This window comes from Lycium ferocissimum, chromosome 8, assembly GCF_029784015.1.
Source record: "Lycium ferocissimum isolate CSIRO_LF1 chromosome 8, AGI_CSIRO_Lferr_CH_V1, whole genome shotgun sequence".
Classification (NCBI taxonomy): domain Eukaryota; kingdom Viridiplantae; phylum Streptophyta; class Magnoliopsida; order Solanales; family Solanaceae; genus Lycium; species Lycium ferocissimum.
In genome coordinates this window covers 20554285-20626373 of record NC_081349.1, presented here as the reverse complement: position 1 = coordinate 20626373, position 72089 = coordinate 20554285, and the positions used below count along the sequence as shown (strand labels likewise).

Genomic DNA, 72089 nt, shown 5'->3' with positions numbered 1-72089 from the left:
CCTGTAGCCCGAGCACTCGTATCAAATATATTGTAGTGTTGATTGTCTCCATCTTGCACTTGCATCTCTCGCATCCGCTTCCCCCCTTTAGGGGTGTACTATTACCTGATTATACTTTGCCCTATGTTCGTATTCCTAATCTCAATTAGGCGGCACTTCTATTCCGACACTTTGATCCCCTCGCCTTTCTTTTACTCACTTTCTCTCTTTTTCAAATATCTTGGTATTAAAACTTTCCAAGCTTAGCCTGTAGTGAAGACAACATCAGCTTGCCTTGTAACATTTGTGCCATTTATATGTTGTTTCTCACTTGATTTTCGTTATCCTGTCCAATTAATGTCTTCCATATACTGCCACGTCGGTTGCCAGAGTACACATATCCGCTGATATAGCCATGTACGGGATATCATGTGCATATTTATGCAGACATGATTACTACTATCTTGCTTACAAAACATTTCCCAGCACTAGTCAAGCTTACCCTAATTCTAAGACTGTGATGCACCTTCTTTCTCCTTTTCCGGTTCAGTCTGCCTCGTCCTACGCGACCTCTTAAGGTTTCTGCTCACTCCGCGGACTCAAATTTTCCCTAGACTACTCTAGCTTCTCATTTGCTTCTTACGTCTGAATTTGTAAGACTTTCAGAAAACTTCCCAGGGGGTCACCCATCCTAAAATTGCTCTCACTCCAGCACGCTTAACCTTGGAACTCCGATTAAATACGATGCTTTAACGCTAGTATGATCGCGTCCACCTCATCGCATGACCTTCATCGCCTAATCTGGAGTACGTTGAAGTCTTAACAGATTCCGAAACATTCTCATAACACATCTCCCTCCGAATTAGAAAGGGTCTCTTATTACATCGCTATCTCGCTTTCTTCTTATTTCCTTCTTCCAATTACCCTTTCTTTTTTTACACTCGCTATCATTTCCGTTATTAGATACCCCTTATTCCAAACTTTTCATACAGAACTTGATAAGCCTTCCTTATTCGTTCTATAGCTCGCTTTTCCGTTTCACACTTGCCTCTATATTCTAACTACATAGATCACATCATAGCTTTGACCACTTTCTCACTAGGCTTCACTTATTTCCATAGCAATCCTCATCCTATTCATGTTATATCTTATTCGTAATCTATCTTATAACGTAACACTTCTTAGCCCTTCACCCTTCCTGACCAACTTTATCCTCAATACCTCACAAGCTGTCCTATCCTTACATTCATATCCATCACAACTCTTTTCCTTTGTACTCTTGTCTTAATCATACTATTACTTCTTCTAACTATAAGCTCGTCGTAATTCGTTCCTGCTTATCCATTCAGTCGGTACCTTAATATGACTTTCTATCAAGGTTTGCCAGCCTTTTCTAAATCATCTTTCAATATCGCAAGCCCTTTCCAAATTCTTTTTACTATATCGATATCGACCTCCTGATTACTATTACCATCAATTCGACAGGTAACTTATTTCTCAGGATTGGCCGTACTTGCAACTTAATCAAATCTTATCATTACTATTAATACAACCTTTCAAGTCATATCACAAACCTATATCTCATTCTCTTTTCATTTCTGGGAAAATTTCGGCAGAGTTTCCTCTATATTTCTTACTATCTCAAACTCGCACGCAGAAATACCAAGAATGCCTCATATAAAGGCCAACATATATATATACGTGTATCATATCATATCACAGCCACACAGGGCTCCCATTACCAACCACAGTACGAAGATGATAAACTTACCTCGTATGCCCGACTCAAACTGCGCCTGTTACACTTTCTTTTTTAGTTTTCAACTTTACATTTCGATCGTACTTCAATATCTTACCCGACATATACCTTTCATACTTTTGCTTACCTGCGTGCTTAGTAACTTCCAGTATCATCAATCATTTTCTTCTGTCGATATCATTCTTCTGCTGCAATAAAAAATCAGGGTAAGGAATCTCATTTCCTACGACTTGGCTCTATGGCACGATCTAAGATGTGAAAGAAGAGTAACCACCCTAGATGCTCCTCGAGACTCCTCGTTTATAAATGTGGCGCGCTTCACACCATAAATGTGACTCCACGGGACACGACTTTGCAGACAACCCCTAGACTAATCGCTCGATACCAATTTGTCACGCCCTAATTTCCGATAAGGCGTGATGGGCACCCGACCCTTACTTAGGGCCGAGCGAACCCGCTGACTCTCGTCATACTCATAATCATACTGGGCCCTCAAATCATGACAAAATGCATAAGGAAAGCTTTTCAAAGAACAACATACTTTTCGTCTTTTTCAAATCAGATAAAATCTGTAATCATAACAAATCTGTAACATAAAGCGCAATGATACATCGCTTATATAGCCGCTTATAAACCGATATCTTATATACACGACACCGTTCGCAAAGTTCTAACACAAAACATGATACCACATCATAAATACTCTAACTCTAAGAAAGACTCCGAGGAAACGGAGCTCGCCAATCCAACCCTGGGATATCTTCTGCTAACGTCCCCTAAATCATCGTAGTACCGCGTGGCATGAAACGCGCACCCGAAGAAAGGGAGTCAGTACAGAATATGTACTGAGCATGTAAAGCATGGAATACAAGAACGGAATCGTACTGAAATCAGGAGTGTCGAAAATCATAAAGCTTGCCGTTGAAACATAAATCATGCGTGTCAATATCATGTAGTACATATGCATATACATAGCGTGTCCCGGCCCTCTAGTGAGGGACTCGGTAAGTACAAATCATCATATGCCTGTCATCATATCATCATGTCATCATATCATATCATATATACATATATATATACCCGTACGGCCCTACTAGTGAGGACTCCGCGAAGTCATCGTATATATACCGTACCCGGTCCCCCAGTGAGGACTCGGTGAATACCGCACCCGCCCTTTTCGGACTCGGTGGGGGAGATCCTGTCTCCGTCATATACATATATAAGGGGATCCGTCCCCCGGCGCCATCATCATATCATCATATACCGTACCCGCCCTCTAATGAGGGACTCGGTGAATAATGCAATAGATCGCGCACGAATACATACCCGCCCGGGACTCGGTGAAAGACATATCGAGGCTTGCACGAGCAGTAGTAGTGAGAAACCATATGCACACACATCATCATTACGGTACTCAATGGATAAGTAAGTAGTCGGCGCGTCGAGAGTTAAAACGGAAATCATATTAAGTTCTTTCAAAAAAAAAAAAGTCGTTAGGACTATACAAAGGAAAATCTCGGGGACCACGGACACATGTCAAACCAACCCGAGCCCGCCTATGGAAACTGGAGATTATTATACGTTATAGAATCACCTACGAGCATATCAAAGCAATCCGGTTCGTCTATGAAAGTTACGGACATTTATAGACATAGGATCTTTTACGAACAAAATTCTTTTTGCAACATTTGAAATTCAATCATACATAAGACTTAGGACCATAGTCCACCCATATAAGGAATGTCATTAAGAAGCATATGAGAATCATAAACATGCTCCGGACTTTTAAGAATAGAGTTGCCCCAAGGCTCATAACATATCATAACCTACTTACGTCTAAAACATGCCAAAAGAAGAGAAGGATAAGCTTTACATACCTTGTCCGCTTCCTACGCTATTCCAAACTTAAGTCTTGGCCTCTCACGATCTACAATAATGTCATTAAATAGCAAACATTAGCTATAGGTACGAAGGAATTCAATCCTAAGCTTATCACTTTATTTACGTAAATTCCGTAGAAAGATTTCCTATACATTCAACCAACCCCGAGAATTCAACTCGGCCAAGTCATCAACAACAATACCAACAATCATATTAATAACATTACACTTAATTCAAACGTTCCAACTAACATTCAACCTTACCCGAAACCTTCCAACTCAATGAACACAACAACACATTTCTTTCTTCCGAATTCATAAACTATATCAACAATTCCATACGTTAGCAACATCATTTTCATTAAAACAAGAAACCACATTAAAATCACAGTAACTCCCAAATCAGCCCACACGATTATAACTCAACTTAGATCATTAAGTCTTCATTTTACATCATGGAATTCACAACAACAACAACCAAGATATCAAGTAAATTTAATTCATTCCATCTACACCAAGGCAGCCCCTATTCGGCCACCACACCATCACCCTCAACTTCATGAATTTCATCCATTTCTTCACATTACAACATGCTCAAAACGTCCATAACACATGCAAGAAAAGATTGAACCTTACCTCTTCCACTTGCCTTCTCAACTCTCGACTAGGTTGTGGATTGTACAAACGAACGCCTTCGCTTGCTCCAACGACTACTCCACGTTATGTAGGACCCTCCAATTAGTTGAAAAGCTAGAGAAAATTATATTTTCTTTCAAGTTCCATGGACCAAGTTCGGCCAGCCCTTGGTCGAACCTCTTTTTTTTTTTTTTTTCTTTTTTCCAAGCTTCTTGAATTGGAAAGATGAATATGCCTGTGTTGTCATGACTTATACATACATATTATATATATATATATATATATATATATATATATATATATATATATATATATATATATATATATATATATATATATAGCACATGGCCGGTCATGCTCTCTTTTTTTTTCTCCAATTCTCTAGAATTTTCTTAAGTTATAAATGATGACTAGTTGTCTTGCTTGGCATGACTTATGCATGTATACATATATGCCCCCTACAAATATAAGGTGAACACATGGCCCCCTTGATGGCTTGAAACAATTGGCTAGCCATGTGTGGGTCCCACATGACCCCACGGCCACATGGCTAGTTGTGGCTATATCATGAAAAAAAAATTCCAACTTTTAGCCCCTAATTTTCCTTATTCCAAATTTACCCTTAATACTCCATACCACTAAAAAGATGAATATGCAACTTATGCACTCTAACAAAATTGGAGGAAAAACATAACCTTGTCCTTAACTTATCGCAGTTAGCTCGGAATATCTCAATGTACAAAATACGGGATATAACAATGATAAAACAGTATGGAAAGACAAGACCCAACACATAAAAGCAGGAATCAAAGAGCAATAAAAAGTAGAGCAAAACTACGCCTACTAGTATGACAGAAAAGCGAGACTACCTACTAGTCTTCTATCTTAATCTGAGCCCTCCACAACCTCCTATCTAAGGTCATGTCCTCGATAATCTGAAACTGAGCCATGCCCTTCCTAATCACCTCTCCCCAATATTTCTTTAGCCTTTCTCTACCTCTCCTAAAACCTTTCATAACTAACCTCTCACTCCTCCGCATTGGGGCATCTATGTCTCTCCTCTTCACATGCCCAAACCATCTCAGCCTCGCTTCCCGCATCTTATCCTCCACCGATGCCACTCCCACCTTGTCTCGGATGTCCTCATTCCTGATCCTATCTCTCTTAGTGTGCCCACACATCCACCGCAACATTCTCATTTCTGCGACTTTCATCTTCTGCACATAAGAGTTCTTGACTGGCCAACACTCTGCCCCGTACAACAGAGTCGGTCTAACCACCACTTTGTAGAACTTGCCCTTAAGTTTTGGTGGCACTTTCTTGTCACACAGCACTCCGGAAGCGAGCCTCCATTTCAACCATCCTGCACCAATACGATGTATGACATCATCGTCAATATCCCTATTTCCTTGTAAAATAGACCCAAGACTTCCTAGTAAAATAGACCGAAGATACTTGAAACTTCCTTTCTTTCGAATGACCTGGGTACCAAGCTTCACTTCCATGTCAGCCTTCTGAGGTACGCTATTGAACCTGCACTCCAAGTACTCTGTTTTGGTCCTACTCAACTTGAATCCTTTAGACTCTAACGTTTGTCTCCAATCCTCTAGCTTAGAGTTAACTCTGCTACGAGTCTCGTCTATCAAGACTATGTCATCTGCTAACAACATACACCATGGCATCTCACCTTGAATTTGTCGCGTCAATCCATCCATCACCAAGGCAAATAAAAATGGGCTAAGGGTTGATCCCTGATGCAAACCCATCAGAATTGGGAAGTACTCCGAGTCTCCTCCTATAATCCTCACTCTAGTATTGGCTCTATGATACATGTCCTTGATCGCTCTAATGTACGCCACAAGTACACCTTTAGCCTCCATGCATCTCCACAGAACCTCTCTTGGCATTTTATCATAAGCTTTCTCTAGGTCTATGAATACTATATGCAAGTCCCTTTTCTGCTCCTTATACTGCTCCACCAATCTCCTAACAATATGAATGCATTCAGTAGTAAAACGCCTGGCATGAATCCGAACTGATTCTCTGAAATAGACACGCCTCTCCTTACCCTCATCTTTACCCCCCTTTCCCACACTTTCATAGTGTGGCTTATCAGCTTGATACCTCTATAGTTGTTGCAGCTTTGAATGTCGCCCTTGTTCTTATACAAAGGGATTATTGTACTCCACCTCCATTTTTCAGGCATCTTCACCGTCTTGAAAATGATATTAAACAACCCGGTTAGCCACTCCAAGCCTGCCCTGCCTGCACTCTTCCAAAATTCCCCAGGAATCTCGTCAGTTCCGGTCACTCTTCCCCTGCACATCCTACGAACAACACCTTTAACCTCGTCGACCCTTATACTCGTACAATAACCACAATCGCGATGCCTCTCAGAGTACTCCAAATCTCCCAACACAATGTCTCTGTCCCCTTCTTCGTTCAAGAGTTTATGGAAGTACGACTACCATCTCCGTCTAATGAGAGCTTCCTCCACCAACACTTTGCTATCCTCGTCCCTGATGCACTTCACTTGATCCAGGTCGCGTGCCTTCCTCTTTTTCGCCTTGGCAAGCCTGAACAATTTCTTATCCCCGCCTCTGCCCTCTAGTTATGCATATCATAAAAAGGTATAAAATATAATTATTAGATAATAACTAAAGACAAAATGAAAAAAAAAATTAAGGTAACGATGCGATAATATCAAATTGGTCATTACATAAAATGAGACTTTTCATGGTTACTTGTTTGGCTGGTTGTTACGTACATAAAGTACATTTTGTATATATAATAACAATTAGAATGTTTTTAAAAGTTATTTTCAAAATACAAACCTTAAGACTGGCTAATTAAAGTGAATAGACATGTTCGGCCCGTGCGATTGCTAGTATTTTTAAAACATGTCACATAAACTAAAACAAATGAAGGGTGTTTTTGGTATGAAAAGTGTTTTTTTTTTTAAAAAAAAAATTCATGTTTGATTGGTCAAACTATTTTGAAAAATGATTTCTCTAAAAAAAGAAAAATTTTAAAAATAAAAAAAATGACTTTCCTAGGTAAGTGAGAAAACAAGTTTCATAAATAGCATTTCAAGTTCATCCTCCCACTCATTCAACGCCCCCAACACCAACCTTACCCATCCCACCCCTTAGCCACCCCGACCCTCCATTTCTAATCAGACACTAGAAAATCAGTAAAAATGCACTTAATTTTCAAAAAAATATTTTCTAATTTTCTTTTTATACAAAATATTTTTCTTCGTACCAAACACACCCAAAAGTAATAAAATTCCTACTACCTTTGTTTCAATTTTGTTTATCTGGATTTGACTTGACAAGAAGACTTTTGAATCTTCTGATCTTAAATTAAAGATAAGTAGATTATACTAAACTGTTCTTTAACTATACAGTCTTAAATATGTCATATGAAAAATTAAAATTAAAGAATTGACAAAGAAAAAACTCATTTTTTTTAAACGGATTAAAAAGAAAATTAAAACAAACAAATTGAAACAAAGGCACTAGATTCTAAAAATAGACAAGTTTAAAAATTGTGCGCGTATGGAATTATTCGGAGCGAACCCACCGACGAACTCAGATCACTACTCAGGTAATGTAAAAGCGATCTAAAAGTTATTTTCAAAATACAAACTTTAAAGACTGGCTAATTAAAGTGAATAGACATGTTCGGCCCGTGCGGTTGCTAGTATTTTAAAAACATGTCACATAAACTAAAATAGATGAAGGGTGTGTTTGGTATTAAAAATGTTTTTTTGTTTTAAAATTTTTTTCTCATATTTGATTGGTCAAACTATTTTGAAAAATGATTTCTCTAAAAAAAATATATTTTAAAAATAAGAAAAATGACTTTCCTAGGTAAGTGAGAAAACAAGTTTTATAAATGACATTTCAAGTTCATCCTCCCCACTCATTCAACGCCCCCAACACCAACCTTACTCATCCTACCCCTTAGCCACCCCGACCCTCCATTTCTCACTAGACACTAGAAAATCAGTTTAAACGTACTTATTTTTCAAAAAAATATTTTCTAATACCAAACACACCCAAAGGAATAAAATTACTACTACTTTTGTTTCAATTTTTTTTATCTGGGTTTGACTTGACACGGATTTTAAGAAAATAAAGAAGTCTTTTGAATCTTGTGATCTTAAATTAAGTATCAGGGGCGGATCCATACCATTGGATGTGGGTTCGCGGAACTCACAGCTTTTATCTGAACCTTCTATTTATAATATGAAACCCTTCAAATATATAAGAATTTTGAGTTGAGAACCTAGTAACAAGAGACACTGTTAGCTAGGAACCCACAAACTTCAAATTCTGGATCGGCATATGTTAAAAATAGGTAAATTGTAACAAAATGTTCTTTAATCATGTAGTCTTAAATATATCATATAAAAAATTGAAATTAAAGAACAAAGAAAAAACACATTTTTTTTAAACGGATTAAAAAGAAAATTAAAACAAACAAATTGAAACAAAGGCACTAGATTCTAAAAATAGACAAGTTTAAAAATTGTGCACGTATGGAATTATTCGGAGCGAACCCACCGACGAACTCAGATCACTACTCACGTAATGTAAAAGCGATCTAAACACACAAATTAATGCCCACTTTTCTCTCTCGTAAAATCACCCACATATGAAATTCAATTATATTCACTGACATTTTAAAATGGAAATGAATAGGTAAATCCTTATTTCACCTTTAAATGTGTACACATTTCTATGAATTTATTTGTCTACAATGAATATGATTCTGTCTACTTCTTGAAACTAATTCCTAACATTTTCTTGATCAATTTCATTTTGGGCAAGACTTGTTTTTTATAAGGTTAAAAAGTTTAATTATTATGATAGCATTTTATCTGTTTCTTGAATTTTATTATTAATGCTGTTTATTTTTCCTAATTTTGCTGTCACTATTTTCTTTCTTCAATATATTGTTATCATAAGCTTATTTACATTTTTTTAATCAATTTGATTTTTGCCCACATGAGGATTTTCATGTTTAAGGTTTTGTACATAATTTGATTTGATCAATTTTGTATTTCTTGAATTTTTTTTATTAATGCTGTCTATTTTTTTACTTTATTTATCTTTACTAATTTTGCTGTCAGTATTTTCTTTCTTCAATATTTTTATCATTAGCTTATTTACATTTTTTTTTAATCAATTTGATTTTTGCCCACATGAGGATTTTCATGTTTAAGGGTTAGGACATAATTTGATTTGATAAATTCTGCATTTCTTGATTTTTTTTATTAATGCTGTTTCTTTTTACTAATTTTGCTGTCAGTATTTACAATTTTTTTTGATCAATATGATTTTTCCTGGAATTATTAATTTTATTCTCTAGTTCCAGATTGCAGTCTTATGATATTTGTAGTTATTAAACTGAAACTTGTTGCATTTTGGCAAGACTTGTTTCTTTTTATAAGGTAATAAAATATTAGGATTCTGTGTAGTTATTGAAACAAACAAATTACTAACATTTTTTGATAAATTTTGATTTTGCACAGATGAGGAGTTTGATGTATAAGGTTTTGGAGGGATGTTGTTGTAATGGGTTTGTATAATAAGAACAATAATACTGAACTACTCTTCCAAGAGAGAAGAGGTATTGTTTACAAGTTTTTGGATCAAATCAAGAACAATTTCAGAAGTTCAAGAAGAGGACGAAAGTTTAGTCGATTTACAAACCGGGGATTACTGTTTTGGGTATTTTCACTTGCTGTGCTTTGCTTCATTTCATTGGCTGCTTTTGGCTTAGGGATGCACTTTCATGGTGAGAAACAAAGATACTATTTTTAGTAGTATTTATTTAGTAATCGCGTAGTTTCTTATTCTTTAATGTGTATTACTGTCTGTTGCTTCATTTACTTTCTATCTTGCTATTTTCCTGTCATATTTTTCTTGCAACTCTACTTCATAAGCTTTCTTTTGAGCTGAGGGTCTATCAGAAATAGTCTCTCTACCCCACAAAAGGTAGGGGTGTGATTACGCTGGGTATGTTGTTGTTGTCGTCTAGTCTTCTTATGCCTGGAATAATTCATTTCATTTTACAGTATTGTAGTGTTATCATACGTATAGTTATTTAACTGAAACTTGTTGCATTTTGGAAAGACTTGTTTCTTTTATAAGGTATGGAGTAATAAATTTTATTACTATTGGGGCAAAAAAGTGCCCGAATACAAGAAGTATACCAAAAAGCTGTGTTGCTCGGACTCTTCAAAATATTGTTCGGTGTGTGTCGGATCCTCGAGACGTTTTGCATTTTTGGAGAATCCGAAAGGGTCGAAGCATTGCAAAAAAGTAGAAAACCTAAATAAGAAATGCTTTTCTAGAAATAGACATCCACTCTTCTGTAATCTATACATGAGGTTTCAAAAAAGGAAATAAGGGATAAGAAACTACTCCTCAATTGTGAAATGGATAATTTGATTTCTATCTCAGGCACCTCTTTTTTGCTTTTCTTGACCAAACTTTAAGTTGTAAGCTTTAAACGTGTATGTTCTGTATCCTCTAGTGCATTAGATGTTATCTTTTAAGATTGTAAATATTAGTAATATTTAACTCATATAAATTGCTACGTTTTCTCGTTGGGATTCTTACACTTGTAGATGAGTATACTACTGCGAGTATATTATGGGCAGGCGGCGTCCCCGTGGCTTCTTTAATATCCTAGACATTAGTTGAAGGATAGCTACTGGGTTTTGCTCATACTACCTCTTATATTTTGAGTTTATAAATTCCTTCATAAGTTTTTTCTTAAGTTTAGGTATTATTCAAAGACATGTTTTCCCATTTTCTTTGCAGATAAACTGGAACATGGCATGTTGCCTTGGAGAGAAATGCAAGAAGATTATATTGGGCATGATGTCCCTGACCGCCCAACAAAGAAACCCCGTAGGCAGCGTAAGACTTACTTTTACTAGCTTGTGTATACTTTGAATGAGTTTATGTCATTAAGAATGGAGTTTCCAACAAGCAGACAATGGGAAGAAAAGTTATACTTATCTTGGCCAAAATAGATAGTTATAACTAATATAATGGACATTATAGCAAGAAGTACTGCAGCCTAAATCCTAGAACTTTGTAGTCAGTTTGAAACACTTGTCTGCAGTTGTTATAAGCAGAGAGATACATCTGGAGAACTATAGTTGAGCATTCGCTTTCTACCTGTTTGTTCCATGGTTCTGTGTGGTAATGTGAGAGTGTTAGTGCAGATATTTGAGTTGTCTTTATAAATCCTGAAGTAAATCCTTTAGAAACTATGTCGTTAATTACTGTTAATGGGTGCCAAAAGGTAACAATACTAACAATTTCAAGAACTTCGGCTATGAATGAGCTCTTTGGTGTTATCTTCAAAATCACACCATGTTGGCTAAGCGATTAGTAGTTGGTTTTATCTTTTTGATACCTCTTCTTTGCAGCACATATGGCCTGCTAAGCAAGATTAGATTATTGCCCGTCTTATGTAATCCATCGAAGAATTTTGAGGTCGAAGCTCAAAACCTTTTATCTTATTGAGGTTGGTGGCAACCGAAGTTTAAACATGCTTTAAATGTGTTTAATCCAATTAATTCTGGAGTGCCTAGATATGCATTACAGCTTGCCTTATACAAAAGCTTCATGTTCTGTTATATACTCTTCACTTCTTTTTTGTACCTCCAAAAGTGCCAAAAAGAGTTGTCAAGTGACAAATCCTATTGTCCATGGCACAAAGTATATGTTATCCTGAGGCTATGCTGAACTCCCTAACATTGTAGAGATCAGTTAGAGCAAGTTAATCCTTTTTTTGACATCTCTTGGTAAAATGCTCTATACAAAGGTAGGATGTTAAAGGAGCTATTCCAACATAAGCAGAAATATGGAAATCTGCAAATCCTCATTTGTTTCTACTTGGCTTTTCAGGTTTTTTTCCTTGTGAGGTAGCATTGAGGGACTCTGTCGATTTTCTTACTGAACCCAAGGACTTTTTGAATTTTACTCAGTTTTCCTTGGGATATATGGAAACAGAAAAGAAAGCTTCCCATATTGATGCTCATGAACCTAAATTTGGTGGACATCAGACCCTTGAAGAAAGAGAACAATCATTTTTTGCTGTCAATCAAACAATTCATTGTGGTTTTGTGAAGGGAGCTGAAGGGTTTCCAAGTACTGGATTTGATTTGAAAGAGGTGGATAAAATATACATGAGTGCGTGCAGAGTGGTTGTATCATCATGTATTTTTGGAAGCTCTGATTTCTTAAGAAGGCCGACAAGCAAATTGGTAATGATTTGACCTACTTTTTTCTATATATTTACTTTTCTTTCCTTTAATGATATTCGTTGAGATTGTTTGATTATATCCATTCTGAAGTTGTTAACCACCTGGAAGGCTGGAAAATTCCTTTTTCTCTACAATCTCATTGTAATGACATTCAACTCTCTCTTTGCTCTTTCTCTATTCTCAGAAATGGAAATTGCATAAAAAACTTGTAAATCAGAAACTTTGAATAACTCCCTGAAGATCAAAGACTTTCTAAAACATGTATCCCGGATACATCAGTTTTCTCTAATAATAAGTGACTCAATTTAGCAATATTCTACAGATTTGTCAGATGATATCTTTGAAAAGCCCTGAGAGCAGGTTAAGATATAGCAACATGTGCTTACTTTGGATTGATCCTTGCCTTTTCAGATCAGTGAGTATTCAAAGAAGAATGTATGTTTTGTTATGTTTGTTGATGAGGAAACTCTTTACACGCTCTCAAAAGAAGGAAACGCACCTGATGATGGTGGATTTGTTGGTTTGTGGAAATTAGTTGTCGTCAAGAACTTACCATACACAGATATGCGTAAAACAGGAAAAGTACCAAAGTTCTTGACACATCGCCTCTTTCCTTCTTCAAGGTGATTTCCATTCTCCTAGCTAGATTTTCATTCTTTATGTTGCTTACTCCAATTGAAATTGAATTTGTTCTCCTCTTGTGGCAATTATTAGGTACTCTATTTGGCTTGATAGCAAACTGCGGCTCGCAACTGATCCAATGTTGATAATTGATCATTTCTTGTGGCAAACTGGCTCTGAGTATGCCATCTCAAATCATTATACTCGGCACTGTGTTTGGGAAGAAGTACTCCAAAATAAGCGTCTAAATAAGTACAATCACACTGCAATTGATGAACAATTTTCATTTTACCAATCTGATGGTCTTACCAAATTTGACCCTTCAGATCCAAATTCTCCTCTACCGAGCTGTATGTGCAATGTCATGCTTACTATTTATCTTATTCTTCATTGCCTTCTTCTTTTATGTGCAGTTTGTTGAACCAATTATGGTTTTTCTGGCGTTCTGCAGATGTGCCTGAAGGTTCTTTTATTGTCAGAGCACATACACCAATGTCAAATTTGTTCTCTTGCCTCTGGTTCAACGAAGTTGACCGATTTACTTCACGTGACCAACTAAGCTTTGCATATACATTCCTAAAACTAAAGAGAATGAATCCAGACAGACCATTCCATTTAAATATGTTTAAGGTAAGGTGTCTTCAGGTCACTTAATTTTTTTTTATTTACAGCTCTTGCCAAACTAACAAACATTGAGCCGAGGGTCTTTCGGAAACAGCCTCCCTACCTTTCAAGGTTGGGGTAAGGTTTGCGTACACTCTACCCTCCCCAGACCCCACATTGTGGGATTCTACTGGGTATGTTGTTGTTGTTGCCAAACTAACAAACATATGTTCTGTTGAATTATCTGCTTGCTCATGAAAACTAACTGTATTAGATATGTTTCTGTAGTTACGATAGTAATTGAGAGGTTCACTAAAATAATAAAATTTCATGCATATTTTATGATTTTCGTGTGAACATTGCAAACTTTTCCATGCGAAAATTTCTAAATATCATGCAAATTTTATGATTTTCGCATGAAAATTTCAAAATAGCACGTGAAAATCATCAAATTCTCGCGCAAGTATAATCATTTTATGCAATTTTCGTGTAAAAATTGTAAACTATCGCGCAAAATTTTATGAAAGTTTGCAATTTTCGCGTGAAAATCATAAAAATTGCACACTTTATTTCGCGCGAAATTTATGATTTCGCACGATTTTTTTTATGATTTTCACGTGACAATTGCAAAATATTGCGCGAAAATCATAAAAATCCACGCGATATTTTGCGTAGGCCAAATTACACCCATCTCATTTGTGATTCGACTTTGCAACCATGTTTTGTATCAATTTGAAATGTTAACACCATTCTTCAAAATTAATGGTTGACATGTTATTGAGGTCAGACAACTTGTGGTCACTTGTGCTACTCTATCTTGCATTAAACCTGGGAACAGACCATGTAAACACAATGCTCTCAATGTTATTATTTTGTTATTGTATGTGGACACCAACTCTCCGTCTGTGCTTGTCACTTGTCATTCTTTCACAGGGGCCGTGCTAATCTTCTCTGCATTGTTCCAATTTTTATCAGATGTCCCTGATGGGACATTTAACTGATATGTTTTGTCTGCTTGGAACAAAAAACACCAACTGATGTGCTTGTTTGCTTGGAACAAAACACTCCAACTGATGTGTTTTGTTTGCTTGAAACATAAGTGTTCCACTAATTGCTCAATTTTTCTGCTGGGTTGTGAAGTTTTGATATTCCAAAAACACTGCACCCAAAACTTGGTGTCCTTTATCTGTGTTAAAGCAAGTCTGTGGAACTTCATCATATGTTTGAATGTATGCGTCTGCAGGACTGTGAGCGTAGGTCGCTGGTCAAGTTATTTCATCACAGAGAGCCATCTGCTCCACCTCCTCCAAGAATAAGTTGATCTTCTTCATTCTTTACAATGACTTGGTAAACTGGACAGCTGGCTCGTCCCATTTGAACTAACTTTCAGATTGAAGATGAACTGATGCATTTCATTGGCAACTAGAGATTATACATGTTGGAACAAGGAATTATTTTAAGCTCTACTAAGTAGGTGATAATACTTCTCTTGAATATCTTTGGTTTGTCATTTTGGGCCAAGAGTATGGGGCTAACTCATCTGCCTTTTAGCCACCATTCATGTGATTGAGGACGGAGTAGGAAGTTCGTGAAGTGCCACTGCTGCTTGAATTATCACAACTGTTGGATATTTTCTGAGACTTTTTGTGGGTTCAGAACCAAACCAGTTTCATAAAGAAGTTTGTAAAAATTTATGCAACTGTGATAGATGCTCCACTTAGAGGAGTGAGGATGCTTGTACATTGAATATTGTATCTTCTCATATCCTGTCAACATTGATGAAATTAGTCGTTTCCACGATATAGAGAACTATTACTTTTCATATAGCCGATCCCAACTTGTTTGGGATTGAGAGGTAGTTGTATCATTGATGATGTTATTGTAGTGAAATGCTCTTAGCATTGACAGTATAGTCTATGCAATTGAATTTTACATATTCTCTTTTCTAGTGATATCTTGGTGCCTAGAGCAAGTTGGTAGTTCTGTCATATCACCTTCTCCAAACTGGTGGTTAGCATGAAACTTTTCAAAACTATCTTGAGGCTAATTGCAATGAACTTTTTCTAGAAATGTAAGCTAAAAGAAATTTTCCATTTTGTTACACACCAAATGACAAATTCTAAAAATACTAAAATCCCAAGATGAAACAGAATAAAAATTATTAAAATAAATAAATAATAAAACGTAGTAGTCGCAGGACGCTCATATAATTTGCAAGCATAGTAAGTAAATTTTTTCTGCATGTTCAAGAACACTAATGTAAAAGAGAGTGAGGGTCATTTTAAGAATATTATCATCCATAGGGCTTTAAACACAAGATTATTTGTGACCATAGGCTTTTTATTATATACTTCCAGTCTTCCACAACCCACAGCCATGACTCGATTGTGCATTTCCAATGAGAAATTCGTTACCTCAATAGTTTACCATAGGCATTAGGCTGCAGCATTATATACTTCATACAAGGAAAACTACTTGCTTATACTCCATATATATACTAAGTCACATTAGTTTACCATGGTTAAGTGACAGATTCAAGTGATAATAATATGCATATGATAAAGGTGCATATAAATGACATATGCCAATTGTTCATGAGTTCAATTTGCTGTATACATAATGTATGTTTTTCATTTCGCATGTACAAATGATCGCTTGCTTATAATATATGTTGGCGACTTGTTAGGTCAAATATAGAGAGGAGATTGAAGAATCCATTAGATGTCTTTATAGAAGTAATAACATTAAAAGTTAGATAAAAGACCTTATGCCAAATATAAAATATTTAATGCTTGAAAAGAAGTAACCAAGAGCATTAAAAACATAGAGTGTTTGGCTTGATAAATACTAAGTATTGAATCACCAATATTAATTTAATTTTAGGGCAAAACAATCCTAACTTAGTTAAGCCCCTACTGAAAATTTACGAGTTCATAAGATAATATCTTTCCAATTTTGTAAGTCATTATAATTGGTATTTGGTAGATTTAATTACCATTCCATCTTCCGTGTAAATATGTGAAAATAAATTTATTTGTCTCTTCCTAATTAGGAGCATTCAAGATTCATTTATTTAATATCATAAAATCTTTCTTGTAAACGTTTTCGATTTATGAGCAAATTTTTTTCTGAAAGCAAAAAAGATAGTATATGTTTGAGAACAGAAATAGAAGAAAGGAAGGCAAAGTAGATAACAGAAATATTACTTATAATACTTTTCGCGACCAATAAACAACATCATCAGAGTGGCGCAGCGGAAGCGTGGTGGGCCCATAACCCACAGGTCCCAGGATCGAAACCTGGCTCTGATATTTCAGAAGCAAGCTTTCCTATTCACACTTTTTTGGCTGAATTTTTGGTGTCTATTTTAGTACAGCAGGAAGTATTTGGTGAGTTATATTTCATAATGATTTCAATTGTGCACTTGTACTCACAATGTGTTTGGTTTGATGGCCTAGTTAATTAAATTGTTTTTAATGAAATATTTCATTAATGATTTCGACATGTTCTTGTGTTTTATGTCACACGTGTAACATGGAATGTATTGCTCAGATGTACATGGCCATTTTTCTCCTTTAGAGGAAACAGGGACAGATAACTGAGATGAGCCCTCTATTATAATCAGATCACTTATAAAATAATGTAAGATATGATCACACAATCAGATTACTTATAAGTAATTATAAAAAAAATTCTATAACAAATATAAACTGATAACTTGGTAAAAATGATATAGCAGCGTACATGTTATAACATGTTAATCTACAGTGCTACACTGGTATTATTAATACATCTTCGTAACATTCATAAAAATTGTTACCACGAATATATGTAAAGACAAAATGATTCTTTCAATACAGCTAAACATTCATAAAAATTGTTACCAAGAATATATGTAAAGACAAAATGATTCTTTCAATACAGCTTTAAGTCTGTCAATTTTTTACGAGCAGTAAAGAAGTATAGAGCATCAATTGACCAACGGAACCAACAATGGTTGCATGTGGTGTAGTGGCTAGTACTACTCCATCTAGGGGTGTACATGAATTGGGTTGGTTCGGGTTTTTAAAGACCAAACCAAACCAATTGCATTAGGTTTTTAAATCTATAAACGAAACCAAACCAACAAAAGTCGGGTTTTTCAACCTCTGGTTTTCTCGGTTTTTTCGGGTTGCTCGGGTTTTTCGGATTTTTTCCGGTAAAGTCTTCATACTAAATATATAACTTGTACTTCAAATATTTTTTTTGTCCTATTCAAATATTTTTTTTGTCCTAACAAGATACGACTATCTAATTAAGATATTTTTAAAGAAAATAGTACAAAATGTGAGATGAGCATGACATTGTACCAAAATATTCAGCAAAAAAAAAAAGTAATGAAATTGCATAAAATAAAATGATCATAATTTAAAAGTACTAATTAAGTCATGCTATAATAAGTACGTTTAAATTATAAGGCATATAGAAAATGATCATAATCTAAAAGTACTAAATCATGCTAAAATAAGTATGGCTAATAAGTATTAATTACATAACTAAATATTAAAGAAAAAAAATAAAATTAAGTTATGTATTTTCACTTTCTAAACCAATATAAAACTAAAGAATAGATAAACAACATTATTGTCATTCCTAGTGTTAGAATTGAATTTCTTTTGTTAGCATTAGTATTGATTTGATTTTTGTTGAGTTTTATTTGAGTTACTACTATCTAAGGGCTATAAAACTTATTGGATTATTCAAAATTCTAATTCCAAGTGAAATAATATGTTAAAAGACAAAAAAATATGAAAAAGTTTAAGAAATATTTATAAATTACATTATAAATAAATATTTTTATGTATAAAATATTTTTGAAATTTAAAAAATGTAATGTCGGGTTGGTTTGATTCGGTTTGACATTTTTTTAGATTAAAACTAAACCAAACCAATAGTGGTCGGGTTTCTTTTTAAAACCAAACTAAGTCAAACCAAATCACCAATCGGGTTTTTTTTCGGTTTGATTCAGATTATCGGTTTGGTCAGATTTGTCGGTTTTCTTTGTACACCCCTAACTCCATCCTTAACCAAGAGGTCTCGAGTTCGAGCCCCTTTGGGTACGGAGTCACCATTGTTAGGGAGTGTTTTGCCCCTAAATGTGGGACTACCCGGTATGAATCCAGATTTAGTCAGCCCCAATGCGAATACCGGATGGGAAACAAAAAAAATTGACCAACGGAAAGCATGCATTTTGAGCCCTATCCAGGACTTTAATCGAAGGTCATTCGGAGGTGTAACTCTACTGGGGTAATTCGCAGAATTGCCCTTCTTTTGGGGTGGTCTTTAAATTTTGCCCCTCATATTTGAAATCTTTAAATTTTGCCCTTCGGCTAACACCCATAGGTTCCGGGTTCGAACCCACGCGCGTCAAAATTTTAAAAAAATTCGCAAGGCAAGTTTAAATTTCGCTATGCGGACCGGCATACTTTTTTGTTAAGGAATTGCAAAGTTATCGGACCGGCATACTTATGCCTTGTGGGCGGAGACTTGGCATAAGTATGCGAGATAACTTTGATAATTCCTTCACAAAGTTATCTTGGTAAGATAAAAGTTTGCCCATTAAAAGTATGCCCCCAGGCATAACTTTGTGAAGGAATTATCGAAGTTATGCGGACCGGCATACTTATGCCTTATGGGCGGACTTATAAGTATCTTGGGTCCGACATAACTTTGATATTTCCTTCACAAAGTTATGCGGTCCGCATAAAAGTTTGCCCATTTAAAGTATGCCCCATCGCATAACTTTGTGAAGAAATTATCAAAGTTATGCGGACCTGCATACTTATGCCAAGTACCATAATGCATGCATAAGTATGCGGGTCGCATAAAATTTGTAATTCCTTAACAAAAGTATGCCGGGTCCGGCATACACGCGACTCAAACCTTGTCTTGTGATTTTTTTTTTAATTTTTGCTTGAGCGGGGTTCGAACTCGAACCTCGCGCGAAAGCTCAAAGTTGCAATGCGAAGGGCAAAAATTAAAGACCAAAGAATATGAGGCATAATTTAAAGACCACAAATATGAGGGGCAAAATTTAAAGACCACCCCAAAAGAAGGGCACTCCGCGCAAAAAAATGACTCTACTGTTGCAACCTTTTGAGCCCTATCCAGGACTTTAATGTCATAAATTAGTCATTGATACATCATTTTTATGAGATTTTTTTATTGTATATAAGCTGTATAAGTGGTAACAGCTGGATGAGGAATTATTTTATGTAAATGTGAAGTGTCCGATGTTTAGTCCTTAGTCTTTTTTACAGCTAACATTTGTCCAATTTAGAGATGAATTCTAAATTGTCGGTGTAGGTTTTTTTTTTTTTTTTTTTTTTTTTTTTTCCGGGGTGTAGGTTGGTGTTTTTTCGTACATAATAGGTGTGAAACTCTATTCTCATTTTTTACTTTTTTTTTTTTTCATCCTCCTTACCCTATGCAAAAAAAAAATGTAGCAAAATTTTGTGTAAATAACAAAAAGGTATGGTAGCGAATCGAAATACAGAAAATTTGAAAGCAAAGTAAGCATTTGATGGAAGTTCATTTTGCTATTCGAAATTATATATAAAAACTGCAGTGAGAAGAGGATATCACCATCAGAGTGGCGCAGCGGAAGCGTGGTGGGCCCATAACCCACAGGTCCCAGGATCGAAACCTGGCTCTGATAAATTAATATTTCAGAAGCAAGCTTCCCAGTTCCACACATTTTTTTTTTGTTGGCTGAATTTTGGTGTTAATATTAATACAGTAGCAAGTATTTTTATTTCCCCTTTTTTTTTTTCTCCAATACAGTAGGAAGTATTCATGGACCAGTACTAAACTTTAAAGTCATGATTTTTTATCTCTATATTGTGCACTTGTACATGTCTGACATTTGGTTTGTTTTGATGGTCTAATTTGCAAGTCAAAATGCTTTTGTTGATTCATTTATGAAATATATCATTAATGTTGCCAAATCCCAACCTAATCTTGTGTTCTAATCAACATTATTAATTAATGGACTGTTTTTGAGGAAAGATAAGAGTTGTTTACCCTACGCGCGAGCTGATCAATGTGAAATTTTTAAATTGGAGTTTGGATTGTAAATAGTGATTAAACTGCTCAGGTGTACTTAGACCAATTTTCTCCTTAAGGGAAAGTGATTTTAATCACTGCACAAGAGCCTCTCTTAATAAAAGCGACTTTGAGTAATTTCATGCACCAGCAACTTTAATAAAAGTGCCGGATTCCGTCATTGGGAGCTCGGAGAGGCCGGAAGGGATTCCGCAGCTGGCGTTCACTTCCACCAACTCAGGTCACGTCAATAAATCTCGATTAGAGTGTTGTGGCAAGGAAGCATGTGGGAGCACAGTTGAGTCACATCAGTCAAACGTTAGGGTTGAAAAGTCTTATTTTTTATTTCTATATAGATAGCTTATCATATAAGCTAAGGGATCTTTACTTCCTCTCTTGTAACCTATCTCTTATTTTCTCTAAAAAGCAATACATCTGGGCGCATCATTGACCTTTGAACATACCTATCTCTTATTTTCTCTAAAAGGCAATACATCCGGGCACAACATTTATCTTTGAACATATATTTATCTTGCTTGCTTTTATTCTTTCTTTAGCTCCGTTTGTTCAATCTAACTCTTCCAATCACAAACACTGACCCCCGGAAGGAGAGTTTTCGGGATTGAATATGACCTGCTTGTCTTTAAACCCATAAAATACAAATCTTTAACTGATTATCCATTTTTACCGGAAAACAAACTTATCTACACAATCTGATCACTTATAAGATCCTTACGGGTTGGTTTTCTATAATAAGTATTAGTAATTGATAACTTAATAAAAATGATGGCACATGTAATAACAAGTACAAGTAAATCGGTAATATAATATATTCTATAGCATTCATTTGAGAAAAAAAATTGTTACCAAGAATATGGGTGTGTTTGGTATGCATGAAAATGTTTTCCATGAAAATTGTTTGTCTAGAAAATGTTTTCTTGTAAAATAAGTGGGTTTCTTATTTATTTTCTAATGTTTGGTATGTAAGCAAGAAAATATTATCCTAAGAGTATTTATATGTAATCTACCAAAATACTATAGGGTGGGGTGGGTGGGGAGTGGGCGTGAAGGAGACAATAAACTTGAAATGTCACTTATGAACTTGTTTTCCCTATTTCTATTAGGGAATTTATTTTTCTCATTTTTAAGGAATTTGTTTTTCTTGGAGATAATATTTTTCAAGATATTTTGACTCACAAAATATGAGAAAAAATTGAAATTCGTACCAAACACACCTTATATGCGACTTGTAAGTTGTAACTCTACTGTTGCAAGCTTTTGAGCACTGTTCCGGACTTTAATATCATAAATTAGTCTCTGATGATACATCATTTTCACGAAAGATTTTTATTGTTTCTAAGCAAAGTGCCAATAGCTGGCTGAGGAATTATTGGATGTAAATGTGAAGTGTCAGATGTTTGGTCCTTGGAAACTTTATGGAGTAGTTAACATTTGTCCAATATAAAAACTGGCTTTCATTATTTTGAAAGCAGCTATTGTAATGGGACCATATGTTTCTGACTTTTAAAAATCAGATACAGTGTCGCACATATCCAAAATCTTATGGATGGAAAATTTTGAAAGTGAACTAATGTAACGCTATTACTAATGTCCTTTTCAAGTAATTGGTTGCCTCAAGAAAATTAAGCAAGCAAATTTGGAAGTCATATGAATAGTAAGCAACAGGGTTGATAATATGACTGTATAAAACTTTTTACATTCTCAGCATACATATAATATTAACTTTCAAAGGAACATATTAATATCTTGTCGGTAGGACATATTAATATCTTGTCGGTAGAACACGATTAAGGTTAACATTTTACTCTTTGACAAGAGGGGATTGCTCAGATGGTAAACGCTCTCCACCTTCAACCCGAAGATTGTGAGACGTTCAAGTCACCAAGGGAGCAAAAAGGGAAGCTCCCGGAGAAGGGGTAAACAAATATATTTTACTTTCCAACGACAGAAAATTACAATTTATAGCCACCTTTGGGTGAAGCACTTGATGATGGATGCATAAGTTGAAGATTAATTTCTTTACATTTTTGCATGGAGTTTTACCATCATCCTCGAACAAAAAACATCTTTTAACATGCTTAGTTCAAGAAAAAAAATCAAACACACATGTCAAGCGCAAGATGTTAAAATCTAAAATACATACATAAAAATGTTTGTTTCCTAACAATTTAAAGGTGATTCACACAATTCAACAATAGGATAATGGACAGTAACAACTACTAATTGGAAGGTCAATTCTTTAATTTCATAACCATCCAAAAAAATTAATTTTCTTAGAGTAGTATTTAAAGAGCTTGTCAAAAAAGTTGCATCCTTCATGAAAGTGGACAGATAGCTTTCAAAGGAATTGGCTCTTTAAAGATTGGAGTGATGAAGCCAACCAAATAGAAAAAGATGCGTCTTACTGAAAATTGAAAACTACGTATAAACTAATACTTGGAAACCCCACGATATCAATTTTTAATTCAATTTACGTCTAAAGCTTATTTGACTTCTTACAATATACTAATGCTACTGATTTCAAATATTAGCCGATTTAACAATTTAAATTTATTCCAAAATATTTAAAGTTATTTATTTGCTTTTTGTTTAATTTACTATAATTGCTCATATTAGTGGAATGTTAATTAAATAAGCTATTTAGAGAGAAATAAAAGATACTTTAAAGAAATATTCTTAAAATTAATTATTAGATGTTTTTCTTAAAATATGTATAAAAGTTTTACAAAATAAAATGGAGCCTGTTTGGATGAGTTTATAACTTATGACTTATAAGCATAAGTCAAGAGTTAGGATTTGTTATTTTGGCTTGAACACAAGTGCCTAAAAGTACTTTTTATCTTATCAAAACGCTATAAAAGTGCTTAAAAATTATTTTAGCTTAAAAACACCTAAAATAAGCCAATCCAAACAGGCTCACCGCCATAATTCACAACGTTAATGCATGCTTCTTTTGCGATATATTTAATAAAATATCAGAATTAAATTTATGTGTTCTATCAATCACGCCGCAATTGCTTAAACTTCAATTTTCATTTTCTGCAAATCTTTCTTTTCCCCACTCAAAAGTCTATAGCATTTGATGGCGACTTATAATTGAAATTCTGTAGCCAGTTTATATCAAATCATATTGGGAATACGTCATAACAGTGACTAAGATTTGATCGAAGGTGCTAACAAACAATAAATAAGTTATTACTAATATTACTCATCTCTATTTCGGATTTAGGTTGAAATTTAGTTTATGACCAAAGTTCGAAAGAAAACAAACGGTACAGATAAGCCAATCACGATCATCATTGAGATTAGCTACAGCTCAAGGGAAAATTATGTTCTTTAATTGGAAGCTAATGAAGCATCTGAGCATTTAAGGAATGTAACTGATACTGGTGTTGAAAACTGAAATATCAAATCAAACCGAAAATCGAATCCAATCGAAGAAAAAAAAAACCGACACTTTTTGGTTTGATTTAATTTTGGTTTTTTATTTTATAAACCGATAAATTTTGATTTAAGCAAAAAATAACTGAACCAAACCGACAATATAAATATCTATTTAAAAATTATAGATGCATATACACACACACGTGCGCTTTTATAGAAAAAGTTCAAAATTTTACGATATTAACCTTTTGCACTCTTGATTCATAATCTATGTTTTTGCCTTTATAGTAATCTAATTTTTGTATTTACTTTCTAGTTTGATTTCTTATTTTTATTTTGATAATTCTAAGAATCTATTTCTTGGTCCAAATAACTTGTTTTTGAGTCCTTTAATTATTCATCAAGATATCTTGGTATATCGCAGTTAGATCTTTAATTTATTGCCAAAAAACAAATTCATTGTAAGAATTTTTTTTATCCTTGAAAATGTCTAAATTCTTAGATGATGCATACAAATTTGTGGACAAAGTACATATATAACTTGATTAGGTTTATATTTCTTTCTTTTCACAAATAGGAGTAATTGATTTGGTAGTGTTATGCTAGAAAATAGTCAATTTAATAAGTGTTTGGATGTATGTTGTCATATATTTAAATAAAAACCGACAAAAAATCGAAAAACCCGACAAAACCGACAAAAACCAAAGCAATGAAAAACCGACTTAATTGATTTGATTTGATTATAACATTTGAAAAACCGACTAAGTTGATTTGGTCATCTTTTAGAGGATAACTGGCTCAAACGGAACCATGAACGGCCCTAACTGATAGTATATATATAAAAAATACACAATCATTGCAATTTAAGTACATGTTATAGTATGTTACGATGTTCCCTTTTTTTTTTTTTTTGGTTTTTCACCCGGTATTCAGTATCCGCATTAGAGTCCGATTATATTCGGAGTCGTGCCGCGTAGGGCCCATTTCTGGGGGAAGTTCTCTCTACCAAGGATTTTTTTCATATCCAGGGCTCGAACCCAAGACCTCTAGTTAAGGGAGGAACAACCCCATCCACTGCACCACATTCTTTGGTGGTAGTATGTTACTATATTAGTTGTTCCTCTTTTATGCCATTTTACTTGTCTTTAGTTTGACTAAAAACAAAGTTTATGTTAAAACGCTACTAAAAATCAATATTTTCGCACGGAAATTTTTCACTGAAAAATGTTCAATAGCTATTCCCATTGAATGTCTGTAGAAAAAATCTAAATAGTAGTGTTTTTACCCAATAATATTAAGAAGTTTCCCAGCGTTTCAATGGGAACCTGCTTCCCACCATGCGTTTTCCTAGTAAGCTGGTTCTATGGGAATGAGGGTGGGAAAATCATGTTTTATAACATAAGTTTTCCACTGAATGTTGGTGAGAAAAACCTTTGTTTCTAATAGTGAAAAAAGTCTTTTGTATCTGACGGCTTTATAACATAAAACTTTTTGAATTTTGTGATTTTAAATTAAAGATTTCTATAACATATACTCCCTCCGTCCCAATTTATGTGACACTTTTCGTTTTTCGAGAGTCAATTTGACTAAACTTTGAAGCTAAATTGGATTAGATTAACTCAATATTTTAACATTAAAATTTATATATTTGAAAACTACATGAAAAATACTATAAGTTGCAACTTTTCTCATATCAATTTGGTGAAAAAAGACATCTTAAAATATTGGTCAAAGTTCATGCAGTTTGAATCTCGAGAAGCGAAAAGTGTCACATAAATTGGGACAGAGGGAGTAAAAAAACCTTTGAATATTGTGTTCTTAAAAATGGCATATCATGTTTATAAGGGAGTGTTATTAAAGGTAAAATAGGAATGTTAGAATTAAAAACTTATTAAATGTAGAAATGTAACACTTTTTTATTAACTGATCGACTAAAAGAAAGTCTGACACAAAGATTGAAACAGATGAGTTACTGTTTTTATCAGGTTATATATAATTACAGACTAATAATCTGTTTGGTCAAGCTTTTAAAATAAACTTTTGAAAAATATTTTTAAAAAAAATATATTTTGTGAGAAGCAGTTTGTGTCTGGTCAATCAATTCACAAACCACTTTTGAGCAACAATTAGTGTTTGGCCAGACTAAAAAAAATGATTCTGAGTATATTTTCTCTAAAATACTTTTCAAAAAAAAGATGCTACTCCTAAGAAACACTTTTTTCTCTCAAAAGGTTGGCCAAACAACTCCCGGCCCTTTTAAAAATAAGCATTTAAAAAAAAAAAAAAAACACTTTGGACTTTCCAAAAGCTTGACCAAACAGGCTATAATACTTATAACTTTACTTGTAATTATATACATCTAATAACTTAAACTCTTTATTCTTAGTTCTCCAAATTATTGTTATATAGATTTTTTTTTTTTTTTTTGCAATTACATATCTGTGTACTCTTTGTAAGGATCGGAAAATACAAAGATACTCAAGTGTTGAGTGTTTGAGGCCGACATGGAATTGTCGGCTTACCCACCAACTTTGCCAGAAGGGATAGAGAGAGCCTTGCGTTGTTTTAGTTGGGAAATGACACTTCAAAAGCCATTTGCAAATATCACTATCATGAACTTATTATACAAGATACAAGTGATGACAAACGTAAATGATGGTAAACTAACTGAGTATTTTCCCTATTTCCTCACTTCGCTACTAAGTTAAGCTTGTTTTATTTATGTTTCTACAATGCATGCATGTTTGCACTTTTTTCTTTCCAGGGATAAGACATAGAAATATATATACCCCTAAATTATGGTGAAATTATCAAATATTACACACCTAAATTATATGCAGGGGTCCTATATTACCCTCTAAATGTATTATTTTGTGTATTATTTACCCTCTTTACTAATTATGTGGTTAAAAAAAAAAAAAAAAACACAAGCTAACACATATCATGTACATACACACACCTATAATGTATCAGAAAAAGTGGGGTCTTAATGTCTTATTTTTTATTCTTTCAAAATCAAACCGACCGAACCTCATCGTTCTTTGCATCTAATATATGAAATAAGATATTAAAACCCCTCTTTTTATGGTATATTTTAACTCTTTTTCTTTACCATGTAATTAGTAAAGAGGGTAAATAATACGAAAAAAATAAGTTTAGAATAAGTTCAGGGCCGGGGATAATAGGACCCTGCATAGTTTAAGTGTGTAACGACAATTTCATCATAGTTTAGATATGGTTCTACGTCTTTTCCCTTCTTTCTATAGATATTGGATCGCTCCCTCTTTTAATTGGGTTTGTATTTATATGATTAAAAATAAAAAAGGGTTAAGAAGTAGAGTAAAAAAATTATTTTCAAGCAATGATGACTTTTGCATTAGTGGGATAAAAGTTTTGTGATTATTTATTAGAAAATATAGTTACGTGACTTTAATGAAAAAGAGATATAATATGACCACTTATACGATTTACCATCCATTCCTTTCTTTTTAAAAAAAAAAAAAAGAAATCTCCATCAATTTTAACTTGGAACGAATTATTATTCCAAGTTAAAATAACCACCAAACATTCCGACAATTTCGTTTGAATGATTTAGAAAGAATGGATGGTAAGACATCTCCATCAGTGCAACAGAAGCTGGCATCTCACGTGAATCTTGAAACCAGCTAAATTCCCCTGATTATTTCATCACAAAAATTCTAGCAGCCATCGGATACCGGATTTTAAATTTTATGGGTTCAACCTTTCAGGATTTTTTAATTGAAGTTGAAATTATTGTATTTTAAAAGTTATGGACTCATGTCTAATAATATTTATTACAATTTTAACAAAATTCGTACTCATAAATTCATATTTCGCGTCGAAAATTAACCATTTAATTGAACCCCTTGAAAGCTATATTCGCCCCTGTTACCTTCTTTACTATTTTGTCTGTTCTATAAACAAGTTCAGGGATTTTAATTTTCTATTTCTCTAAAATAAGATTTATATATTGTTAAGTGTCCCACTATAGTGGAGGAATGAGTTGTTTGTCTTGGAAATGAATTAATGGAAATGAATTAATCTTGAGATTAAATAATATTCAAAAGTCATTTCTTCGACATATCTAAAAATTTATGATTTTTATAGTCGATTGAGAAATTAGAGTAAAAGAAAATTGTATTTTTATCTCTTTGAATAGTATGCATGGTGCCACATAAAATGTGATTGGGAGAGTTTTTCTCAACATTAATATCTGCAACAGATTAAAGATGAATTAGTGTAAAGACAAAAAATGGTCTCCATGTTTAGGGTAGGTTTAAGAGATGTAGTTTGATCCATTAAATTTATTAAATGGTGACAAACTCTGATTATTAAATTAAATTTAACAAAGATTGTGAAAAAAAAAAAAATCTTAATCTTACTGGAACTTAAGAAAGTTCCCATCAAATCTCAGAAACTGCACCACAAAAAACGGCACCAAACATCAAAAATAGAAACAAAAAATCGGAAACAACACTAGCACCTCAAAATATGCACCAAGCACCAAGAACAGATCGAAATAGCAAAAGCTGCAAAAACGTAATTGACCACCAAAATGTGAATTCCAATTAAATATTTTACTTGTCAGTACCCTTTAAATTTAACCATCATAATATTAAATATATGACGAAGATAATAAGTGTTCACTTAATAAATTTAAAGGATCAAAACTGCTCGACATATACTTTAAACCTACTAGCTCCAAATATAAACAATTATGTCAGAATTCGGAATACAACGTGACTTTGTCGTGGATTATGCTAACTGTACTTTCTATATGATTAAATGCCGATATTATTGCTGATCATTTTATATAGGACCACATTGAGGGTAATAGAAATGTACAGAATTGATTGTGTTGGCCAAGTTGGTGCAATTCCTTAACAATTATGCATTAAGAACTTTATAAATGACTAAATAGGAAGCAAACATGACTAAGTATCATCTAAATAGAGTTTTACGACAAATCATAGACTAATTGAATGCCCATATGACGATGTACTTGAATTGGAAATTAGTCATAATCAAGTTGTGGAGGGCCATAACTAAGTACTGATAATTACATGCAACTACATCTATCAAATGATCTTTCTTTTATATCATAGTTAGTCAAAATAATATTAAATCATGTTGGTTGTTGGTTGTTCAATTGTTATAATCTTCTACGCATAGTTAAAACTAAACCCATAGTCATGAAGTCACATTTTCAATAAAATTGCGCCTGAAAGATAATTCCCAGGGACTGTTTGTGAGGTTGCCAAAACGAAATACAATACCTTTTTTTTTTTTTTATCATGTCTTTGAGAATAATTATTGTCAAAGAATTTCAAAAGCAACAGGTAAACCTTAATATATAACACATAATTCTAAAATTTTACCTGTGAAATTTAAACTACATACTTTTAGTTATAGGATTAAAAATTAGCTACTATTTTTTAGTTTTACCCTACATCTTATATTTTATCCTTTCTCTAGTTCATCAACATAAATTATTGAAGACTAATATTATAAATCCTGGAATCTACATATAACATTGATTAATATATTAGTATTTTTCACAATTCATGGATTAATGTATAACTTGTAACATTCGCAATGTTATGTTAAGCGCTTACGTAGCAATTAAAATCCTAATAACTTGATGTCAGATTGTTCAATATGCATGGGAACACATCTAATTACTAACTCTTTTAACACAAATAACATCAAAATAGGATTAAATATTTAATATAATTATTTGTATGCTTTCACAAAAGATCTTAAAGAATCGATTACAGACAGTGACATCTAACAATTAGTGAAAAAGTAGAAAATTAAACCCCACTTAGCTTTCAATCAAATCGCCATTAAAAGTAGTTCCTGAATTCCCAACACAATGGTTGATTAAATTACAAAAAAGTTGAATGATACAATGATTGTTCTAACGAGATATATATGAACTATACGTATGGAGCCACTTGACTTTTTTTTTTTTTCTTTCTGTGAAATGAACTCACAATTTTAGGACTTGTTTGGTTATGGATAATTTTCACTTTTTTGTCGAAATTTTATTCCAGAATCATGTTTGGAACTTTGGACATAGAGTTGATATAATTTTCTTTCAGAAATCAAAAAATTCCGACTACTTGTTTTCACATATTTCACTCTAAATTCCTCACAAAAATTCAACATTTTTCCAAATTATATTCATGTCCAAACGCAACTTTAATTTTCAAATATTATTTTTCATTTTTTTAAATTTTACATTTTTTTATGTCCAAACGCTCACTTAATTCTTTAAAATTAACTTGGGTCCCAATGTTTCCTTCAGCCTTTATGGATTGAATGAATGATAAGCAGCATCACACGTGGAGTCTGAATGAAGGGACTTTGCTTCCAGCCAAAATAAAATAAGTCTCTGCCAGCAAATTTCCCCCCTTCTTTAATTTTTTCCTTTTTCATTAAACCAAAATAAATACATTTTCTAGAAGAAAAAAAGAATCAGTAAGTTACATTAATACCCTCACAGAAATAATGCCATGATTAACATTAGCTTTTCCAATTCCCGTAGCGCACTCATATAATTCCCACTCATTGTGTTTGTTGCTTAAAGCTTGCACTCACTTTTCTCTTTAATCTCCCTAAGCTTTTCTCCTCTCTTTTGACTCAAAAATATGAGAAGAAACTTCAAACAGCAAAAAGCTATAGAAGTACGTATATATTTATATACAAATGAATTTTACTTTTGTACAGTGAATCAGTGATAGATAAAGTCTAATTTAATAAAAGTGGAGGACTAGTTCAGGAGTTCAATAGGAACAACACTTAGTTGAGATGTCAAAATGGAAAAAAAAAATAAGTTTAGGGAGCCGCATATGCATTAAGCCTTTAATAAAAGGGTTTACATTAACTTTTATTTATATTTTAATTATTTTGAGTACACCTGAGCGCAGCTGTAAGTGTAATAACTGAATATTGAGTCGCATTCATTTTATGTACTTGTGGATCTAGTGAGACGGTGAGTAAACCTAGTTTAATAAGACCCATTATGTGTTAAACCTAGGTTAATAAGACCCATAATGTGAGAGCGCCATAGAATTTCAATATTGGCAGTTAGATCCACTCTATTTCCAGTAATTATATTTATACTATCAGATCACTTGCAGTGACAAATCTAGAGGGTCAATTATGGGTTCACGTGAACCCATTAGTTTTTACCCAGAGGCAATATATATTAAAAAATTACTAAATACTTACAAATATTTGACTCTGAACTGATCATTTATTATCACACGCATAAATTTTTAAATTCTAAATTCGCTTATAAGATAATCGTAGATAAATTTCTATGATAAACATTAGTCATTATTGCTAATCTTGTTGATAGTGTAAAATATCTTTATTTTGTTTGGTTTGTAAACATAACTTAAATCCTTTACAAATATAGAATGAGAAAGAAAGATTAGATAGAGATATAGACCCACAAAACCCTCTTCTTGAGTGTCACCCATTAGAGATAGTAGATAGATATAGTACTACTACTACTGCTAGCTCTATAGCTTAGCCCCCACTTCAAACACATCCCACAAACAAAGAAAACACCACCACTTTTCTTATAATGGAAACTGGTCATCATCATGATAATATTGAAAACTCTATCCAAAGACCAAATTTCCCATTACAATTGTTAGAGAAAAAAGAAGATCACCATACAATATGTTCAAACTCACTTCATGATCCTAGTTCATCAAATCAAGAACCAAACAAGAAACAACAACCTCAGCCAAAAAGAGCTTCAACAAAAGACAGACACACTAAGGTTGATGGTCGTGGTCGTAGAATTCGAATGCCAGCAACATGTGCAGCTAGGGTTTTTCAACTCACTAAAGAATTAGGTCACAAATCTGATGGTGAAACTATTGAATGGCTCTTACAACAAGCTGAGCCTTCAGTTATTGCTGCCACTGGTACTGGTACTATTCCAGCAAATTATTCCTCACTTAACATTTCTTTAAGAAGTTCAAGACACCACAACAATAATTACCTAGCACAAAATCTTGGTCATGACCCTTATCAAGGTCGAAATTATTTTAATGGGGCTGGTTTATTTTCGTCGGAAAATTCGTCGATGGGGTTTAATATTTTTCCTAGTGGGAATTTAGCCATGTTACAAGCTAAAGAGGAACTATGTGATCAGATTCACGACGAAGTTGATAGGAATCAGGGTGATAACGATAATATTGGAAAAAAGAGGAGGTCAGAAGATCAAGATTTGATGCCAGTGTTACAAAATTACCATATGGGTAATATGTTACAACAATCTAGTAGTTATGGGTCAATTCCAGCAAGTCATCAAGGGCAAATACCGGCAACAACATTGTATATGATGACAAATAGTAGTACTAATAATTCTAGTCATCATGACCCTAATAATTCTATGTGGGCATCTCCTAGTAGTATTGACAACTCAAATATTAGAGGAGGATTATTAAATTTTATGAATTCTCATCAACCAATTTTGGGGACACGTGGCGGCGGCGGGACGGCGGTGGAAGGGCAGTTGGGAATGTTGGCGGCGATGAATTCGTTTAGACAAATGGGTCATGCTAGTGGTTCTTCTAATCAGCATAATAGAGATGATAATCATGGAAATGCTCACCATCATCATCATTCTTGAGATGTATGTAATTTTTTGTGCTTAAATTTTTAATTTCTTTTGATAGTGCTTGTAAGGGGAAAATTAAATACAGTATCTATGTAGTAATTACTAGTAGTAGATTGTATTAATAATAGGGAAAGTTAAATTTCTTGAATATTGAGAGCAAAAATGTCTTTTAATGGGATTTCTTAAGAAAATTTTAGTGTTTGGCAAGAATTTTGTGAAGAATGTTCTTCATTTCTTTTCTTTTCTTTTCTCCCTTCAATTGTATGCGACTACTTTCACTTGATAAGGATCTTCTAGTAATATTTAAGCATATAACCAATAATCCTTTTCAATATCTTGGCTGATTATTTTAAATGTTATATTTCCTTTTATGCTTAAGACAAACAAACACTAAATAAAGGTCATGCAATAGCTAAGGATTTGTTTAAGGTAACTTAATTGTTAAACGCATAAGTAAATTAAATAGGAGCGTATCATTTTGAGAAGTGGTCTAAGCTAAATTAAGGAAAAAGTGGTGCTGAGAGGTGTAAATTAATTATTTCCTAAGATGCAGGAGCCCACAAACTTGCTGGGTTCAGAGTCTCATATGGGTCTCAGTGCTGACACTGAGTCCTAGCTGCTGGCCATTACCAAAATTTGTACTCCATATGCTTATACTGATTCTAGTAAAGTCATTTTCCTGCACTTCTTAAGTAAGATATAGGCAGTCAAAAGCTGCTAGATTGGTTAGTTCCTGTTTGGTTAATTCTTGTATTTGGTGATATATCTTAATTAGAGGACATATTTTTATTCGTTTAATTATATCTTTTTCGAAAACAACCTATCTACCTTTCAAGGAAGAGGTAAGGTCTGCGTATACTTCAATCTCCCCAGAGCCCGCATTGTGGGATTTCACTGGGTATGTTGTTGTTGTTGTTTAATTATAGGCTTAATGCATATGCGGCCTCCTGAACTTGACCCTTTTTTTTTTTTTTTCATTTTAATACCTCAACTAAGTATTGTTCCTATTGAACCCCTGAACTTGGCCTTAAGTGTGTCTACCAAACACAATCTAACTTACATAACATATTTATGGTGAGTCTCATTTTTTTTTTAGCCTTGCATGTGAATATCAATTGCATCCTACGTGGAAAATCCAACCAATTAAAACACCTTACCCATTTTAATTACACACATCAAATAGGAAGAAGTGTGCTATTGTGTTATATAAGTGAAGAACCACCACTTAAACCAATCAAATAACAAAACTAGAAAATAAGAAATCAAAATTGGAAACTAAACTGATAATAAAAACTAAAAACTGAAAAATAAGAAACCAAAACTGGAAAATTAAAAACTGAAAAATAAGAAATCAAAATTGGAAACCAAACTGAAAACTAAAAAACCAAAATTAAAACTTAATATCTAATGTGTATAATTAAAATGGGTGGCGTGTTTTAATAGGTTGAATTTTCCACATAGGATGCGATTGACATTCGCGCCAAGGCTAAAAAAAAATTGAAACTCACTATATATGTTATGTAAGTCGGATTGTATTTGATAGACACACTTGAGGCCAAGTTCAGGGGTTCAATAGGAACAACACTTAGTTGAAGTGCCAAATGAAAAAAAGACACAAGTTTAGGGCGTCACATATGCATTAACCCTTAATTATATATTTTATATGCTTTGTCACATGTGGTCATCATTAAGCAATTAAAAAATTTATTTATTTTACAACTAAGAATAAGGGAGAATAGAGGAGCTTCTGATTATATGGAATTGATGGAAAAGCCCTAGGTTTTTTTCCTTTGGTTCTTTTTATTATCCTCATACTCATCTCTAAATAGGTTATCCTCATGCTCATCTCTAAATACTGCTAAGAATAAGAGAGAATAGAGGAGCTTCTGGTTATCTGGAATTAATGAAAAAGCCCTCGATTTTTTTCCTTTGTTTCTTTTGGTTATCCTGATCATACTCATCTCTAAATAGGTTATCCTCATAATTATATATTTTTTTAGAATAGGAGACAATAGGAATTGAACCTATAATCTCTATTTATTATGTCATGTTAATTGTATGATTATTTCATTTGAAAATTTTAAGTTATTGAAATATCATTGAAACATGACGACTAGCTAGTTTGATGCACTTTAATCGTTAATGGCGTTTATTCTAATTCTCTCATAGTTGATATTGTCATTATTTTTAATTAATTGAGTTATGCTGAAACGAGTTGGGGTATGTATTAAGCTATCATGGTTCATCCGATGCAAGTTGGTAGGCACTGATCAACTTTAGGGTGTGATACTATAATAGTGTATAAATATGTATCAGGCTTATTTAAAAGTGTATAATAGTGTATAAAATTGGAAAAACGTCGCTATAGATTTTCAATTGCAATTCTTGTTCAAAACCAGTCCATATAGACAAAGTTTTTAGATTTATGGACACCGTTTTTAGATTTTTACTTCTTCTACAAATAAGTAAAAACATGTAGTTTTTTCTCCCTCTGTAAATTTGAAGATAATAGCTGAAGGGTAAGAACTTATTGTTACATCTCTCATTTTCATCGCAAGCAATCCTTGGCTTATGGGTGGTCTATACCCTTAGTATGGAAATCTGTGTCTGAGTTTTTGAGAAATTAAGTGCCTTACCCCGCGTGTACCAAAGTGTAAGTATACATCCTTTGCAATTTGATAGGATTTGAAGCTAAACGAATCGAATTGACGCAGGCTGGAGCGACTCAGGGGAGTCTGCAGAAACCAGTCACCATCGACGGGCCGTCGACACGTCGACGAGCCGTTGTGGTGCACCGTCCCTGCTCCGCCGCCTCTGAAGTTTCAGGTGGCAGGTCGACGGAGCACGTCGACGAGCCGTCGACCCGCACCACTGGAACTTTCTAGTTCCCTCTATATATATTTGACTCCCACATTTTATTCTCATTATTTATCACTTCCACAATCAGATAAAGTCCTAGAATATTCCTCTCAATATTTTTCATCATCATAGTGCAGATTTAGCAAGATCGAGCCCCGTAAACTCGAGCTTGTGAAGGGAAAGTTGCTCCTAGGGTTCTATTGGAGTTGTTAAGCTTTGGAATTGGAGTTGAACTTTGATTCTTGGAACCCTAGACTTCTCAAGGTATGTATATGATTCCTACCTTTTGTGTTTAAGCTAATTACCAAGAGTTTAGTGGTTTTAAGTAAAGGGAATTATAGTTATGAAAGTTGTAAGTTGAATAAGAGTAGAGTTGGACTTGAGGGCTATTTTGAGGGATGATTTGGAGTAGAATTGATTATATTTTCATATGTAAGTATTGATATGGTTGTTGTTAGTATTGTTGTTGATATTTAAGTTAAATTGGAATTGCGGAATTAGTGAGTTATGAAGGAAATGTTGTTCAACTTCGTTAAGTCCCTTTTTCCCTTGAAATGGATGGAAAGTGTTATAAGGGGTCTAATTGTGGCCTATGGTCTAATTGTGGCCTATGTTATCTTGGTTGTAGACTTACGAGTTCAGGAAGTAGACGTTGGACGATTAGATACGTTCTAAGGTATGTTAAGGCTGTCCCTTTTATTCTTTTGGCATGATTCTTATTATCTCAACGAACAAAGTAAGCGAACGAGTTCCAAATACTCTACTCTTAGATGGTACAGGATTCATCGCATCCTTGAATTCCTATGTTTTATGTCTATGGTTTCCAGAGATCTTATGTTGCCCAGAGTAGTCCAGAGTGTATTTTCATGAGCCCTTCATGCATTTATATATATGTACAGCTATTTTCTTACACCATGCCTACATGGGCGGGCAGCACCACTACAGTGGCGGGCATATAGATGATGATGTATGATTACACCGTGCCTATATGGCCGGGCAGCACCACTAGTGGGCGGCGTGAGATGATTACCGTCCCTGACGCGGGATGCCCGGACACGGGATTATATGAGATATGGATAGGGCCGTGCGTTCCTCGGCACTATTATATGATATATGGATCGGGTTGTACGTTCCACAACATTATCAGTTATATTATGAGCTATGCATATCATACATTGCAGAGGTGTCCTCAGTCATACAGATGCATTCAGACAGTCAGTTGTTTATGAGTTTCAGATTTCTTTCATGATTCTTATATATGTATGTTACTCTTATGCCTTGCATACTCAGTACATTGTCTGTACTGACTCCCCTATTGCTCGGGGGCTGCGTTCATGTCCGCGGTGGCGGATAGATGATGGCGGTCGACTCGGTGGGACTCCCATCCAGCGGTGGTTGGTGCGCTCCACTTGATCCGGAGTCACGCAGTTTATTTTGGTCTACTACTTTTGAGATATGCATATGGGTATGACGGGGCCCTGTCCCTTCGTTTCTACAGCTTTTATTCTATTAGAGGTCTGTAGACGGTTATGTGTAGATGACTTGAGATATAGCCTTGTCGGCTCCCATTCTTTTGTGTACAGTCCATATAGCAGCCTAGTTGGCTTGCATTGTTATCTTCAGTAGATCTATATATGCATGATGCATAGTTCCTGATATTATTTTTTCATGATTCAGTTTAATCCAGATCGAGTTGCTTGTGAGCCCTCATTATGTAGTAGTATCCATGTATGAGTATAGAGGTGTTTGGTCACTAGATCAGGCACTCATCGCGGCTTATCGGTTTGGGTCGTAACACTTATTCGTTCCTGGTGTTTACACAAACCCAATGACTACATAACACATGTTTTCTTGTACACCCCATAGTTAACAACTTTAATTTATGACTTCGTCATGATAAATTAGTACGATTTGGCTTAAACATCGGGTGAGGTTAAGAGCCCATTTGAGTTAGCTGCTATGCATTAAATCTTTGAAAAGTAATTTTAAGTGTTGAAACTGAATTTATAAATAAACATTTATATGTTTGGACATAAGTGTTGGAACTAATATCCAAAAAGTGTTGAAATGGATGATAAGCAAACTAGTGTGTTAGGTAAAAAAAAGTGTTGATAAACACTTTTTTATTAAAATGACTTAAATGTCCTTGAAGATATTTACAAAAGAATATATAATTTAAAAGTATTGTTACATAAAAATGACGAATAGTGAAAGTAAAATATGTAAAGAGATTTAAAAAATTAGGAAGAGTATTTAGAGATTACAAAAGATAGTAGCGATAACAACGTAAAAAACATTGTCAAACTAAAAGTATTTATAATCTGTAATACTATAAGTTAGGAGTGACCAACATATGACTTTTGATTAATTTTGGCTTAGAACACTTGGATTATGTACACTTTTATATTGTTCAAATGTATAAAAAAAACAAAAAGTGTTTATAAGCTAATCACATCCTCTTAATTTTACCTGAACCTGAAGTGTCTCGAAACAAAAATCATGAAGTTCTTAGTATCATAAGAGTATGAGGTTCATAGGAAAAATTTATTCTCTATTACTTGATTTGAGAACAAAAAAATTATTCTCTATTACTTGATTTTAGAACAAACTCATGGTTCATGTTTTAAGGGACTCTGAACATTAGACTAGCGTTCAAAGTTGTGCAAGAGCATCATTTCATGATCGATCTTTAAGTAATTTGACGCACGTCGTCTCAAAGTGGTCATGTGACAATTAGTTCTACCAGCCAAGAGAATTTAGGAAAAATAATTACGGAATGCACCTCATTCTGATAAAGACAAATTCATGATTAAGATATGCGGATTCACTAATCATTGATAGTTCTAAAATGGATAAGCTTAACTCACTATTTGAAATTTGGGCCATCCGAGCTGTTTATAAATGACTCACAAGTCACATTTTAAGCCAATTGATCAGGCTCTTGGTATGTGATCATTCAACTCAATTTTTTTTTTGTTATTGAGATATGTGAATACTTAGATTCATCCTTCGAGAGAACTGGACATAACGTTGTTTTGTGGGGGGAGAGGCCGGGGGGGGGGGGGGGTGTTTCACAGGCGTAGAGATCTCCTTTTGCTAATTTGCACCAAAATACACTCTTTTCCTAATTGAGAGTTATTATCAACGACCACATATCTACATATCACATACTCCCTCTGTCACAATTTATGTGATATACTTTTCTTTTTTAGTCTATCTAAAAAAATGATATATTTCTATACTTAGAAAAAATTTAACTTAAAACTTCCCCTTTTGTCCTTAATGAAATAATTTACAGCCACACAAATATATATATATATAGCTCGTTCTATACCACAAGTTTCAAAAGTCTTCTTTCATTTCTAAACTTCGTGCCTAGTCAAACAATTATCACATAAATTGGGACAGAAGGAGTATCTAGTTAATCCCTTGTTGACATAAATACATCATCTTTTACTAATTTCTAATACCTCCTAAAATTAAACCAAAAATAAGGGATGATGAATATAATAGGTACAATGTCAAAGTAGGCCTTAGGCTCACGCCTCATAAGCTAGCTTAAAGGGATGAGGATTGCCCAAGCCATATAAGAAGTCTAGAAATCTCTCCGCAGCCCAATGATGTGGAATCATTCTCATTAACCCCCTCATCCTCATACCCTTTCCATACTGGAGTGTGCACACTCATGGATCAGGAGTATTTCCACCACCTCCCTCAATCGGTCCGGGAGCATTCCGCCTCCTTTTTTGGGGGCCCACGTCGACCATGGGTATGGCTCTGATACCATGTTGAAGTTGTTAGGATATCCTATTAACCATGCAGTTTAATTATAGTATTATGTTTTATTCTTTATGGAACAATTATTTATTTGTTTATTCAATTCAATTATGTCTTAATTTAAATGGATCATTTGTTCACGTGTGTCCTTTAATTATATAGTAGACGATTAGTGTATGGGGTTTTAGCTCATGTGTAGAAGATTAAATTGTCAGTTCTTATAAGTTATAAAGTTATGTTCACAATCAAAGATGAAACTGGACAAAATATCTTAATGATTGTAGCACAAGATTAAAATGTAATTTATCTTGATTATAGGAATAGCCTTATTTTAGCTTCTTGTGCTAGTACATTTTGTATGCACTGAACAGACTAAGTAGAGATAAGTGTTTTTGTACTAAATAAATAAAAACAACCTCTCTAGCTCATGAAATGTACTTATACTCTTAATCTTTATATGATTATTATGATCAATGTGATTTGTTCATTAATATGATTTATCAAAAGGTACGACTCAATTGTGAGCTAATATATTTCTTATAAGTTGAATAGTATCATATAACATTTGTGAAATAATATTTAGTTGATAGAATCCATGTCTCGACTTTAAGATTGATGACATCCCTTTATGGATGCTCATAAGTTTCATGTGAAAAATCATGCAGGTGGATTTTGTATCCGTCACATGATATAAGTTAAGCAGAAGTATAAAGAATTTAATTAATCAATGAATTAAATTGTCAGTAATTTAATTTGATTGGTATTTGTAATCTTGACATGGCGAGTTAAATAAGTTTTAATGAGCGATTTCTAAATTAAAATGAGGAGTTTAATTACAGTTTTTAGTGGAATAATCTGTAATTTTTTATGGTAGGATTAATTCATTCATGTTCCGAATTAATACCACAATTAGAAGCCTCGTTATTAAATCTGTGGTCCCTGCCATGCCTAATTATTCTTGGACTTGGAAAATAATATTCTAGGGGGAGAAGCAAATCCCACACGTTTTTGTTAGATTTTACGCCCTAAAACGTGGCTATATACACAAGGCTTTCCAGCCCTAGATACACACATTTTCCTAGTCGTAATACTCGCCACTTGAGTATTATTGTTCATAAAATACTCAGGTTACATAGCAGAAGACTGCAGACTCGGATTGTTGTGTAGATGGATTACCAACTTAGAGTCAGCCTACCACCCATCGATGGATTTTATTCCTCCATGAAATTAGCTTATTAGCACACCTATCCCAGACTCCTTGCCAAATATTCTGATCATACCTATTTGCTCCCAAAGGAAGCACCAAATATATTGTTTCCTTCATTAACATCTTGCAAAGGACTTTCATCACCAAAGTGAACGAATAGGGGGAAAGAGGGTCCCCATGTCTCAAGCCCTGTGAGATTTGAAGTAATCTTTGGGGTCTCCATTTATTAGTATTGAAAACCTGACAGTTGAAATACATTAGCTGATCCGCTCAATCCATTTGTCCCCAAAATTTATTTGCTTTAGAATGTTCAACAAATATGGTTTCAAAGCAGCCAGAAGTCCTAAGGTTGAATCCCACCGCCACCGATTATTAAAAAGAACTAATTTTTGGACTCGTGCGTTGCACGTGTATCTCATGCTAATCAATATAAAATGTCTTAAAACGAAGGAATAATTTTAGAAAAAGAGATGTGTTACGCGCAATTTGAATTAGAAAAAGAGATGTGTTACGCGCAATTTGAAGGATATAAATGCAAGCTCAAGCTGATGAATTATGAGGCCACTCGATCAATATTTATTCTCACCGCAAAGCACAATTTATAAAAAATTCTATTTAATGAAGTTGAAAGAATATACTTCATTTTCAAAAAGAAACATTTCTTTAAGAGTATTCTACTTCAGTAAATACTATTATAATTCGTAGTTGTACACAATCAACTGAATTGGTTTGACCTTTTCTTAAATTATTTTAAATATATTCAGCTTCACAGTTTTTTTTATGTTTATAATTATTTCAACATTTACATATTTCAAATATGAATATAGTCAACATCGGCTATGGTTGCACATGCTTGTGTTTTGTTTTTAAAAAAATTATAGCCTTCTCCTTTTTACAGTTGGATACATATCAAGAAACTGTTATCGAATGAAAATAGTATATTGTAAAAATTGTACAGAAAGTCGATCACCATATGTCTACCTTAAGCTAGCTATTGAATATTATCAATTTACCACAAGACAAATCATCTATAGAGAATATAGCAGTGAAGAATGGCAGGCTACCTGTGAGTTCCGGAGGCATTCACAGGCTACCTTTGAGCATCTTTAGGCATTGAATCATACAAAAATGATCTAGATGAAAACATTATTGAGAAAACTGTTGGTATATAGGCTTGAGAAGGAGAAGCCCTCTTTGGCGGCTCCTAATTCATTATCAGAGAACTTGGTTGTGGAAGACCGTGATACTTTGACAGTATAGAGAAAACTGACTATGCCTTTAGAGGTGACCCATCAAATTATTAGAGCTCCTACTCCTAGGCGACTGCAATGTGAGTAACTTTTAAAAAGTAAATAATTTTCTAACAATGAAGAACATATAGCTGCAAATGATTGTCCAAAACTTACCTTTTATAGGCCTAATTGGTGAAATATTGTATGAGATCCCGCCTACCTTTAGAATATTTAGTTTTTCGAATTATGTATCTCTAACAAAATGAAGAACATAAATTTAATAATAGAATTGGAATTTGAAGAAACAAGCATAGAGCAGAAAGTACCACATGACCCCACAAAATTCTTTGAAAAAACATATTTCAAGGGAAAACAAAACATACCGTCTTCTTCAACCAGTTGGAGCTACAGCAAAAGGGACACAACTTCATTCTTCTCTACATAGATATTCCATATTCTTTTTGTATTTTCCCTCCTAATCCAATTCTCCAAAAAGTTATTACAAACCAAAGGAAACACAAAAGAAAATGGTGAAAAGATAATAAATAATTTATGAAGATTTGAAAAGTAAAAGATCACTTACGATTTCATATCTGGAGAATCTACATCTTGTAACCATGACATTTTATTTATTTCTCATAAAAAAAATGAAGATAAATACAAAAGAAATAAAGAATTAGAGACAATTGAACTGTCAAAAATCCATAAAGAAAATTTAACCATTATACAATCCACTGCTCTTTCAAAACTGAAATACAGCACAAATAGTTTTTGGATTGAAAACCAATAACGAACCCCTATTTGTGATATCTAAATCTAATAAATGTCTTAAGTCACTTGAATAGGACCTTAAAAAACGTCTACACGGTTACACTTTAAAAAATGCAATGCAAAATTATCTTATTAAAAGTTATTAAATGAAGGGCAACTCAAACATTGCTGATAGGTTGGGTTGTTTCCAGGAAGACAAAGGGACTTTTGTGTTCCAAAATAAAAAAGGGAAAAGGACACACAGTTGCCTTTCTGCCCAAAGTAATCCCACGTTTGGACCTAATACCGCGAATTGGCCTTTTGGCCCAAAGTAATCCCACGCACTAGCCAGCCAGCAGCCCTCACAAATTTTTTTTTTTTTTTTTTAAATAATAGACTTTTTGTGGCCCCAAAAGCTAAAAAGAATCGCCACTAAAGGCTTGCTACAGAAAAATCAGACTTTTTAGTGGCAACTAAAGATCAAAAAGTCACCACTAAAGGTCAAAATTCATATTGAGCCTTCGAAAAATATTTCAAAACATGTATAATATGTGTATACTTATACAGTGATTGAGCCTTCAAGAAATATCCCACAACATGTATAATATGTGTATAATTTGTAAGTATACGTTGATTATACATTTATTATACACATATTATACATGTTTTGGAATATAATCGATGTTGTATAGAATATGTATCACTACTGTATATGTATGATACATTTTTTATACGTATGATACACTTTCCATACAAGAATGATACAGTTTATATACATATGTTGGAATTATATGTACACTTTCTATACAAGAATGATACAGTTTATATACACTTTCTATACAAGAATGATACCTTTTGTATACTGTATATGTATGATACATTGTCTAGACGTATGATACACTTTCTATACAAGAATGATACATTTTAGACATAAATTATACAACAACGATACATTGTTTATACTTATGTATGGAATATGTATAATATGTGAATCATTAGTGAATAATCAATGTATAATGTACATAGTAATGTATAATATATGTATGATTAGTGAGTATACGTTGATGATACATTTATTATACACAAATTACACAACAATGATACAAACCTATGATACATTTTCTATACATATACGGTAGGGATACATATTCTATACAACAATGATGCATTTTTTATACGAATGATACATTTTCGATAAATTTTCTATACATATTTGATCTTTAGTGGCGACTAACGTTGCCACAATAAGCCCTTTATTTTTGCAACAAACTTTTAATGACTACTTTTAGTGGCGACTATAGTCGCCACAAAAGGTCTTTTTCTTTTGTAGTAAATGGGTACGGTCGTTCTACAAATTGGGTTTGGGGAAACTTGGGCCATCAGATGGGATTAGTTTCACCCGGTCGGCCATTTTTGTCCTTTTCCCAAAAAATTAAAGTGTGCTCTGTCAACAGCTTAATCTTTTAGATCAGATGGTCACACACTTCAAAAAACAAATAAACACACATAATTTTTCCAGGTCAAGTCAAGATTAATATCGCATGTGGACGCACCCACTACGCAACCCTGCATTCTCCTATGTGACTCTTGTTGAAAACAATGAAGAGGGAAATCGTTCATTTGATAATTAGGAGCCGTTTGGCCATAAAAATTTATCACTTTTTTTCCTAAATAATTTTTCATTTTATTTGAAACCCAATGTTTGACCATGAAAATTTCAAATCCAACTTGAAGTTGTATTTCAAATTTGAAAAACAACTTTTAACTTATTTTCCAACTCACTTTTCACTTTTGAATTTGCATTTAAGTACATTCAAGCTTGAACGTTATTCCAAAAATTCTTTACAAAAAGTATAACCAAACACGACTCTATTTTCAACTCCAACTCCACAATTCCAAATAAAATGAAAAATATTTGAAATCTATGGCCAAACACCTACTTAATAATCTATCAAAAGATTCCTCAAAGTCTTTTACAGTAAGTTTCTTGGAAGCATGCTTATATATCGCCCTCTTAGTGCACGGCTCATACGTTGCAAAATGGTACTTTACTTTTGACTCCACTAAATTTTGGAACCCAAATTCCACGAAGGGTGTCTATATATCCAATGACTTGTGGTGAATTGAAAGTTCCATGTTCTCAAAATCAGATTACTTTGGGTGTTTTCATTATTGGTGGTCGGTTTAATCGGTACCTTTCGGTATGTGATGTGAATCTCCTGGTCAACGAAAAGTGAAAAGTCAAACCATTATTAATTAAAAATTCTGAACAATGAGAAAATAAAGATAAAGAGAACAAAGAAACTTGAATACAGTTGCAAACGTAGTGGATAAAATATGGGTTCATTCTAATTTAATTATTTTGGCTCAAATTATGTATACATAAAAATAAATTATTGATTCGTAATCAATTATAAGATGTAATGCTAGAATTCGGAACTTGAATCTATAAAATTCAAATCTTGAATTTATTTGTGTGACTTAATAGCATCAATTGTAACCAAAAAGTTGAGACAAAAATCTTATTTTAAGCTTTGTTTGGATGGTTGCTACTTATTGTATTGTATCATTTTGTTAAGCTTTATGTAGTATAATACCATTTTGATTTTTACTTAAGAGTTTTATTGTTCATCATTATGTAACGATAAAAAATATTATCCCCCCACCCCCAATTTTGTCTCTTCTTAATGTTTGATAATTCATTTTATCTTTTACCCTATTTTTCTTTTATAATATTATAAGTTTATCTGATATTAAACAATAAAATCTATTTAAACATTATATTCATTATAATAATACAGTACCATACAATAGGATATTTCATACGTAACAACCATTCAAAGCTGCTAACTCTCCTTCTACCCCTTGTTCAAGTTCACACATTCCGAGGATTCGGAAACATGTTTTCAGGCGAATGTTTTTCTTCAAAAAAATATCATCCGCTGGATTTTTTACAGCGAATTGAAGATGAATGGGGTAGATACATGCCAGATACTATCAAAGATCGAATTAAGTTACTCAAAACTGAGTTCAAATTCCTAGATATTTTTCTCAGCATGCAGAGCTTCATTGATGAACTCAACATGCTATATGTCACTCAGAAAGTAAATTCTTTGTTTCAAGATTCTGCATTTGATAGATCAAAGGTATATCAAAATCTTGATCGCCTTACTTCTCTGTTACAAAACAAAGTTTGGATGACTAAGTTGGAAATCAGAGCTAATTACTCCTTCTTCCCAAGAATTCCATTACAAAACAGAAAGAATGGAATTGTTAATTTCGAATTTGTAATGAAATTCATTAATGGTGTTGTAGATAATCTTAGCGAGTTAGTAGAGATTGATGATCACTACTCTCTACAAATACAGGATGTTTTAAAAGAGTTGAAGTTATTGAAGAGTCTTGTAGGCTTTTTATCAAAGTGGTGTTTAGAGCCTCAGTGCGGACGTATTTTCTTCACTCACGTTTTATTTGTGGCTAGCTATGCAGCAATGGTTGCCTGGTTGTACATGCCCGGGAATGAGAATAAAATAAATCAAGATTTGCCTCCTGGTGAGGTGAATTTCTTGCTTTCTTATCTCGTGCGGATGAGGATTAAGCCTGTTAATCCGTGCATTCGCAAAATATATATTGATGTCTTACAAGCTTTGAAATGGACAGTGCAATCAGGATTGTCTTCCAACATCCAAAATGTGTATGCTGCTGAGATTGAAGCTGGATTTTTGGAGATTCTCATACACTACTTGGAGGAGCTACGAACTACTAGTAGTCTAAGTCGGATAGATTATTTGAATCATCAAATGACAACCCTTGAGGAGATGCTCAAACTCTTGAGAGCAAATCTGATCCATTTGCCGATACAAGGTCTTGAATTTCATCTTCAAGACATTGATATTGTCATTGTTGATGTGGGACTTCTCGTTTACTCGTTATATGATAGCGAGGAGCAGGAGGAAGCGAACCAAACACTATTTCTTGATTTGCCTAAGAACATTCAGCATATGAAGGAAGTGATCTTCCTCATTATCCGCAAGGCATTTCAATCTAAGCTGCCTAGGGTCCATGGACTAGGTTGTGTTGATTTCCTTCTGAACAACTTGAAGGAGTTCCAAACCCGTTATTCGGATTCACATGCTTCTTTTGTTAACAACCAACTTCAAGTTATTCAGAAGGAACTCGAGAGCTTGCAACCTTTTCTCAAGGATGTGGCGGAAGAGAGATACAATAAGCATGAAAGACTCCAACATTGTGCTGCGTTATTGAATGGCAAAGCTTATGAGGTGGAATATATAGTTGATGCTTTTATTAGAGAAGGAGTTCCTGATTGGTGTCTTGTTCATTGGCTCTTCGGCATCATAAAGGAGATTATAATTATCAGGGGAGAGGTAACAGAGATTCAGGAAAAGAAACTTTTTACGTTTGACTTAGTAGTACATGATACCTTGGATACAACCACGGCTCATATATCATCAGAATTGACTAACACTCCAAGGATGACTGAAGAAGTTGTGGGTTTTGAAGATGTAATGGAAAAACTAAGAGAACAAGTAATAAGAGGAACCAAACAGCTAGATGTTATCTCAGTTGTTGGAATGCCAGGATTAGGCAAGACGACTGTGGCCAACAAACTTTATTCTGACGAGTTAGTTGTCTCTCGATTTGATATTCGCGCACAATGTTGTGCATCCCAAGCATATTCGCGTAGGAGTGTGTTACTTGACATTCTACGTGATGCCATTGGTGAGTCTCCTACTCTTGCTAAATTGTCTACTGATGTATTAGCAGATCATCTTCGCAAAATTTTATTGCCGAAAAGATATCTTATCCTTGTTGATGACGTATGGGAAGCTAGTGTTTGGGATGATTTAAGATTTTGCTTCCATGATGCCAATAATGGAAGTAGAATTATCCTGACAACGCAATATGGTGATGTCGCTGAAAATGCTAAATCTGTTAGTGATCCCCTTCATCTTCGTATGCTTAATGATGATGAAAGTTGGAAGTTATTAAAACAGAAAGTATTTGGTGAGGAAAGCTGCTCTGTTCTCCTTTCATACGTTGGGCAAGAAATAGCAAACAAGTGTAGGGGGCTGCCTCTTGCAATTGTTTTGGTGGCTGGCATGCTAACAAAGATGGAGAAGAATGAAAAATGCTGGAGACAAGTGGCTATGAATTTATGTACTAACGTTCTCAGCGACTCAAAGGCCATCATAAAGCAAAGTTATCAGAATTTACCTTATCATCTAAAGCCTTGCTTCCTTTATTTTGGAGTATTTTTGGAGGACAAAGAAATCAATGTTTCAATCTTGACATGGTTATGGATTTCTGGAGGATTTATAAAAAGTCGTCATGACAAGAGTTTGGAGGATATTGCAGAAGGCTACTTGGAGAATCTTATTGGAAGAAATCTAGTTAAGGTTGCTAAATGGAGTTCCGGTGGTAAGGTCAAAACATGTCGCATTCATGACCTGTTGCTGTATTTCTGTAAGGAAAGAGCCAAGAAGAAGAATCTTCTACTGTGGACAAAACGGTAATACACTATTTAGTGTTAAATTATTTGATCAACTCATCAAGTAATCTGTATTTGAGAGTTAACTGTGTCACAAATTTCTATATTCACAGGGACCAAAATGTCAATACATCTTCCTCCATTTACTCTCACAAGCAGCTCCTTCAACGTCGCATGTCCATTTATTCTGAAGTGGTTAATCTTGTGGAATGGAACTCATCTTGCTCTGTTGCTGGCGCTATACATTTCAGGGAAGGTAGAAACAAAGGTTCCTTTTCAATTGCCCAATTCTCCCAAATTCAATTCAGGTTTCTAAAAGTGTTAAATTTGGAGTTCATCGTAATTGATTCTTTCCCTACTGAGCTAGTTTACTTGAGGTTTTTTGCTGCACGAACTTCTCAGAAGTCAATCACATCATCCATAGCGAATCTTCGGAACCTTGAAACTTTGATAGTCAAACCAATGGGAGGAAAATTGATATTGCCCATTACACTTTTGAAGATGTTTAAGTTAAGACATCTGCAGATATACAGCAAAGCCCATTTCACTTTGAATACTGCAGAAGAATTACTTGAGAGCTCAAAATTCGACAATTTGATAACTCTTTCATCTCCAACTTTTTGTTGTGTGAGGGATGCGGAATTGATGTTGAGAGCACCTAACCTTCGGAAACTGAGATGCTCAGTTGATGGTTGGGTTTATCCTTCTCGCGCAATGAGTTGCCTAACACGGCTTGAGACGCTCAGTATTAAAATGGATTCTCATGCAAGTTCTCCATCCAACTTTCCGCCAAATCTCAAAAAATTGACATTGTCCAACTTTACCATGCATTGGCTGAAATCAAGCATTGCAATGCTTCCAAACCTTCAGGTACTCAAGCTGGTAGCAATTTTTTTCTCAAAGGCCCAATGGGAAGTGAGCAATAACATGTTCCATCAACTCAAAGTTTTGAAAGTAGTAGATTGTCCTTGTTTTGAAAAATGGAATCTCTCTGATGATGCCTTTCCTTGCCTTGAACATTTGGTATTGAGAAGATGTCGATATCTTGAGGCAATCCCTTCTCGCTTTGAAGACATCCCAACTCTAACATCCATTGAGGTAAAGTCATGCAAAGAATCAGTTGTCGAGTCAGCCATGGCCATCAGGGAAACACAAGTTGAAGAGATGCAAAATTATGACTTCAAGGTCTTCATCTACAAGTAGAAATACGATACCCCATTCCTCAAACACTGCCTCAAATTGGTTATCAGGTATGATTTTTATCCAATGAAAACTGAAGTGCAACGTATTGCACAATTGTATACTTGCCTATAGTGAACTTGTTTTGAGTTTTGACACCTTGTGTAAAGATTAAATCTGAAAAAAATATGCTTTCAGCACAGATCAAAGGTTGAACTTAAGTCTTTTTGTCAATAGTTAACTACACATATATGTGTGTGTATAAGGCTCTTGCTAATTTGAAGCCAAAATCAGTGGAGGTGCACTTTTGAACCTGACGCATTATTGCCTTCCTTCATCAGGTCTCACTATATCATTGATAAAATGAAATCACTATTGTTAAGCGTGTAACAGGATTCATATTTGTTAGTTTGAGTAGGTGAAGAATTTGAGTTGATCATTAAAATGGTACTGAATTTGAGTGTGAGGAACCAGTAAGCTTTCTTTGTTTTGCATGTTCTTGGCACTTGAACTATTCCTGTTGGCTATAAAAGGTTGAGTGCCCTTGCTTGTTCAAAATTATTGTTGGACATTACCAAGCTGCACATTGTGCTATTGCTTACTTAGCTTAAAACAAGCGGTTTTTCTTTACAGAGGATCAACATTCCAGAAATAAAAAGACATCACTCTTTCCCAACGAATGCGGTAAAACAGGTGATGGATGGTTAGAGCACAGAAGCTTCTAACCAACCACAGCAGAGAATGGAAGAAATTATGCAAATCATAATGAGGCTAGGACTCCTTGAGAAGTGTCAAAACCTAGAGGATTTTAAATCACAGCAGAGACAAACGCTAGGTGATTTTTATGTCATCCACCCAAGCCTTGGTAGGCTGAGTTACCCGCTACCTGCGTTGGTGAGAGCTATCAGGTACCATGTGGAATAGTCGATGTATCGTCAAAAAAGTGTCAAAGCATGGAGGGCAACCTCCTAGAAGAGTCACAGACCCCTACGACATTGTTAACACAGGTGATCGTGGCTCCTGTCTAAGACTCTATAGATGACATTGTTAATTAGACTAAGTATACAACTCTCTAAATCGTTTATGGTGTACACGGTATTGTTATGCACTTATACATGCTGACTATTAGAAATTTGAGGTGTGCAAACTGTATAATGGATGTGATCTTCCAGCAACAACTATATTAATCACCTGTTCTATACCAGTTGATGATGTTTTCTATGTTTTAACCAGAGTTCTGTCTGTTTATTTAAATTTTTATCTACCTTCTGTCTTGATTCTCAAAGTGATTTAACTCTTCTCCCAAGTTATTGGACTCAATTTTGAGATCTTCATTCAAACCCCTCTTGCATTAAAGGATCATTAACCATCCTAGCTAAAGTAGCTTGTTTTACTGTGAAGGTACTGAAGAATTCTATTTTCCGATCTGAAGTCTTCCAAAAAATAAACTATGGAGGAAATAGGTGTCTTCTTCTTCCTTCTTATAATTTCCAGAGGGACTTTTTCTCTGGGGGAAAGGGTCAAAAATACCCCTATTTTAGGAAAAAGTCTAAAAATATCCTATATTATAAATTCAGGTCAAAAATATTCCTTTCGTCATTAAAGTTTTCAAATATATCCCTATTTTAACGGAAATTTCCAAAATAACTCTATTTCATTTTTAAACCCGCTCCATTTAAACCTGATCCAACTAAAATAAAAAAGCATATAGGTTACCCGCTCCTGTGTCTAGTGGCTCCAAATGTAGGACTCGGGAATAAGTTAGTCCCATATGAGTTTTTTATGCAGTTGGGTCGGATTTAAAACTGAAATCGGGTTATTTTAGAAATTTCTGTTAAGATAGGTGTATATTTGAAAACTTTAATGATAGAAGAAATATTTTTAGCCCTTTTTTCAAAGTAGAAGGGTATTTTTGACCCTTTTCCCTTTTCTTTTTTTTTCTAATAATTGGAAAGTTTGTATACTTTTTTCTATTATATATAAGCGAGAAGAGGGTAGGAACACTGCAATTTATAATTGTACTGGGAGCAGTGTCAGTTGTACCATAAACTTGGCCAAATTTCATTGGCCATTGAATTTCTGTGGCTTTTTGACAAACACGTGTACTTGTACCTGTGTTTCACCAAAGCAACTCTACACACACAATTTCCAGTTTCCACACTCACAAAATTCCTTCATTTGCCACATAAAGTGTACACTTTAACCAATTATTTTTTTATCCCGCGTGAACATATGTTAAAGTATAGAATATTTATTCTCTATTATATATGAGCGAGAAGAGGATACGAACATTGCAATTTATAATTGTACTGGGAGCAGTGTCAGCATACCATAAACTTGGCCAAATTTCATTGGTCATCGAATTTAGGTGGCTTTTTGACAAACACGTGTACAGTACTTGTGTTTCACCAAAGCACCTCTACAGTCTACACACACACAATTTCCAGTTTCCACACTCACAAATTTCATTCATTTGGCACGTAAAGTGTATACTTTAACCAACTATTTTTTTATCATATGTGGATATATGTTATAGTACTGAATATTTATTCTCTTTTTATGTATACATGTATGCACTTCAATTTTTATTCTCCGACACATTTATTTACTTCGTGCACTTTTACTTGTTCACTTTTGACTTTTCAAGTTCTTTAAGAATTAATAAATGAAGTACTTCCTCCGTCTCATATTACTTCGCCACATTACAATACTGCTTTTTTATCTCACGTGGACATATGTCATAGTGTTAAATATTTATTCTCTTCTCATGTATACACGTATACACTTCAATTTTAATTCTCCGACATATATTTATTTTCTCCGTGCACTTTTACTTGTTCACTTTTGACTTCTCACGTTCTTTAATAATTAGTAAATGAAGTACTCCCTCCGTTCCATATTACTTGGTCACATTACTAAGGCCTCATTTGTTTGCACTTAATGAAGGTCTGAATCTGAATGGTTCAGACCTTAAGTCATTAAGTGCATTTGTTTTACATTAAGATCTAAGCACTTATTTGGTCTGAATAGGTCTTATTCATTAAGATCTTGAACCAAGTCTTAATATCATTAAGAGGCACTTTATAGGAATAATTTTTAACACCAGCTCCACCCTACCCCTCACTCTTACCACCCACCTCAAACCTCGCCTACCCCTTCACCACCCACTCCAACCGTCTACTACCCCCACCCCTTCACCACCCACCCCAACCCTACACTACCCCTAACCCTACGCCCCACTCACCACCACCACCAACACCACCCCAACCCATCACCACCCCCACCACTACGCACCCACCCCCATCCCCACAACCCAACTATCAAGACCACCTGTACCCCCCCCCACCCACCCCAACCCTCTACTACCCCACCCCCTATACCAACCCCCAACCACCCACCCCCTACCCCACTCACTACCAATACCACCCTACCCCCCCCCCCCCCCCCCCCCCACCTACCCACCACAACTACCCTCCCACCCCCACCACCACGACCCACCTATCTTAACCCTAACCACCCCCCTCACCACTACCCACACCCCACCCTACGCAGAACTACGGCACCACCACCACCCACCACCACTCACCTAGCCCACCCACCAGTACAAAGCATCTTTGTCATTACCAGCGAACATAAATGTTTCAGTTTTTATCAAATAATATTTTTATTTTATTAAATTTGTATTTATTTTCTAATATTTAGTTACTTTTTATTTGAAGTTTATATTTATAATATTTAAATAAATATATTATGGACATTCAGATGTTGAAAAACAAACAATCTTAATCATTCAGTGCTCAGATCTAGAGACAACATCTTCATCATTCAGATGTGCATTCAGATTCAGACGTCTTAATCTTAATGAAAACAATTGAGGCCTAAAAGTATATGTCCAAATTACTTGTTCATTTACAAAATCAAGATAAAATTAATTAAATCTTTCCCATCTTACCCTTTCCGTCCCATATTACTTGGCCACATTACTAAAAATATATGTCCAAATTACTTGTTCATTTACAAAACTAAGATAAAATTCATTAAATCTTTCTCATCTTACCCTTAGTAATAAATGTTCTTGAAAATAGTCAATTTTGATTAGAATGTATTTAGTAAAGAGAGATAGGGTAAGATAGTAAAATACATCTTTTATTTATGATTTCTTCAGGGGCGTGCAAAAGGAAAAGTGGCAAGTAATATGGGACGGAGGAAGTATATATTTTACCATAATATTCATATTTATTGGTGTAAGTCTCAATAGCCTTGGAAAATGATTTGAAAATGAGTAATTAATGTGAAGGGTAAAATTAATAATAAGAACAAAAATTTCTTTCTCTTGATATGTTAACGTGGACAAGTAAAAGTGAACGGAGGGAATGACTTTTATCCCCATTTTCCTTCTTTGTCAATACTTTAAAAGTGAAGAGAGGGCGAACAATAGCAATGCAAATTTGTACCAAAAGTTATATAAATTGTATACTCTAACCAACTACTTATTAATCCCACTTGGACATACGTCATAGTCTTTGAGTGTTTATTCTCTTCTCATGTATACACGTATGCACTTCAATTTTAATTCTCTTACACATATTTATTCCCTCGGTGCACTTTTACTTGTCCACTTTTGACTTTTCACGTTTTCTAAGAATTAATAAATGAAATATATATATTTTATCATAATATCCATACTTATTGGTGTATAGTCTCAATAGCCTTAGAAAATGATTTTAAATGAGTAATTAATGTGAAGGATAAAATAAGAAGAAACAAAAAATTCTTTCTCCGGATATGTTAGCGTGGACAAATAAATGTGGAGGGAGAGAGTGACTTTTAATTATCCCCGTTTTTCTTCTTTGTCAATAATTTACTTATTTTACTCTCCTTTGCATTATCTGATTATTGTTTCTTTACATTTATAAAATGTATTACTTTATATTTTCATTCGGAATTAAAATTTGGTGATTTAAGATATAACATATATCTTTCTAATTTTGATTTCTTTGTAATAATTCTTTTTATCTATAATTGTTAATATAAAAAATTATAATATATTTTTTAATTAATTTAATAAAAATATTTTATTAGTTTTGCTTTTAAAAAATTCAATATATACAGCAATGGTTCTTATTTTTGGATCTGAATCGTTGATTAATTGAGATGGATATCAACTTGTCGGTATACATATAAGATATTAGAGAATTTAAAAGAAAAAAACTAGAATCAAAATATTAATTTTCTCCCATATTCTTATTAATTACATCGATGAACAACTTTCATTGTCATGACAATGAGAAAAAAGTCCGACTCTTTCCATCTCAAAGAGTTAATTGCATCATATGTTTTTAATTTTTAAATTCCATTTTTTAATTATAACTAAAATGATGGTACATAAAATATATTTTGTATGTTGCTATATATAATAACAATTAGAATATTTTAAAATTTATTTTTAAAATATAAGCCTTAAAGACTGGCTAATTAAAGTGAATAAATATGTTCGGCCCGTGCGATGCTAGTTCTTTTTATAATTGCATCTTCTTGTATGTTTTTGGTCCCTAGCTTACTGGAGATATTAGTTTCGGTTATTTAATACTCCCTTCATTTCATAATAAGTGACTTTTTAGGCTTATGCACACCCCTTAAGAAAGTGCTCACTCTTAGAAAATTAGCAGTATTTTTACTAACTTGAAGAAGATCAATTTCTTCTTGAAATCCTAAAGCACCACTTATTTTGAAACAAAATAAAAAGCTTAAAAAGTCACTTATTATGAAATTGAGGGAGTGTCCCACGAAGCACATCTAACTCACAATTAAAAAATCACTATTTTTCCACTGAAAAATATTCAGTGGCTATTTCCATTGAATGTGGGTGGAAAAAATCTAAATAGTTGTGTTTTCACACTGAAAAATTAGAAAGTTTCCTAGCGTTTCAATGGGAACCTGTTTCCCATCATGCATTCTCCCAGTGAACTAGTTCGCCGGAATGAGGTGGGAAAATCGTGTTTTATATACTAGCACAAATTTCCAACTGAATATCAGTGGGAAAATCTTCTATTTCTAGTAGTGACTTATTTAAAAACTAGTTTAGTGTACACGCTTTGCGCGTGATCAAAGCGCGTACCTCATTTGACAGCAAACACTACAGAAAAGTTGGACTTCGTTGTGAACTTCGTCACTAAATTGCTCATAGTTAAATATTTTTTAGATAATTTGTTGCTAATCCCTCGCTAAACATGATTAGCGATGAATTTTACTGCGTAACATTTCGTTGATAATTATGTTTATTCTGTGGTGAAATAACATAACATATTAAAGAATATTGAGATTTTTCATTTGTTAATATGTGTAACAAAAATAAAATGACAATCCATTTAGAATTTTTTATTTTTTTTAACACTATTTCATCCTTGTTACTTTAAAATTTTCTATTTGCCAATTTGACATTTAACATTATACTATAATCGATTTACTTTATCAAGGAGGATAACTCATTGCCAACTATTGATTTTTTCTCATTGCCAACTGTTGATTTTTAGCTATGTACTTACATCAATAGCACAATTGATATAGACAAATTATCTGCATAGAATTCCAAAAGTTGTAAATTGTGACTTTTGCAATGAACTGCAACATGCAAACACAAGTTTTCAAAGTATTTATGTTGAGCTATTACAATCTACACAAATCGTAAGGTAATCTCTTTTTCGTCAGTTCTGACCCTGATAACAATCAATAAAAAATAATCTCTAATTATGTATAATTCATATATCACCTTAAAAGTTATTTTAACTAAAAGAAATAAAAAAAGCCAGAATAAGAACTAAGAAGACAAACAAAGAAGTAGAAGAAGCCCTCCGTTTTTTGTGAAGTATCCAAACTATTACTTAAATAAACTTGTAGAAATTCTTGTTTATATAAGGTAAAATTATCGTTGATTTAGAAGTGTTAAAAATAGGATTTCTTACCAAAATTAATTAAGTATAATTTTAGATGATTCCAAATTATAAATATTAGGGAGTATAGTGTATGCGCAGTACTCTCGTTTAATGAGAACAAATTTTTAAGAATTATTTATGTTAGAGTTCTATTTTTTTTTTCTAACAAATTATTTATGCCAGTATTTTTTTTTTTTTTACTAACACACATAAGGCGGCAAATAAGTGATAATTCAATACTCCTACTCGCTCATTTTTTTAAACTAGTTTAGTGTACGCGCTTTGCGCGTGACGAAAGCGCGTACCTAATTTGACAGTAAACACTACAAGAAAAAAATTGGACTTAGACATGAATTTCGCTAAATTGCTCATAGCTAAGATTTTTTTTTAATTTTTATTTTTATAATTCCTTGCTAATGCATCGCTAAATAGGATTAGCGACAAATTTTTCTATTTAACTTTTATCAAGTTTATTCTGTAGTGAAATAACCTAATATTTAAAAGAATATTGAGAGTTTTCATTTGTTAACAATCCATTTAGAATATATTTTATTTTTTACTATTTTATCATTGTTACTTTAAAATTTTATATTTCGCCAATTTGACATCCTAAACTAAAAAGGAGTTCCAAGTGCATGCTTTTTTACCTATTTTATATCTCCAAGTGCACGCTTTTTTACCTATTTTATATCTTAATACTATCTTTTTATAATTAATCTTTCAAAATTTTATTAACAAAAGAACAAAATCTTTCATAAACCTAAAAAGACTCCATAGTGGTCGATACTTTCCTAGTGAACTGAAATTGCTTGAAGTTTAATACTCCTAAATTTAAATGGAGTTAAAAGTGAAAATTTTATTAACATAAAAGAAAAACCTACAAAGTGGTCAAAACTTTCTTAGGTGAACTGAAAAGTGCTGGACTTCTACAATGGAAAGGAATTAAAAATCAAGGTGCTAAATATTCGGAATATAATTAAAATTATTATCTTACAATAAATAACTTAATATATAAAAGAAGTATGAAGAGTTGTCAATTTGTTGGGAAATAACACAAAAAGAAAGCATTTTAAAATCCATTTAGAGAATATTTATCTTTTGTTGTTTCATCCTAATTGCTTCACAAATTTTCTTTATTACCAATTGACACTTAATACTATATGATAGCCGATTTTGCTCTAGTTTTTATTACTTTCACCATCGATTTTATTTTCTGAAAAATAATTATATACTTATATGTGAATTTGGAAAAGCAGTAAATTGAATTCTTTTACTAATTAGTAATTACTCCTTAATTCAAAGATTTAATATTATTTTTCTCAATATTAAAAGTAATAATTTTTTCCAAGTTTTTAATATTAGTTCATATCAAATTTTAAATACTTAACTGTAACGCGCACACCCAAGAGCTCGTGTAATTAGGGAATACATACTTATTAAGCTCATTCGACCGAACTTATCTTCTTCACCGATTCAAAACTTCATTATCAATCTTTCACTTCACCACTCAAACCCTAACTTTTTATATATAACTAAAAATAATTGCTTTAGTAATATAATTGACAAATTAATGAAGGAAGAAAGGAAGAAAACTGAAGAGGAATGATAACTTTCTTACAGTGCGTAAGCGAAATAGCAATAAAACAGAACAAATATCTCTTTGCCCCTGCATATAAGCTTTTGGCCGAACCCCTCCTTAGCTTCAGTTTGTCACTCATTTTTAGTCTAACTAATTCTTCCTGTAGAACATTTATTGTTCTTCAAAAGATTGAATAAACGTAACATTATATTTTAGGTTTTAGAGTCTAAGAGTTGAATATTAACGTGTAACTATTAGATTTTTAAGTTCTAACTATTAGAAAAATTATTAAATAACTATTTTTTCTATTGTAGAAGGGCAAAAAGTTCAAAACAATTTATAATATTTAGTTTATGTTGCACGTGTAGCCTAGCGATTATTAGCAAATTCATATAAAAAAGTAATAATCTTTTAATGTAATGCATAACTTAAAAATATTTATTTAACTCTTAATAAAATGAAATATTACAAAAAACGCAAATCCAATTTTTTTTTTCTAATTTCTTACGCACTCTTTTTTTTCTTTCTTTTACTTAAAATCAAATTATACAAAATTAAATCGATTATACTTTATTAATCAAATTATACAAAATTAAATCGATTATACTTTATTAACACATTATGAAGACTCTGAAACTTTATGGAGTTGTAGTGCACGAAGGTCTCCTACTTTCTTTCTTTCATTTTCAGTGTCACGGTTTGTTTATATAATTATTTAATAAATAAAACAAATTCCTAAACTGAAATGGAACTTTAGGTGCACAAAAGGTTCCTACTTTGATTTTTCTATTTTTGGTGTTACTTTTTCAGATAAGGAAGGATTTATGGAGTACATAGAATTAGTTGAATATTTAAATGTCCCATATATTATGAAATATTCACTACAAAAAAACTAATGGAGTTCTAGTGCACGAACGTTTCCTACTTTATTTCTTCTAATTTCAGTATCACATTTTGTTTATATAATTATATAATAAATAATAGAAACTCCTAAACCTAGATGGAATTTTAGTTGCACAAAAGGTTTTTACTTTGATTTTTCTATTTTTGGTTTTACTTTTTCAAATAAGGAAGGATTTATGAATACATAAAATTAGTTGAATATTTAAATGTCCTATATATTATGGAATATTCACTACAAAAAAAAAAAAAAAAAAAAAAAAAAGAGAAAAGAATTAGAATCAACTACGAAGAATTGTTCGTACTTGCTAAACCGTGAAACAATAACTTCTTTCATAGAAGTGTTTGTCTATATAATTTTCCAAATACGCAAAACAAAACAAAAAAGAAAAATCAGGTATACAAAGAAAATTTGTAAAAAGGGGGCAACCTGCAAGTTATGAGAGAGAGAGAGAAAAAAAAAGAAAAAGAGTCCCATACCTTAAACAAAGACCCATGTAATCACGCCTATAAATGGATGAGGCGATAACTTTACAAAATAATGTGAGTTTCCTGTGTTATTATTTTTCTTTTGCACATACATTATATTATATCTTCAAATAAGACAAAAACTAAAATACAAAATTTAGTTGATTTTAAAATCTTAAATATTAAAAAAATAATTAAATGTCTCTCTCACAATAAATAAATTCTTTTCACAAGTTTGAACTTTAAAGCCCGTTTTTTCATTTTTGTAACCATGTCTAATTATAGTAGACTCCATCATTCCATATACATGGAAAATATGATAGATATTTATGAAAATTGTAATCGATATGTACAATTTCTTTTTGCAAACAATTCTCTATTTTCTGTATAAGTATGGTTCCGGCAAAAAAATATTAACTTGAACATATTATGTAGTCAAATTGGTGATAAAAAACTTAACAACATAAATAGAAATAATTTGAATGAGAAATAAAATTCAGAATAGAAGCATGCCTTTAAATCCGAGCTTAATTGGCACGAAGTCTCAATCACATATTCTTTCGCCTGCACAAAAATAGTGAAGAAGCAATTGATAATGACATAGTTTCTAAGAATTTCAAGTAAAGAGAGAAATTTAGCTCCAAAACCTAAAATTTTAGCGTGCGATATTAAATTTCAAAAACTCAAAATCACATGTAATATCATAAGCAAGTAGAGAAGAAGCGAAAATTGAAGAAAAAAAAAGACTAAAACATCATGAAGATTATTATTATGAGAATGAGTATATATAGGTTTTAATATCCGGATCACAAATGTAGTGTAATTAGAATTCCAATTAAAGAAAACCCAATTTGAAGAAATTATTGTACGGTCAAAGTCCTATACAAGGTAAGGTTCTAAATATTTCAATTTTTTCTATTATAAAATATTTTATGGAAGAGTTGTCTTTGAGATTGATATTATACAAATTCTACGTGTGGAGGCAATTCTAAAGTTATAAATATTAGTACATAATGTATATAAGGTAAATCTTAACTTTTTATAAGGTAAATCATAATTAATTTTAAATTTTTAAATATTATTTATTGCTACATAATTTGTATAAGGAAAGATTTGATAAATAAAATTTTGGTTGGTTTCAAAGTCCTAATATTATGAAAATAGTAAATGACTATTTTATCTATTGTAGAGTCTTTTAATGAAGGGCAAAAAGTTCAATCAACATTTCTAAGGCTCTTCGCACTTTTAATATAGTATAGATATATTTATGGAGTTAAAAGCTATGTATTAAAAAAAAAAAAAAAAAAAAAAAAAAAAAAAAGAGCTTAATACGCATGCTCGTTTTACACAAAGTTTTAATAAGGAAAACTTGAAAGTGAATGAAACCTTTCCTGTGTGAATTGAAAGTGCCAGAATTCTATAACCGAGAGGTATTGAAACATTAATGTTATAAATTTTAGGGGAACAATAATGACAATGCCTAAAGAATAGGGAATTAATTAAATAATTATTCGTAAATATTAGGAAAATAAACTAAGTACAGTCTTGTATAATGTAAAATCTATTATTAAGAGTAATTATAGTTATGGGAATTAAATTTAGGTACATAATTTAAATAAGAAAGTGTTAATAATCAAATTTTTATGAATTTTTAAGTTCTAAATATTATGAAAATTATTAAGTGAATATTTTGTCTATTGCAGAGTTTGTGATGAAAGGCAAAAAGTTCAATCAAAATTTCTAAGGACTTTCGTACTTTTAATTTAATACTGGGAGCGAAAATCGAAAGGAAAAAAACCTCAAGAGCATCATGAGAAATTAAGAACTCACCTGCTGAATAATAGAGTTTACACTGATAAACAGAGAACAAAATTAGAACAAAAGTTAGAATTCTGTCATAAAATCAGAAGTGAAAGTTATTTTTGTCAATTAATACATGAAAGCACACTATTACTCATACCAATAATAAAACTTAAAAACATCCATGACATTGTGATTCTTCGTGAGCTTTTGCAATTCCGTAACTTTGCCTTTGAGGTAGATGTCACCATAATTATGTCAAATTAAATAAACTGAATAGCCTGTTTGGTCAAGTTTCTAAAAACAGCTTATTTTGAAAAATACTTTTTTTCAAAAAGTACTTTTCAAAAAAGTACTTTTGGCTAAAAGCAGTTTGTGTTTTGACCAATTAATTTAAAAAGTACTTTTGAGCAGCAATTATAGACTGTTTGGCCAAGCTTATTTTTCCCCCAAAAGTACTTATTTTAAAAAAAGTGAGGTATTTGGCCAAGCTTTTGGGAGAAAATAAGTGTTTTAGGGAGTAAGCGGCAGTTTTTCGAAACTAAAAAAATAGTTTTGCCCAAAAGACTTTTTGAAAAATACTTTTGAGAAAAATACACACAGAAGCACTATTTAAAAGCTCCAAGCTTTTAGTGTTTGGCCAAGCTTTTAAATAGTGCTTCTATGTGTATTTTTTCAAAAGATACTTTTCAAAAAAAGTGTTTTTTTATTTTTTTTAATTTTCCGAAAACTCGTTTTCTACTCCCTAAAAGCACTTATTTTCTCCCAAAAGCTTGGCCAAACACCTCACTTTTTTTAAAATAAGCACTTATTGAAAAAATAAGTACTTTTGGGGGAAAATAAGCTTGGCCAAACAGACTAGAAGTATGTTCTGTGGAGGACTGGCGGTATTATTTACTGAATAAAACAAATTACTTTAAATTCAAAGTAAAAAAATATAGTAATTGATTTCAGAGACTTAAATATTACAATTCCAATTGAGGTAATAAAGTTAATAGACCTTAAAGTCTGACTTTCTGCCGAGTATAATATAAGGAAGAATTATATATGTAAAATTTTAGTTGATCCAAAACACTATAAAATAGGAGAAATAATTAAATAATAATTTGAAAAAAAATAGTAAATGATAATTTTGTTATCATTGCAGAGTCTTTTAATAAAGGGCAAAAAATTCAATCAATATTCCTAAAGCCCGTCGTGCTTTTAATATAGTATAGATAGATTAGTTTGTTAATCAGTTTTTGGACTGCACATTAATATTTAGTCACTATTTAAAGTATATTAAAGTGTAATTAATTTTAAGACGAAAAAAACATTTGGAAAAAAAGAAAAAAAACACCTAAGTAGAAATAGAACAACATTCAATCAGCACAACCAATATACTTACTCCCAAATAGCCAAAATATTTGACTTTCGTGAATCCTCAAACACAGAGGAAATGACGTTCCAGTTTTTCGGTGCCTCGATTTTCGTGAAGCATAAGATGCTTCTTCGAAAAAAAATTTACTCACTGTTTTCAATCATTTTTTTGTCGTACATACCATAATTCACTCTTTTTTCCACTGACCTTTTTGACTCCTTTCTGTACTAGAAAGTCCATGCATTTACACTACCAATTGAGGTTTTTCACTTCATCTTCTAGTAGTATACAAATAACCTCTTCTCCCACCACTGTTTCTTATTTGAGAGAGTATCAAAACATGGGTTCAGGTTCAGACAACAATGTTCTTGCTGTAATAGCCAAAAATATTGATGTTCTTGCTTTGTAAGCATTTTATAATTCATGTACATATTGTATTGTAATAATAATGAACTCAAAGTTTATTTATTAGTCATTTCACATGCTAAAGATTTAAGATTTTTTGACATCATTTATTTTCTGTTCCTCCAGGCCTCTAGTCTCTCTTGTTTACCCACTGTAAGTGTTAAAATTCTTTTTTTTTTCCCTCCATAGGGAGAGTGTATAATTTTTTTATTTTGCTTTAGGTAATAGTTAAATTGATTTTAGTACTTTTTTGTGTGCTAATTTTTATTTACTAATGGGGAATCATTTGGCAGGTATGCTTCTATTAGGGCTATAGAAACAAAGTCCCGTGCAGATGATAGGCAATGGCTAACGTATTGGGTTCTTTATTCTTTGATTACTCTCTTCGAACTTAGTTTCTCTAAGGTCATTGAGTGGTAAGCTTCACATTTCAATTATATATAAAGCATCATCTTTTTATTAATTATAATGCATGGTACTAAATGTGTTATGTGCATGACATGGTGAAATAGGTGAATAAATTATGTTTTTAGGATGAAATTAACTTCTATATATAGTATGCGCTATGAAATTACCTAAAAAATAATTGACAGGACTGGAAGTTTAAGAGAGAAATTTTTCTTTTTGAAACTTGTGGTTTTTTTTTTTTTTTCTTCCTAAACTTGTGGTTTGAAACAAGTTTTAAACATTTATATGGCTGTCGAAAATTTCATTAAGAGTAAAATAGGAAGTTGAAAGTTAAATTGTTTCTAATAAGGAAGTATGATACGCTATCCTATTCTTGGGACAGACTAAAAAGTAATCAAGAAGAAAGTAAATATTCAAAAGAGGATCAGGGCACATTATATTAATTGTTATAGATTTCCTTTTGTAAATACTACTAGTAGCATATGTTGGTATTTCAAAGGCACAACTGTAGCTAGGGACTGAGCTATAAAGATTGTTGAATCTCCTTAACAAAAGAGTAAACTTCTAGTATAGAGGTAAATGTGAGTAAACTTCTAGTATAGAGGTAAATGTAACTCAAAATTGCTTTTAATTATATTGTAGATTCAAAACTTGGATTTGGCATTCTAACTTTATATTGAATTTTCTTGTTACATGTTAGAATTCTTGACTCTATCATGCCACTGAGTGCAAATGGCTTTTGTTCGTATGTTATACAGGTTTCCAATATGGTCTTATGCAAAGCTAGCTGCAATATGCTGGCTAGTTCTACCTTACTTCAATGGAGCAGCTTATGTTTATGAGAATTTCATAAGACCATTTTACAGAAATCCACAAGTTAAAATTTGGTATGTTCCTCTGAAGAAGGACATTTTCAGTAAGCCAGACGATGTCCTAACAGCTGCAGAGAAATATATTGAAGAACACGGACCACAAGCATTTGAAAGGCTTTTAGCCAAGGTATTTAATCTATATATATTTGTATCACATTTTGTATTTTCAAAATTCCAAACTGGGATTAGGTAATCATTTTTAATAGTTTTTTAATTAATTAATCACACTGTGATATTTACATTCTTGAATATAATGGCCGCATTCGAGAACAATTAATTGTTGACAAAATTATCAATGACTGACATTCCGAAGGGAACCTTAGAGGAACGATAAAGTTATATCTCTGTTCATAGAGACTGACTTCAAAATTTTAAATCAGTGAGCGTGAAGTACCGGCATATAGTGTTGCTTTTTTTCTTTATGACAATGGATATAAATATAATTAGGACGTGTGTATATTCAAAAAATTCAACCATCTATAAACTTCGAGTCGAAGAAAATGAATGTGTTCATGCTCGCTGCCCAAAAGCTACATCCACCTCTCCTCTTCTCTGTCCTCCAATTATCCAAACATTGTCCTAAAGTGACCAAAAAGAAAGAAAAAGTAACAGAACATGAAAGGAATTTTTGTGTAGGGCACTTGTTTTTTCATGCATTTTTTAGTTTTTAGTTTAATGGTAATGGTTTTGATTTAGCAGGCTGATAGAGATGCAAGAAGCAGGAGGAACAACTACATGACCTTTGATGATGATTATCGATATTGACTTCTCATTGCTCTGTAAAATTACTTCTTAATTTGCTATGTGTGTTACTTTGATGAGCTATGTTTGTGTAATCCTTGAGTTTCTACTCTATGTAAGAATATTTAATTTGCTATTTTACTCTTTCAATCCTTCTTTAGAGGAGACTTGAGATCTATATTCCTTGTTCATGAAGGAGAATTATGAGGAATAAGCATGCCTTTTTATAGGATCGATTATTAGTACTGCCAATTGCTTTAGCGGTTTCTATCAAGATTACTTGTATAGTCTTGTAAATTTTCATATCAACCACACTCTTTAATCTAAATGATTTCACTCTAAAAATGTAGTATCTGAAATGACATCAAATCACTTTCTATAAAAGACTATTGTGAATCAATACATTATTTAACTCTTAGTACTTTATTAAAGAGTTTCTTCTATTAATTAGTGAGTTCCCTGAGTTGCAATGAAGTTACAACTCGCTTTATTTATGAACTACATAATCCTTCTCATAATTAGGGAGCGACCATGTGTTACAACTTGAGCTACTCATGAACTTGTTAAGTTATAAATTATCTATCATGAGTATATTACATTTAACAGTTCATAAAATGAAAGAGCTGAAACTGATAACTGGTTTCTTTCTTTCGTTTTTAGGCTATGTAATTTTGAAGCCAAATACTAAAGTATGGTTTTAAATAAAATAAAAATAAATAAAAACACATGCACAAGATTTTTTTAAACTATATAGAAGCATGGGTTTGCACCCATGCTTCGTCGTCCGTTTTCCACTAAAAAAAAAAAAAAAGTAGGCCCCAACTAAACATCAACCAATATTAAAAAAAAAATGTGTGGGCCCCAACAAAACACCAATCAATATTAAAAAAAAAAAGTGAACCCACCATCTCCAAACTGGAAAAAAAAAAGTTTAACCCCTATATTAACAAAATCAAAAGAATATACAAAAAAATGAATCCCATAAAAAATAAAAATAAATAAAAAAGTGGAACCCACCCACCATCTCCAAACTCACGGGAAAAAAAAAGTGGACCCCATATTAACAAAATCAAGCAATATAAAAAAAAAAAATCCCATATTAAAAAAACAATCAATGTCAAAAAAAAAGTGTATCCCATATTAAAAAATCAAAAAATATTTATGTAATTTCCAAAGTATCTCATTAAATCAATAATGATGGATTCATTGTCACGCGTATCAATCCATTAGTGGGGAGCAAAATGAAATTATTGTACAAAGAACATACTTAAAATACTTATATATTAAAATAAGATAGAATTTAATTACTTTTTCATTTTTTTTCTTACTATAATAAATGTGAAAAGAGATTAATGTCATAAAAGAAAAAATAATATTAAATGGAGATCAAATAATTAATAAGGTAAATTAGTGAAATTATAATTCTAATTGATGTTTCTTAAAAAATCGTGCAAATGAAAACATGACAAGTAAAATGAGTTAAACCAAAAATATTTACCAAAAATTAAAAAATAGTAGTTCTTCATTTAAATAGAAAATCAAATTTCTACTTTGTTTCATTTTAAACATGTAAAATTTATATAATAATTTGAATTAGAATTATCCAAATCAAAATTTGATAAAAAATAATAGGTATTGTTTAGGCCCAATCTACATACATTAACAATAGAATATTTTACACCTTTAAATTAATCAAATTAAAATTCAGCATCAACCTGACGCTTAAATATCTTATTGCTTTATCTCAAAGAGAGGAAAATGGTTTCCTTTTAAATAAGTCTATTAATAAATTTTTGCCAACTTTGTATTCATAGCAAACACTAATATAATAAAGTTTTAGATACGGAGCACAAAACTACAATGTTATATTAATCGAGTTTTGAACAATATATATATTACTTTACTACTACATAGAAGAGCCAGTTTATAAGCAAGACCGTCGTCCGTCCTTTGGTCCCACTTTTTTATTTAAGGGCAAAAAAATGACATTTTATACTTTATATTACCAACTCTTTTAAAAAGTAGATAGAAATACTTTATTATATTTCTATTTTTCTACTATATAAGACGGCTTACCCATGCTTCGTCGTCAGTCACTCTTTAAAAAAAAATGCTTCTATATAGTTAAAAAAAAAAAAGGAAAAAAGTGGACCCCACCCTCTCCAAACTCATTAAAAAAAGGTGGACTCCACCCTCTCCAAACTCATGAAAAAAAAAGTGGATCCCATATTAAAAAAAAAAAAAAAAGCAATGTCAAAAAAAAAAAAACAGTCACCCCATATATTAAAAAATCAAACAATATTCATGTAATTCCCAAAGTATCCCCATCAAGTCAATAATAGTGGATTCATTGCTACATGCGTATTAACCCATTAGTGGGAGCAAATGAAATTATTGCACAACAAAAAACATGGACCCCATATTATTGTTTTTCTTCAAAAGATTTAGTAGGCAAATACATACAATTTCCTTTCTTTTCTTATATTAGCCTGAGATCTAATCTAGATATTTAATTGTTGTATTTGCTATTCCGCCATGTCATTTATTTGTTATGATTACTAAAATAAATATACTTAAAATATTTATATTTTAAAATAAGATAGAGTTTAATTACTTTTTCATTTTTATTCTTACTCTAATAAATGTGAAAAGAGATTAATATCAAATGGAGATCAAATAATGAATAAGGTAAATTAGTCAAATTATAATTCTAATTCACGTTTTCTTAAAAAAATCATGCAAAAGACAACATGACAAGTAAAATGAACTAAACCGAGAATATTTACCAAAAATTAAAAAATAGCATTTCTTCGTTTAAATAGAAAATCAATTTCTACTTTGTTTCGTTTTAAACATGTAAAATTAATTTAATAATTTGAATTAGAATTATCCAAATCAAAATTTGATAAAAAATAATAAGTATTTTACACCTTTAAATTAATCGAATTAAAATTGAAAGTATCAACGATGCTTAAATATTGCTATTGTTTTATCTCAAAGAGAGGAAAATAGTTTTCTTTTAAAACAAGTCTCTCTCTTTTAAAAAGTATTAATAAATTTTCGTAGCAAATACGAATATAATAAAGTTTTAGATACGGAGCACAAAACCCATATTTCGTGTATCTATATATATATATATATATATATATATATATTATCACTATCCAAATACAATTACATATACATGTATATATTATAATCTAAGTGTTGGTGTCCCGCGACGGGCGTGATAGCCATCTAGTACTACTAGAAGAAAGAAGATCTAGTTGATTGAGCCAACATATTGGACCCACACTAGACTTTGTTCTTAATATCATTGAAACTCGTAAAAGTTGCATAAATTCCTTAACCATTTATATTAATGTTGGTCTTTTTTTTTTTCTTTTTTTTTTTCTTTCTTGGAGTAATTGAGAACCAGATATAGGAAATAAAAAAAATGATCTGCTGAAAGTCGAACTTTGCACATTAGTAGCCTATTTGGATGGGCTTAAAAAAAATAGCTTATAAGTCCAAGAAGGAATTTTTATTGGTTGTAGCTTCTTTTAAGACCTAATTATTAATAATAATTACCCTTTTATTTAATTATAATTAGTAGCTAATTCACTTTTCTAAATTACAATTGATGGTTATATCAAAAAACGTATTCAAATACATATATCTTTCTCTATTCCCACTCACAACCCATTTCAAATTTTTCATCTTCTCAAAACCCAACTCTCTCTCCCTCCTCACTACAACCACACCACCGCCATAACCACCACCACGACGGCCTCCGCCGCCGCCACCGTGACCCCCACCACCTGAGACAGCCGCAAGTTTGCCAAAAAAGAATGTGAACTAAATCCGTTAGTATAAGCCCAACCGTAACCCAATCTGAGATTCTAACTAAATTACAAACTACACACAACTCATCTTACAGTTTACTTCCTTTGGTTTATTATCTAGATATAGGAGTACCAATTTTTTTATTTATTGCTTTTATTAGGATGGATTGTTAGCACAGTTCTTGCTGGTGCCTTTGTTGGTTCGTTTACTGGGAGAGCTCTGGCTGATAAATTTGGTCGAACAAATACATTTATATTGGATGCGATTCCACTTGCAGTTGGTGCGTTTCTATCCAAAATTTGCAGATCTGGTCGTGAAAATCACGGAAATTTACAGATCTGGGCGTTTGCAGATCTGAGAGCAGTGGAACGTGGAGATAGAGTCGCTTTCCGGCGCCGGCGCATCCAGATTTGGTCGTTTTCCGGCGCCGGCACATCTAAATGTATTTGTTAAAAGCCAAATACAAATACATTCAACAACAGCTACATCTCACAAACATACTGTTCTTGAATGTATTTGGCTTCATATGTAGTTGGAATGTACGCAATGTATTTAAAATACATCAAACAAATTCATAAAAAAAGCCACTGAAATACATTAAAAAAAAATCACTAAAATACAGTTAAAAAAAATCACTAAAATACATTAAAAAAAAAAAAAGACACGGAAATACATTATAGCAAAAAAAAAAAAATCACTGAAATACATCAAAGCAAAAAAAAAAAAATCACTAAAATACATAAAATATATATATATATATATATATATATATATATATATATATATATATATTAATAGCTCCACCATTAAAGGCTAAAATCAAGGATCCTATTTTTTCTTACCGTGTTCTCATGTATTTGTTGGCAACAAATACACGCGAAAACATACACTATTTTGCCAAAATGTAGCTACAAATGGTAATATTTAAAAGGGTAGCTACAAATGGTAGGAAGCTACAATAAGGTAGTCATTTGAGTAATTTTACCCAAAAAAAATAAGTTGGGATAGCCCAACTTATTTTTTTTTAACTTATAAGCTGCTTTAGATAAGTTAAGCCAACCGGCTCAATTAATTTTTTGGGCTTATTTTAAGACAAAATGACTTTAAGTTGGTCACCCAAACACTCAAAAATAAAACAAAACTTATAAGCAACTTATAAGCCAATCCAAACGGGCTCTAGAACGTGTGGTAGCATTCAAGTAAATATTTTACACAGGAAAATTTATTAATGATGGTTATGGCTGGGCATAAATTACCGAAAATTGAATTACCGAACCGAATCAGAAATTTCAATATAATTGGTAATTCGGTATTCAGTACCGTATTCAAAAGTAAAATTTTAAAATTACGGTATTCGAATTCGAGTTCGTAACGAGATATTAATATCGTTAGGTATTCGATATTTCCCGAACACCAAATTATTTATTAAAAGCAATCAATATTAGTATTACTAATAAAGCCCAAAAGAAAATTAGATTGATTATAGAAGCACAAAGAGAAATTAAGGTCCAAACAGCCTAAATAGGCAAATATGTTTAAGTTTTCAAATGGGCAAACTCTCAGATTTATATTGAACTGTTACTGCGAAGTGGATATATAGCTTAAAGTGGGGTGACATGTACTAAAGGAAACACAAACAAGATTCTTTTAGCTTCAAGATAAACCTCAATAGTCGTAGTCTCTTAAACTAGTATGCATGTCTTTGTTGGAAAACAAAAAAATTTAATCACACAGGATCGCAAGTAAATTATTAGACACAGTGATATAAATTCAGAAGAATAGTAAGGACACTTACCTTGATTCATTGTAAGAATCGATAGAAGGAAGTAATGATTTTCTAAATCTTGTTAGTTTCTTTGTGGATCTTCTCTTAACGGCACAGAAAGGAAAGAAATTGGTAACAGACTTAGGGACCACAACCAATGCATCTAATAGCGAGGCACCTCTTCAGAAGAGACATAACTCTTCACAGGTAACCTTTAAGAAGAGGTGTAACTCTTCAGTTATGAACTCATCAATTATAACTGAAGAGTTAACTAGATTTCTACACATATAAAATTCATACCTTATAAAATAAGATTTATATACTTAGCCCATAAAATTAATATTTTATTAAATCAGAAAAATGAGTCTTTAATTGATAGCATATTTATGTACAATTATTATATTAAATATGTGACAGTCCTATGTTCACTCAATGCCTCTTGAATAATCCATCATAACTCATGGTCCTGAAGTAAATGACACTTTATTATTAATAGTTGTCTCTTGAATGGTAAATCCTGAAGTTTGATTTATCGAACCGAACTAATCAACTTTTTCAGTTTGGTATTTGATATCTATTTTCAATTATCAATTATCGAGCCTGGATTTTGTAAATATCGAACCGAATGCCAAATGTTGACCCTTAATGATCGTCAGACCATTCAATAAATGGATCAACGTATATATAATAACCGATTTAACTGAAAGTCTTAAACGACATCGAGGTCCCCCAGTCGGCAGACAAATTATACATATGTGTGCTTTTATTTAGAATTTTTAAAAGGGAAAAGGGTCAAATATACCCTTCTACTTTAGTTTAATGGTTAAATATACCCTCCGTTAGTCAAAGTAGATAAATATACTCTTTCCGTTAAGAAAGTAAACAAATATACCCCTTAGTTGACAAAATCCCTAATTCCACCATTAATTACCTGATTTAACTTTAAAAAAAACCCATGCCTGACTAGCCCCGACCCACAAATTAAATTCTTTCCACCCGAGTATATCCACCACCACTACAACCGACCCAACACAACCACCACCACCACTTCCAGCACTATCGCCACCACTAAATGTGTAAAATGAGAACAACCATTCAAATCAGTACATGTGAACTCCCTAAATTGACGAAATCGAATTGCATGAAATTCTTTTGTAATATTCTCCTTTCTCTTTCTCTTACCTTTTTCTATTTTTTCTTTAATCTTTTTATTTCTTTTTTTATTTTGTACTTCCTTGTCTGTTTCCAGAAAAAACGTTAGGACTTCTTTTTATTTTTTCTTTAACTTTTCAATAACTAAGGTCTAAGGTGGATAAAAAAAGAGAATGAAGGAAAAAGTGGTAGTTGCCGGAACTGTTTAGGGGGTAAGGGGAAGGGGGAGTGCTAAACAGTGGTGGCGGTGGTGGTGGTTGTTGTGTTGGGTCGGTTGTAGTGGTGGTGAGTATATTTGGGTGGAAAGAATTTAATTTGCTGGTCGAGGTGGGTTGGACATGGGTTTTTTTAAGTTAAATCGGGTAATTAATGGTGGAATTGGAGATTTTGTCAACTGAGGGGTATATTTGTTTACTTTTTTAACGGAAGGGGTATATTTATT

General features: G+C 32.8%; 4 protein-coding genes and 3 non-coding genes across 9 annotated transcripts; 6 read left to right on the top strand and 1 right to left on the bottom strand.

Annotated features, from left to right (window-relative positions):
- The first annotated feature begins 8877 nt into the window (after nt 1–8877).
- On the top strand, nt 8878–15726 carry LOC132067502 (probable hexosyltransferase MUCI70). Of its 2 annotated transcripts, none has more exons than XM_059460768.1 (8): nt 8878–8963; nt 9797–10062; nt 11094–11192; nt 12192–12550; nt 12962–13173; nt 13265–13521; nt 13623–13801; nt 15018–15726. In XM_059460768.1, exons 2-8 carry the CDS (start codon nt 9840–9842, stop codon nt 15093–15095), a joined length of 1407 nt encoding a protein of 468 aa, XP_059316751.1. In that variant the 5' UTR covers nt 8878–8963; nt 9797–9839; the 3' UTR covers nt 15096–15726. The 2 variants fall into 2 exon arrangements, 1 of the variants encoding a protein (XP_059316751.1); XR_009417159.1 differs by lacking the exon at nt 8878–8963 and having other exon boundaries at nt 15018–15244; nt 15326–15726.
- LOC132069033 (U6 spliceosomal RNA) lies at nt 14663–14765 on the bottom strand. The gene has a single exon (XR_009417604.1). It is a non-coding gene; the product is annotated as a U6 spliceosomal RNA (small nuclear RNA).
- Nucleotides 15727–17013: 1287 nt separating the features above from the next.
- On the top strand, nt 17014–17085 carry TRNAM-CAU (transfer RNA methionine (anticodon CAU)). Its single transcript has one exon. It is a non-coding gene; the product is annotated as a tRNA-Met (tRNA).
- Nucleotides 17086–20399: 3314 nt separating this feature from the next.
- TRNAM-CAU (transfer RNA methionine (anticodon CAU)) lies at nt 20400–20471 on the top strand. The gene has a single exon. It is a non-coding gene; the product is annotated as a tRNA-Met (tRNA).
- Nucleotides 20472–31734: 11263 nt separating this feature from the next.
- LOC132067501 (transcription factor TCP15-like) lies at nt 31735–33149 on the top strand. Its single transcript, XM_059460767.1, has one exon. The coding sequence runs from the start codon at nt 31881–31883 to the stop codon at nt 32937–32939; it is 1059 nt and encodes a 352-aa protein (XP_059316750.1). The 5' UTR covers nt 31735–31880; the 3' UTR covers nt 32940–33149.
- A 12453-nt stretch (nt 33150–45602) lies between these two features.
- LOC132066700 (putative late blight resistance protein homolog R1C-3) lies at nt 45603–50897 on the top strand. Its single transcript, XM_059459940.1, has 3 exons — nt 45603–48282; nt 48375–49511; nt 50074–50897. The coding sequence occupies exons 1-2, from the start codon at nt 45653–45655 to the stop codon at nt 49462–49464; spliced, it is 3720 nt and encodes a 1239-aa protein (XP_059315923.1). The 5' UTR covers nt 45603–45652; the 3' UTR covers nt 49465–49511; nt 50074–50897.
- An 11815-nt stretch (nt 50898–62712) lies between these two features.
- LOC132066698 (HVA22-like protein a) lies at nt 62713–65137 on the top strand. Of its 2 annotated transcripts, none has more exons than XM_059459938.1 (5): nt 62713–62884; nt 63011–63037; nt 63178–63300; nt 64051–64291; nt 64861–65137. In XM_059459938.1, the coding sequence occupies exons 1-5, from the start codon at nt 62718–62720 to the stop codon at nt 64927–64929; spliced, it is 627 nt and encodes a 208-aa protein (XP_059315921.1). In that variant the 5' UTR covers nt 62713–62717; the 3' UTR covers nt 64930–65137. The 2 variants fall into 2 exon arrangements, with proteins under 2 accessions (XP_059315921.1, XP_059315922.1); XM_059459939.1 differs by having other exon boundaries at nt 62716–62884; nt 64864–65137.
- The last annotated feature ends 6952 nt before the right edge of the window (nt 65138–72089 follow it).

Bases quoted from the DNA above. Each gene is read 5' to 3' on its own strand.
- LOC132067501 (XM_059460767.1), top strand. From the start codon at position 31,881: ATGGAAACTGGTCATCATCATGATAATATTGAAAACTCTATCCAAAGA.
- LOC132067502 (XM_059460768.1), top strand. From the start codon at position 9,840: ATGGGTTTGTATAATAAGAACAATAATACTGAACTACTCTTCCAAGAG. The intron at 10,063-11,093 runs GTGAGAAACAAA...TTTTCTTTGCAG, and splicing joins CTTAGGGATGCACTTTCATG to ATAAACTGGAACATGGCATG. The intron at 13,802-15,017 runs GTAAGGTGTCTT...ATGCGTCTGCAG, and splicing joins TCCATTTAAATATGTTTAAG to GACTGTGAGCGTAGGTCGCT.
- LOC132066698 (XM_059459938.1), top strand. From the start codon at position 62,718: ATGCATTTACACTACCAATTGAGGTTTTTCACTTCATCTTCTAGTAGT. The intron at 62,885-63,010 runs GTAAGCATTTTA...CTGTTCCTCCAG, and splicing joins AATATTGATGTTCTTGCTTT to GCCTCTAGTCTCTCTTGTTT. The intron at 63,301-64,050 runs GTAAGCTTCACA...TATGTTATACAG, and splicing joins TTCTCTAAGGTCATTGAGTG to GTTTCCAATATGGTCTTATG.
- LOC132066700 (XM_059459940.1), top strand. From the start codon at position 45,653: ATGTTTTCAGGCGAATGTTTTTCTTCAAAAAAATATCATCCGCTGGAT. The intron at 48,283-48,374 runs GTAATACACTAT...CTATATTCACAG, and splicing joins CTTCTACTGTGGACAAAACG to GGACCAAAATGTCAATACAT.